General features: G+C 35.7%; 2 protein-coding genes across 3 annotated transcripts; one reads left to right on the top strand and one right to left on the bottom strand.

The window, feature by feature from the left end:
- Positions 1–17,591: 17,591 nt before the first annotated feature.
- mitfa (melanocyte inducing transcription factor a) lies at positions 17,592–21,680 on the top strand. The gene is given in 10 exon segments (XM_046851123.1): positions 17,592–17,772; positions 17,980–18,192; positions 18,628–18,723; positions 18,821–18,938; positions 19,261–19,341; positions 19,620–19,676; positions 19,775–19,850; positions 20,012–20,159; positions 20,479–20,753; positions 20,755–21,680. Coding segments are annotated over 10 exon segments (1,176 nt in total). The 5' UTR covers positions 17,592–17,739; the 3' UTR covers positions 20,834–21,680.
- Positions 21,681–30,105: 8,425 nt separating this feature from the next.
- Positions 30,106–44,754, bottom strand: mdfic2 (MyoD family inhibitor domain containing 2). Of its 2 annotated transcripts, none has more exons than XM_046866000.1 (4): positions 44,532–44,754; positions 43,840–43,924; positions 41,690–41,887; positions 30,106–31,324 (listed from the first exon to the last, which is right to left on the bottom strand). In XM_046866000.1, exons 2-4 carry the CDS (start codon positions 43,922–43,924, stop codon positions 31,287–31,289), a joined length of 321 nt encoding a protein of 106 aa, XP_046721956.1. In that variant the 5' UTR covers positions 44,532–44,754; the 3' UTR covers positions 30,106–31,286. The 2 variants fall into 2 exon arrangements, with proteins under 2 accessions (XP_046721956.1, XP_046721866.1); XM_046865910.1 differs by lacking the exon at positions 30,106–31,324 and adding an exon at positions 37,478–40,283.
- Between the last annotated feature and the right edge of the window lie 27,335 nt (positions 44,755–72,089).

Genomic DNA, 72,089 nt, shown 5'->3' with positions numbered 1-72,089 from the left:
GAATTGCTCCCCCCTTGTGGTGCTCAAAGGATGTACAGTGCCCTCCACAATTATTGGCACCCTGTTTAAGATGTGGTCGTGGACTTCAAAAATTCTCCTTTTTTTTAAAACAACATAGAACCCAAATGCAAAAAAGAGAAAATCCAACCTTTATTTAAGTACATTACTTTGGTGGTAAAAATCACACATTTAGAAAAAAAAAAAAAACTTGAAATCATGTGTCCCACAATTATTGGCACCCCTGATGTTAATACTTTGTACAACCTCCTTTTGCCAACAAGACAGCACTTAATCTCCTCCTATAACATTTCACAAGATTGGAGAACACAGAGAGAGGGATTTTTGACCATTCTTCTTTGCACAATCTTTCTAGATCATCCAGTGTCCTGGGTCCTCTCTTATGCACTCTTCTCTTTAGCTCGCCCCACAGGTTTTCGATTGGGTTGAGGTCTGGGGACTGAGATGGCCATGGGAGGACCTTGAGTTTGTGACTGCTGAACCACTTTTGTGTAGATTTTGCCACATGTTTTGGATCATTATCCTGCTGAAAGACCCAATGACGACCCATCTTCAGCTTTCTGGCAGAGGCCATCAGGTTTTTATTTAAAATATCCTGGTACTTCAAAGCGCTCATAATGCCATGCACCCTAACAAGGTTCCCAGGGCCTTTGGAAGAGAAACAGGCCCACAGCATCACAGATCCTCCACCATACTTCACGGTGGGCATGAGGTGCTTTTCGGCATACTCATCTTTTGTTTTACGCCAGACCCACTTAGAGTGTTTGTTGCCAAAAAGCTCAATCTTAGTCTCATCTGACCAAAGCACACGATCCCAGTTGAAGTCCCAGTACCGCTTAGCAAACTCCAGACGTTTACGTTTGTGAGTGTTAGTGAGAAAAGGCTTTTTCCTTGCATGCCTCCCAAACAGCTTGTTGGCATGTAGAGAGCGTCTGATGGTTGTTTTGGAGACTCTGTGACCCCAAGATGCCACTCTTTGATGCAATTCTGTGACGGTGAGCTTGGGAAATTTTTTTACTTCTCTTACCATCCTCCTCACTGTGCGTTGTGGCAAGATAAACTTGGGACCTCTTCCAGCCTTGTTTGTCACTGTTCCAGTTGTTTTAAACTTCTTAATGATTCCTCTGACTGTAGATACCGGCAAGTTAAGGCGAGTGGCTATTTTCTTGTAGCCATTGCCTGACTTATGAAGGTCGACACACATCTGCCTTACTTGAATGGTGTGTTCTCTTGTCTTTGCCATGTTGACAAATGGGTAAGAGAATTAGGCCTCTGTGTCACGTCATATTTATACCCCAGGAAACAGGAAATCATGAATTACTAATTAAAAGTCCCTAGATACCCTGACCAACCTTAGCAACTACAGAAAATATATAAAAAAAAAACAATTACATTTTTCAGAGGAATTGTTAGGGGTGCCAATAATTGTGGCACACATGATTTCAAGTTTTTTTTTTTTTCTAAATGTATGATTTTTTTTACCACCAAAGTTATGTACTTAAATGAAAGGTTGGATTTTTCTCTTTTTTTGCATTTGGGTTCTATGTTGTTTTAAAAAAAAGGAGAATTTTTAGAAGTCCACGACCACATCTTAAACAGGGGTGCCAATAATTGTGGAGGGCATGGTAGGTCGACCCATTTTTCTTTGCAGAGAACAGCTCTCTTGCCTTTTGACTCATGAAGAACACTGCTCTCCCCTCTAGCCTTGTGGAGTGTGTTACTCCCCCCTCAGGCTCACCTTTGAACTTTGTTGAGGTTTATAACGATTGTCACTCTTATTGATCTGCACAGAGCAGGGGATGGCACCTCAATATGCCCAGGAATGGGAATATGAATATATACAGTGAAGGCATCAAAACTGAAGGCATCAAAACTATGAATTAACACATGTGGAATTATATACATAACAAAAAAGTGAACTGAAAATATGTCATATTGTAGGTTCTTCAAAGTAGGCATCAAGAGAATGCCAAGAGTGTGCAAAGCAGTAATCTAAGCAAAAGGTGGCTACTTTGAAGAACCTACAATATGACATATTTTCAGTTGTTTCACACTTTTTTGTTATGTATATAATTCCACATGTGTTCATTCATAGTTTTGATGCCTTCAGTGTGACTCTACAATTTTCATAGTCATGAAAATAAAGAAAACTCTTTGAATGAGAAGGTGTGTCCACAACTTTTGGTCTGTACTGTATATGATTTTTCTTTGCATCCTCTTGGTTTCAAACTTCTAAAGCCAGTTTCCATAAAAAGCTAACAAAGCATGCATGGTATCAGGATAGCTATATAAAAAAAATTTCAATCATTAAATGAAACATTGGAAAGAATATCATCAACAAATAGAGAACATGGAGCACCACATTGCCTTCACCAAGAACAGTACTTCCCGACAAACATTTATAAAAAGATAAGACAAAAGCTTACCAGTTGGGCTGCCAAAAGACTTACAGAGACATTAGGGGAGCTGCAGAAAGCTTTAATAAACACTAATTACACTCTGCATATGATAACAATCTCTTATATTCTTCACATGTCTAGGCTGTGGGGTAGGGTGACTAGACGGAAGCCCTTTCTCAAAGAAACATCCAAGCTCATCTAAATCACCCCAAGCCATGTGGCAAAATGTGTTGTTTAATGAGTCAAATTTCAATAGGTGTAATAATTCAATAATTCCAAAATGTATCTTTGGTACAATAAAGCACATCACAAAAAAAACCCCACCATGTCCAAGGGTACATTAGGGTAGCATTATTTTTTAGATCAGCATAATAATAATATAATATATAATAAGAGTCCAGACTTTAATTTCAAACTAAAAATGTGTGTCCTGAAGCAGGCTGTGCACAGCACAGACAGAACAAGAATGTTTTTGAATATATTGCCAAGTACCGATGTCCCATACTTATACACTTTTTCAACAAGATTAATTGTGGTGTTGTGAAATTAAAAGTATTAATGGTGTGCAACTCGATTTGCTGTAACATGTTGTAACATGAAATATTTTGGCTTGATTTTTTATAAATCATAAGTACCTGCCATTATAAAAGGGTGTGGAGACTTTTTATATTCATAGCATTATATAGCTATACAGCTGCATTAATTCATGCTGAGAAGGACAAACAGAGGGAGGTGCTAAAACCAGCAGGAAACTTTTATGAAAGAGGCATATTTTTGGATTCAGTTAGAGCCTGGAGACAAATTTGTCATGTCCCATTCTTCCTTTTTTTTACCAGCTATGGGCACAAAATGGCTACACACATAGACCTGCTATGGAATTGGAAAGACTAGAATGACTGGAAATTTCCATGCATGAGCCATGTTTCTGTGTTTGTGCTGTACATCCTGATTTAGAAAACAAATTATTTATTTATTTTTGCTAAGGTTGAGCAATTTCCATATTTTTCATTACATAACACTTAGTACTTATAAAAAAAAACTGATGGGGCCATACTCACTTTTTTATAACTATGTCTTTGCTATTGGTTTCACTGTTGATGCATAATCTTCTAAGTATATATATCTTCTAATATCAGCTCATTATGTGTATAAGGGATACCGTCACAGAATCATCCTTTTCCATTTAAACCTCTTCACCACCATGAGAAAGACCAAAGAGCTTTCAAAGGAGGTCAGGGACAAGATTGTAGACCTGCACAAGAATAAAATGGGCTACAAGACCATCAGCAAGACGCTTGGTGAGAAACAGAGACAACTGCTTTCGAAAATGGAAAAAAATACAAGATAAGTCAATTGCCCTCGCTCTGGAACTCCATGCAATATCTCACTTGTTAATGATCTCAAGGTCTCCCAAGGTCTCCCTGCTCAAGAATGCACATGTTTGTCTGAAGATTGCCAATAAACACCTGAATGATACAGAGAAGGCTTGGGAGAATGTGATGTGGTCAGATGAGATCCAAAATGAGCTCTTTGGCATCACACTACTCGTTGTGTTTTGAGGCAGAGAAATGCTGAATATGACCCAAGATCATCATCCCACTGTCAAACATGGAAGAGGAAACATTTTGCTTAGGGGCTGTTTCTCTGCTAAGCGTACAGGAAGACTTTACCAGGGCCATGCACTGCAGAATCTTTGATGAGAACCTTCTGGCTTTAGCCAGAAAACTTAAGATAGGTCGTTGATGGGTCTTCCAGCATGACAATGACCAAAAACATACGGCAAAGGTAACAATCTGATGGTCTTTCCATTCCAGCCTTGTGCAGATCTACAGTCTTGTCCCTGACGACCTTTGACATCTCTTTGGCCTTGCCCATGGTGGTGGAGAGGCTTCAATGGAAGAGGTTGGTTCTGTGACAGGTGTCTTTAATACACATAATGAGTTGATGTTAGGAGTTCTTTCTAAAGAGACAGGACTAATTTGGGTCTGTGTGAGTCAGAATTCTTCAAATACAAATGAATTTATAACTTTTTTAGTTTGTTTTTTAAATTGATTTATATATATATATATATATATATATATATATATATATATATATATATATATATATATATATATATATAATTTATTTTTCTTGTTCTGCTTCTTTTTTTTCTGTCTCGCTGTTAAAATAAACCTACCATAAAAATTCTAGACCGTTCCTTTGTAAGGGGGCAAACTCATTCAAAATCAGGGAATCAACTAATTATTTTCCCATTGTATATATATATATATATATATATATATATATATATATATATATATATATATATATATATATATATATATATATATATATTCTAGTCTTAGACGTGCCTGCCAAAATGATAAGACCTACTTATTTATTAATCTGTGGTCTCTAATATCTTTGGAGTACTAATTTGGGGATTTGGGGTTTTATGGAGTACAATAGACTCTGTTATGGAAAATATTCTGGCATATATTAATCCATGAAGGGGTTTGTTACAAGTGGTCATTGTTTTAAGATGTCCAAGTGGTGATTAGGCTGCTGCTAGTGAGTCTGTATGGTCATTGTCCCAGTTTCTGACACTTAAAACCAATTCTAGTTCATTTTGTGTCTTCCACTAAAAAAGCAGTCACCTAATATTGTTTCTCTACTTCCTTCTTAGTGTTAGATGTGTAATACCGTCCTTCCCTTTTTAGCTTCTTTAATGATATTTCCCTATTTTCTCACTTAGTTAGTTTGGCTGCTGGCTCAGACTACTGGAATTAACAATCTTGTTGGAGGAGAAACTGAGGATTCATTTCTTTTGCTGTTTCTATACCCTGTAATATAATTTGAGATTTCTTAATGAATTTGGGATTGAAACACCTCTGAAGTTAAGGTCAGTGTCAAACATCTTTGCTGGCATATTCATCATTGCTGTTCCATTAACAGTAAATGCATAAGCAGTTAAAGTTGAAGAAAAAAATAGAGTGCAATCATCAGTTAGGCTGAGATGCACCACACTTTCTGTCAACATTATATTATTGAAGGTGAGAATTTCTCAAAATGTATAATATACATTTGGAGGTACAGGCAATACTGCATGTTGGGGTTAAGAGTAAGGACTGGATGGTTGAAATACAAGTAAATCCAGCAGGTAAATCTGTAATAGAGGAATATCTCAGCCAAGATATTTGTGTTTAAATGCATGTTGTATGATCTTTGTTGATTAACAATTAATATACTAAAATGATGAATTCAAACAGAGGAAGTATTTGTAGGATTGCACAAAACCCCCATGTGAATTCTGTAGCCCGTGTCAGTCCTGGGGTAAAGAATATTGCTCTTTGCGACCAAACTGTGTTAAATCCATAAGGGGGATTATCTCTACTCAGAGAATTCCTCCTTTAATTCGCGCTGTGTTTCCAGACTTTTGGCGTTCAGCACGTTTAATCCTATTTTCTCCACTACACTGACGTATTTTTCATGGCTTTGATTTTCTGGTTGGCCAGAGTGGACTGCATAAACTAAATGTGAGAGAAACAACATGGACTTATTGCCCACAAAATGATTAATTCTTCAAGAAATCATCCATTTAAAAAATTCTGGTAAGATGCTTTTATTTATATGTAAATCTTTGTGCTTCTAAGTTAGTAGAAAAAATGTAACCTGTTTGCAGTGACAAATGAAACAGTTCATGAAACACTTGATTGTCTAGCTTGGTGCAAGTGTTTCTATTGACTTACATTAAGACAATCAGTGAGAGCAGACATTTATTTTTGCAGTATTGCAGGTGATGTGTTCATTTTTCTTGTTTGGGTTGTAACATTGATATATTGATATATTTCGCTTTTTATTAATTTGCTTCATTTAGTGCACATATGCTATTTAGTAAGCCATGTTATATATATATTTTTTGTGAAAACTGTAGTTTTAATTTTGTCTTTTCAAATGATAGATTTTGTTTTTCATGGTTTAGTGTTTGAGTGAAAAGGTTTTTCATAGTAAATGTGCAAATGTAAACACATACATACATAAGGTTTTTGTTTGTTTTGATTCTCTATCTTAACTATTAGATTTGCATGCTTGTTAAGGGTTATGTGGCAGTTTCAGCTTTGATTAGACAGATTAGCTTGTCCCTACAAAAAAAAGCAAACTTAGCTATGAGGTACCAGGCATAAAGTGGTTAAGCATTTAGGTGAAAACATTAAGCCCCAATGGTCCAGACCAATTCCTGGGTGAGCCTTTAATTAGTACAATCACCTCTGACCTGACTAGCAAGAAGCAGCTCAAGATGACAAAGGCAAACATGGTTTTACTACACACACGTACATACACACCCAGCTAATTCAAGCAAGAATGCACATAATTCCACATACTATTCTCATACTAGAGCATATTTAGGAGGAAAAAAAAGTCTCTCCTTTGAAATTGTGTCAGCCAGATCTGTAGGATTTAATGTCACGATTAACAATGTAAGAACAATTTCTGTATAGTAGGGCAAGTTGTTTTTTTTAATCAAGCCCAATTCAGATGTTTCTGTAATGAGAAATTTGAGTTTTTATTCTTTTTTGTTTTGTTTTTAAAAAGATCAAGAATGAAAACAAGTAGCAAAATTCTTACAAAAATAATTATACTTGCTTTCAAAAAGTATAACTCAAATCTGAATTATACACAATTACTTGCCATTAACCTTCGCTCACCATACTATAGCATAAACAACCTTTTACCCAGAAAACTTCCTAACTTGACTTGTCTGTATTGCTAAATAAAATAAATCAGTTGTCAAGATTCCCAAAATTTTTATTTTTTGTAATTAATAAATGAATATCAAAAACACACTACATTTTGGCCTGTAGGACTTTCTCACTTCTTACTACTGGCATATGTGTTGCATTAAAAATAAAAAGTGGAGACTGATGCTCAGTTGCATACTGAAAGGGGGGTTGCAAGTCATTGAATGGTTTTTCTTAGTAATTAGCCAATCTTTTGGTTAGAATGGCAATTGGCTTGCAGTTGATACCATAGGGTCAAAGCCCCAAAGTCGATATTAAATCCTTCAAGATCTTGGATGCGAATTGGAGCTTCCTATCTGCAATGGCATCAGGGTGGCAGATATTTGAAAGACAGGGTCATGTTTACCAGTGTGTAGCATCCCGTCTTCTGTCTGTATACATCTGGAAACTGAGGAGACCAGTGGCTGAAGTTTTGGGTGAGATTTGTTGTACCATATGTGTCTGATACAGGATTCTACCTGCTCAACACTTGTGGGTGTCCATTGTTGTGTTTCAGCTCAGCTCTTCTACTATGAAGTCATGTTATTGTAATAAATGCAGTATGTAGTTAGCATTGTCTTGCTTAAATATGCAAGGCCTTACCCAAAAAAGACTGAAAGGAAGCATTTGTTGTTCTAAAACCTGTCTAAAACGATGAAAACAAGCCTGATTATCCTTTTCCTCTTTAGTCCAAAGAACATGGTCTCAATGGATTCCAAAAAGAAATTAAAATGTCAATTCGTCTGACCACAGAACAGTTTTCCACTTTGCCTCAGAACATTTGAATGAGTTTAGGCCCAGAGAGGATGGCAGCATCTCTGGATCATGGTCCTTCTTCATTACAAGATAGAGATTTCTGAAGGTGTTAATAAGCCCATGCAGTGATTTCCATTAAAGAATCATGACTTTTTTTAAATGCAGTACAGCCTGAGTGCCCAAAGATCACAGGCATCCAATACTGATTTTTGCTCTTGTCACTTGTGCACAGAGATTTCTCCAGATTCTCTAAAACTTTTGATGATATTATGTACTGTAACTGATGAGATAATCAACTGCTTTGCAATTTGATTTTGAGGAACATTAATCTGAAATTGTTTCACAATTTGTAGAAACAGCCTTTCACAGATTGGTGAAGTTCTACCATGCTCGAAGAAACACTATTTATACCCAGTCATCTTACTGACCTGTTGTCAGTTAACTTAAATACATGCTACATTTTTCTAACACTGTTTATGTATTTTTTCAGACCTTTGTTTCCCCTTCCCAACTTTTCTGACGTGTTACAGCCATCAAATTCAAAATGACCCAAAATGGTACATTTATTCAGTTAAAACATTTGATATGTTTTCTATGTTCAACAAAAAAAATGGGTTTATGAGATTTGCAAATGATTGCTTTCTGTTTTTATTTACATTTTACACAGTATCCCAACTTTTTTTAAATTGGGGTTGTAGGTTTTAAAAGAGTTTGATTACCAGTATTAAAAAACCTTACGCTTCAGTGCTCTTAGACCACGGATGGTATACTAAGGTGAAAATAATATTGCTGATATATTTGATGTAACTTGATTTGGCTACAAGAGTATAAAGCCATAGCATACAGTTTAGGAGGTTCAAAATACAGTATATCTCTCCCATCTCAGAGCCATATAAAACTCCCTTCAAAAGCAAGTGATGGGCCAGAGAAATGTAATATAGGAGAAGTAGTATAGTCTACTTGAGGGTGTTAAATGACTGATAATATGTTTGTAAGTGCAGGAAAACATCAGTGGTAGTAAAACAAGTAAAGAACTACTCATACAATTTTGTGAGGCCCAAGAGTTTTTTTTTCATGGATTGATAGTTTAGCCATTCAGAATGCACATTGAATTTGTCTATGAAAACAATTTCCTTGCATAGTATGTAGACTTGCTCAATTAAATCTCCCTACCTTCCCCTCAAAGTGTTTATTTAGGATTATTTGTTACATACAATTATATGTCTATTTTAAGGAAATATGTTTATTTTAAGATTTCAAGATTTAACATTTACAAATATGTACCCCATGGCATCATTCAACACCTCAAAAATTGGGAGGCACTGACCAAATCATAGTTTAAGGCCCCTTATTTATATCGAACAAAAATATGAACTTTGCCTCTCTTAAAATAAACACTTGAGTTCCACATCTTGTTTGTTTCAAGGTTACATGATGTGACTAGAAATACATCATAGTTTTTGAACATCTCTGTTTTCTCAGTCCACATTATATAGTAAACAAAAAACACATGCATAATAAATCTAAACAAAATTGCCATAAAATTGCCTCACTGCTAACCAGCTGACTTTTAAATGTCATCAGATGGGAGCTCCACATGCAGATTAGACTCACGGTTGCCTGTTCAGCTTGTTGGTGGTCGAACTGCCCTTTAAATTGCATTGCTTTAGGCCCAAACAACTCATGCTTTGTGTAACAGCTTTGGGAGACACAGGCTCAGTACTTGATGCTCTATCAAATCTCAGAACCTAGAAATAGGCTCTCTGTTCTCAAAAAAAAAAAAAAGAAGTTGACTTTTGTGAGAACTGTGGGGAAATAATTAAGTTTGAAGGCAGATTTAATGGAATAGGAAAACGTTTTTTCCTGAATGGATTCAGTTAAATTAGCCATTACATGATGTATTTTACTTTTAGTTGAACTTAAGTTTCAACCAACTGAAGTGCCATCTAATCCAAATCATTTGTTTAATCTATAACCGTAAAATTATAGTGGATGTTTTTTTCTGTTAACTGAAGTTTTACTTGAGTTGAGTAATTTTTACACTGAACTTTAACCTAATTTTATTGCCAGACACATTTTTGTGTACTTCATCTAACATATATGATTAATTCATTGTCTGCTGAGAGAGAGTGACTAATTGCTTGGTCTTTCTCTCCTTGTTTTAGATAGAAATCATGTATTCTGTTTTTGGTGCTTGTGGTTTCTGTGACAAATCTGTCTCTGTCTCGACATCCCCATTTGGGTGCAACAAATATTTACTGGCCGGACATCAAATATGTTCTGGCTGTCATATCATCCTTTACTGGTAATAGCTCAGCTAGCCCAGCTGAACTCATGAACACTATGACTGTTATCATTTAAGCAACTGTAATTGGTTTATCCTAATGCCAGCCAGTTCATCTTAGACCTTCTGGCAAGTCAGCGCCACATTTTTCTTAATGCCTCATTGCCATAGGCTGAGAACACATTGCATTAATCTTTGTTTTGAAAAGAACCTCTGTTCATCCTTTTGCTTACACAGCTGGCTATGAAGACATTTTTTAGCAGCTATAGAGGGAAAATGGGAGCTATATTGCATAAACTACTTACCAACATAGTTTGTTCATTTGTTTAAATCTATCTCTCAAAAATGAAACACTGATATGTACTGATTTTCATAAAATATAGCTTAAACCCATCTGCTAAAAATTTCTTTTAAAGTCAATAACAATTCAAAGACATGAGATGCTTCTCTTTCTGGTGATTAGGTGAAACAGACTGACCATTACACTGACATCATCAGCAATGCTGCATTAACTGCAGGGTTGTGTTTCTCTCTTTTTTTCTTTTTCTTTTTGAGAACATAGCTTCTATTTAGAATGCAATCTTCTTATTCCAAAGACCTCAGGCCAAAGGAAGATGCCATAAACTTACAAAAAAGATAAAGGGGAACAAGGGGAGCATTCTTATTTTTTTTAGCCAAGGTTCATTTGGGCTGGAGGGAACTGTCTGTAACATGCACCACCTCTTAGTTTGCGTTCATAAAGTCCACCCCCACACTATTCTCACGTCATGCCATATTTCCAGCACAAACTGTTAAAGAACCAAAGAACATCAAACATTTCAGACAATAATTTCTGTATATTCCAAATCCTCACACTTCACCACAAAAGCCTTGTTTAATAAAAAAACACATACTGGGTTGAAAAGAGAAGGGGGATGATGAAAATGGCAAAATAGGAAACTTTTAATGTTTTTAAAATCATTGATAAACTTGCAGGCACTCAATGCTAATGATTCGAACATTTAACAAGTAGTTTTTTTTAACCAAGAAATGTGTTAATTTCACATAAAAATTTGTAATCATATTCATAATCACTATCATTATCTCTTTTCAGATTTATGAGTTAGTAACCTGGAATGGTTTTCACTTCACAGCTGTACCTTGTCAATAGGTAATTTGTGCAGTTATTGCCTTCTTAATGTGCTTTAGACCATCAGTTGTCTTGTATAGAGGAAGGGTGAGTAAAGAGTCAATAGGCCAATTAGTGATGCTACAACTACTGTACAAATTCATATTATGGTGAGAAACACTTCCAAATAATTTAAAACTCAATGTATTCCCAAGTGGAGTGTCCAAAATCATTAAATGCTATGACGAAACAGGCTCTTAAGACCATCACAGGTAAGCCAAGAGCTACCTCTGCTGCAGAGGATAAGTTTATTACAATTACCAGCATCAGAACTCAGATTTAGCAGACATATTTTAGTTTAGACTGTGTGAGTCAGGCCTTCTTGGTTGAATTGTGTCAAAGAAACCATTACTCTAGAAGAACAAAAAGCAGAGGAGACTGCTTGAACTAAGAAACACAAGGAATGGACATTAGACCAGTGAAAACTGTTCTTTGGTCTGAAGAGTTCAAGAGTCCAGAGATTTTTGGTTCTAACTGCCATGTATTGGTTAGATGGTGAGAGGGTGAACAGACAGATACTGAATTGTGGTTCCCTTTCAGGAACTCGAGCTGCGTCGGAACGCTTAGGGAACGTGACTGCGTTGTCCATGCACTGAATAATGAGACTAATCAGTCAAAATTGAAGTGTGTTTGAGGTGTGACATCACGACCAGGGATTATAAAGTGCACCTGGAGAGAAGCCAGCTTTAGATTCTGTTTGTCCATGAACTGCTCTGTGTGTGTTTGTACCCTTCAGGTAAGTGGTAAATGTCTAAAAAGCAAGCGATTGTTCCGAATGTGAACTGCGTACCCGGAAGCGAGAAGCTCCTGGAAGTTGTGACACATGCCGTTTAGGAGCTGGATATAGCTTGGCTGGCATATGAGCATAAAGTCTCTCCTTCGAGCAAGCTCAATGAATGTTTTTTGCCCCCAGCGTCACAGCCTCCGTGTCAGGGCTTGACATTTTTCCCTGACCTGCACACCGAGGTGTTCAGGTCCTGGGTGTGGCCTTTCTTGTCCCACCCCTTCAGCCCCAAGATCGCGGTTTATTCCAACATCTTAGGGCATGGGGATAATGGCTATGGTGTCATGCCACCGGTTGAAGAGATGCTAGGACGCTATCTCTCCCCGGGTGTGGCATCTTCCCTAAAACCCCGGACATTATGGGGCTGCTCGGCGGGCGCAGCCCCAACCCTGACTTTGTACCGCCAAGTAAAGAGACAGACTGTCGTGACGTGCTCTGGGTCAAAGCCCCGTGAGGTGACAGATCTGAGGACTGTCATATGTGTCCTGTGGAGAGATGACCGGGGGCATGTAGCACCACTTTTCTCAGTGCCCATTTCCCCCCAGCCCCTTCAGGGACCTGGATCGTTAACCCTGTCACAAAATGTGCTTCAGGACATGGCCAGCTACACCGAGCTCCCTCCTTTGGTTCTGCTCGGCATCGTTGCAGAGAAGGAGGTCTCATTTCCAGAGCCGCATTTGGGCACTGCCCCGGCTCTGGACACACCGGAGGTCAATCTTGAGGGACTAATACCCTTAAGGGAAAACATGGCAGCTTGAAGGGCTTTGCCAGACCTGTCTCTGTGGTCCTGCGTACTGTAGAGCGAGGCGACGTGATTCAGTTCGGGTCTCGCCCGCCCTAGTTCAACGGGCTCTCACTCACTCTGGTGAGAAGCAAGCAGGCTCTGGTCCTGGAACGAGAAGTAGATACTCTCCTGAGGAAAGAGGCCATCGAGGTGGTCCCTCCATCAGACAGAGAGTCCGGGTTCTACAGCCGGTACTTCATAATTCCCAAAAAGGACGGTGGGTTGCATCCTATCCTAGATCAACATCAGCTGAACCGCTCTTCGATGAGGCCCCGATTCAAGATGCTGACCCTCAAGCAGGTTGTGTCTCAGTTCAGATACGAGGACTGGTTTGTCACAGTAGATCTAAAGGATGCATCTTTACGCCTTCCCCACCGTTGCGATGCTTCCGGGAGTTCTGGAGAAAATTCGCCAGGACGGAGTCCGTCTTCTCCTGGTAGCCCCGTGGTGGCCGGGCCATCCGTGGTTCATGGACCTGGTGGCCCTCCTCGAGCAGTCTCCATGGGAAATTCTTCTGAGGAGGGATCTTATCTCCCGAGTTGTGGAAGCTGTGGCTGTGGCCCCTGAAGGGGCACAGCTCAAAGGCTTGGTCTCTCCACCGAGGTGGTAGAGTACATTCTCCAATCCAGAGCTTCCACCACGAGGAGGTCGTATGCCACGAGATGGCGTCTGTTCACTGCGTGGTGCTCTCGGCACCAATTGGACCCAGTCCACTGCCCAGTTGGTTCAGTGCTGGAGTTTCTGCAGAAGCAGATGGCAAAAGGGTTCGCTCCGTCCACCAGTAAAGTCTACACATCCGCCGTTTTGGTGTATCATGCCCCCGTGTCTGACCATTCACTGGGCAGAGACCCACTTCTGACAGGTTTTCTCTGCGGCACCGGTGCATCCGGTGCATCCCAGAGTGCCTGGTTGGGACCTGGCCATAGTGTTGGAGGCTCTATCCGAGCCCCCCTTCGAGCCTTTGGCTGAGACTGAGGCACTTGTCCATTAAGACCGCTTTCTTGCTGGCCATCTGCTTTCTGAGGAGAGTGGATGATTTGCAGGCCCTCTCTGTGGTCCCCTCTTTCCTGGAGTTTACTCCAGGTATGACCAGTGTCTTCCTGCACCCTAGAGCGGGTTACGTCCTCAAGGTGCCCTCAGTCATCCCATGACCTGTCAGGCTCCAAGATATCAACCCTCCTCCATTCCTGAACCCAGACCAGGAGCGATTTAACCAGCTGTGCCTGGTCCGAGCGCTGGACTGTTATGTCCACCGTTCGAGTCCCTTGAGAAAGTTGGAACAACTGTTCATCTGCTACAGCCCTCCGAGGAGAGGCTTTCCTGCTCATATGCAGATGCTCAGCAGGTGGATTATTGACGCTATTGTTTCTTCTTAAGGGTCCGCTAGTCTCCCCGCTCCATTCGAGGTCAGAGCTCACTCCACCCGGAGTGTGGCAGCCTCTAAGGCTTAGTCCTCTGCAGTGTCCCTCCAAGACCTCTGCGATGGTCCACCCCGCTCACTTTTACCAGGTTTTACAACCTTGACCCCTGTGCCAGTCCTGGCACCTCTGTCCTTCGACTCAATTGTGCTCATTCACACTAGTCAGGCACTATTATTATCCTATTTTCATACATGTTCTTTCATAGTTTGGATGTCTTCAATATTGATGTACAATGTTGAAAATAAAGAAAAAACACTGAAGGAGAAGCTGTGTGAAACCTTTTGACTGGTACTGTATATACTATAGTTGGATAAATAAATGTATGTTCACAAACCAACTTGTGAATATTTACTAACCATTTTTTGGAAAGTTTTTGTAATGTAATTTATCATATGAATTTTATGTTATGAAGTCATGTGTGTTCAATTTGATTGAACACTATTTAGCCTTCCTAGTTATGATAACTGTAATCACTACATATACAGTGAGGAAAATAAGTATTTGAACACCCTGCTATTTTGCAACTTCTCCCACTTAGAAATCATGGAGGGGTCTGAAATTGTCATCGTAGGTGCATGTCCACTGTGAGAGACATAATCTAAAAAAAAAAAATCCAGAAAACACAATGTATGATTTTTTAACTATTTATTTGTATGATACAGCTGCAAATAAGTATTTGAACACCTGAGAAAGTCAATGTTAATATTTGGTACAGTAGCCTTTGTTTGCAATGACAAAGGTCAAACGTTTCCTGTAGTTTTTCACCAGGTTTGCACACACTGCAGGATGGATTTTGGCCCACTCCTCCACACAGATCTTCTGTAGATCAGTCAGGTTTCTGGCCTGTCGCTGAGAAACACGGAGTTTGAGCTCCCTCCAAAGATTCTCTATTGGGTTTAGGTCTGGAGACTGGCTAGGCCACGCCAGAACCTTGATATGCTTCTTACAGAGCCACTCCTTGTAGCCCTTATTCCCCGTAGCCCTTTCCAGCCTTGTGGAGGTGTACAATTTTGTTTCTAGTGTCTTTGGACAGCTCTTTGCTCTTGGCCATGTTAGTAGTTGGATTCTTACTGATTGTATGGGGTGGACAGGTGTCTTTATGCAGCTAACGACCTCAAACAGGTGCATCTAATTTAGGATAATAAATGTAGTGGAGGTGGACATGTTAAAGGCAGACTAACAGGTCTTTGAGGGTCAGAATTCTAGCTGATAGACAGGTGTTCAAATACTTATTTGCAGATGTATCGTACAAATAAATAGTTTAAAAATAATATATATTGTAATTTCTGGATTTTTCTTTTTAGATTATGTCTCTCACAGTGGACATGCACCTACGATGACAATTTCAGACCCCTCCATGATTTCTAAGTGGGAGAACTTGCAAAATAGCAGGGTGTTCAAATACTTATTTTTCTCACTGTATAAGGTTATTGCATTATAACTTTGTACCTGCATATAAAATTAAAAGTATTTACTTACACATATAATGCTAATATCAATTAGGCACAACATTTAATTAGTCACGTGTCTCTCCTTATTACTAAGTGAATGTAATGACTGAAGTTTGCATTTGTTTGAAAAACATCTACTGTAGCAACAGCTTGCTCAGAGAGGCAAGATGGAAACTAAAAATATTGCAGCAATGCTGTAGGATTGGAAGGTTTATAAATATTCTGTAAACAAATGTGTTTACAACACCCAGACAACTTGAACATGAATGCAAACAAAAGTTCCTAGTATCAAAATGTGGAAACTTAGGTTATCAAAATGAAATCAGGTCATCACCAGCTTACAAATCATGAAATCATGCACTCAAACTGAAAAGTAGGAAGTATTTAAGTAGCATTATAAAATGCTAAGACTGGTAAATTGGGACTTGTGTGCACACTCAGTTCCACACGTGTTGGATGTGAACATGCCTCTTGCCCAGGGCTCTAAGAGCAAGAGTGTCTGAATTGCTTCTCTGTTTAGACCAAGGAACAACAGGTTAGCTTTGTTAACACAACCAAGTGATATTTGTAAAATTTGCTCAGAGAGTAATTGATTTTCAGTATCCTTCCTTATTCTAACAATACAGCTGTAATCATACTTTTGATTATAAAAAATTCCTTTTCAAGTATAAACAGGGAAAAAACTTGCCTCTAAGCAATTCTTAGGCATGGGTGTGAATTTAGAGTTGATTCACATTCCTCAGCTAATTATAATTTTTTCAGTCAAGATTTCTGTTTAGACATGTTTCCACATGCAGACTTATAATAGAGCTTGCATTAATCCTCATATTATCATGCACATAAAGACAGATCAAAACTAAATCACAGCCATGTTACAACTGGGAAATATACTTAATATGAAGACATTTTATACCTTTTTACCAGTTAGAGGAGAAATAGAAGTGACATTTAAATGAATACTGATCGGCATAGTTTGGAGAAGAAAATAACAATTTGTTTAAATCTGTGTAAAACACACACTAACATGTAAAGCCATAAAATAAAATCTGTCTAAAGTTCATACAGAGCACCAAGACCAAACTATAAAAGGTTCCACTAATGCCTTTTTGACATTCAGGACTAAATGTGTAAAGTACTGAATATACATTTTAAAATGCTGGTGTACACCAATTTTATGTTGCTTTAATAAATATGAAACTAAAATCAATAACTTCAGTTACACAAAGGTTAACTAATTAAAAACATTTGATTTTAACGCTCAATTCCACCAATATAGCAAATAAAAAGCTTTTTACTTTAAGGCAGACATAGATCCATTTTAAATATATGCTTCTTAAAGAATGTAACTATCTTTCAATAATGCCTTTAGATGTGTGTTTGTGTGTGTGTGTGTTTGTGTGTGTGTGTGTGTGTGTGTGTGTGTGTGTGTGTGTGTGTGTGTGTGTGTGGATGGGGGGGTAGTTCAGGGGTGCATGAGATATGGTCATCTCATTGCAACATTTAGAATTTACTCTGCCTGCTTTTTTTCTGGAGCAAAACAGTAGCACTAATTGTTTCTTGGATGTTTAGAACAAATAATGTTTTATGCAGGCAGAGTGGAACTAAAGATGAAACAGTAGTTACCCCTAAGCCAGTTTCAGTGTAGAGATGAGCAAATTGGTTAAAAAAGAGTCTTTTGTGAAATGCGAACAGTGACGTAAAATGAGCTCTATAAAATCATGGTTTAGAGGGACAACTCGGTAACAAGGCAAACAAATTTTCTTTCCCCCTCTTGAATAGATTTTTCTCTGTTAGTGGCATTTAAAAAGAACCCTGATTTGCTCCTGACTTCTCTTGTTTGGTCACGATAACCTGGCTGAACTCACAAACTGACATTTTTTGAGGTCTCTGTGGTGATTTATTTTGCCTAGCAATATGCTGGACATGCTTGAGTACAGTCATTATCAGGTAAGATACAGTTTTAGTGTTCGTTCAGTTGTAAAGTAGTTCAATCCATTGCATTGGATTGAGAATGTTTGACCCAAAAGTTTTTTGGTTAGACAATGCATTTCATTCGGTTTATGTAATAACACACAGAATATAACTGTTTATGGGATATTATTTAGCATGTCTTTTCAACACGATTAAAGTTTAGATTTTTTTGTCATCCTGCAGGTACAAACTCATTTGGAGGGTCCCAATAAGTACCACCTTCAACAGAGTCCAAGGCAGCAGGTGAAGCATTATCTGCCCAGCACACTTGGGGCTAAGCTCAGCCCTCCGTTAAACGTCCAGCATCCGGAGCACGGCATGCCCCCCGGCCCCGGAGCCAGTGCCCCCAATAGCCCTATGGCATTGTTGACCCTCAGCAACAACTGCGAGAAAGAGGTAACTAAAATTTAAAGTTTTTACTAAATGTTACTGTAATTTTGTCATAATTACCACATATTAATCAGATTTATACTGTAGTTATGAATGTTAAGTTTACATAACATGATTAGAGCATGATTTACTGGTATTTATATATATAAAGCAAAAAATGCTTTAAAACTTTTTCCACTGAACAGCATTTGATTTGCTCTTATTATTGCTCAATCTTTAATGTTAATAATTATGAAGCTCAGCTGAGAAGAAAATGTTATGCTATATGAAAGGATATGGTATGAAATGTGCATTCTAAAAGGGTGTCACTTCTTGTAGATCATGTAGCTCATTAGGTTACATATATTGCGGAAATTTTCTCATTTTAAATTCACTCATGGTTTATAATTTACGCAGTATTATTTATATATTTTCTTTCATGTTTCTATGTTCTGCTAATAGATGGACGACGTGATTGAAGACATTATCAGTTTGGAGTCAAGCTATAATGATGACATTCTTGGATTAATGGATGCTGGACTTCAAATACCAAATGCGGTAAAACAGAAATAAAATAAAACCCTGATTTTTTATTTGTTTTAATCATTTATGCATTTGTGTATAATTATTTGAACATTTGATTCTTTTTTTTTAGATACCAGTTTCTGCAAATCTCCTTGACATCTATAGTAATCATGCGCTTCCTCCATCTGGAGTCAGCATTGGGAATTCCTGCTCATCTAATTTACCAAGTGTGAAAAGGGAATTCTCAGGTATATCTGCTCTCTATTATGTATGTAATATCTTTATGATAATTACACCTAGAGTGGCCATAAAAGCTTTTTAAGCATAGTTTGTGATAAATGCCCTACCTGTCAGAATAAAATCTTCAACGAAAAAATATAGTATTGAAAGTATCTAAAAAAAAAGTAAAAAAAATATATATATATATGTATATATATATATATATATATATATATATATATATATATATATATATATATATATATATATATATATAATCCACATTGTGTGCAATTTTTAGTGCACATTTGCCAAACTAAATAAAATCTATATTGTACCAAATGACCCCAGCTCCTGACATGATGCACGTGGACCAACCTGGACCATGTGGCAAGTTTGACTCTTATCAGAGGCCTGAAGGCCTTCCAGTAGGTATGTGTCCCTCTATATCACAAACAATGTCTTAGATTAGGTTCGGGTTTATACAAGCAAAATAAAACATTTTAACCGGGACAGTGCATGTTAAAAATGCATTTTTATATCGTGCTTTTTGAAATGAAAAATTGCACACAATTTGGATGCCTGATGATGAAAACCTGATATGCATAAGCATATGCATGTGTGTATATTTTTTTTGTGTGTGTGTGTTTTGCTTAATTTATGTTAAATGGACTTAAATATTTGAAATATTTTTTTCTTTTTTTTTTTAGAAGCAGAAGTAAGAGCTTTGGCAAAAGAGAGGCAAAAGAAGGACAACCACAACCTCAGTAAGAATAATTCTTACATCATTGAAACACAATTTACTTAATGATCAACTTTCTTCCAGTCTAACAAACAGGTTTCTTTGTTTTCACTCTTTTCTTAGTTGAAAGAAGACGGCGCTTTAACATAAATGACAGAATTAAAGAACTTGGGATGTTAATTCCCAAATCTAATGATCCGTAAGTCAACTGCCAACATAAAAAATTTAAAGTCTACCTAAAAAAAGGGGCAAAATGTTTTCTCTTTGTGAATGGAAATAAAAGATTTTAGCTAAAATTTCACTTATATTTGATGATGGTAAGAGTTATGTTCTTATTAATAGGTTTACTTTTTTTTCTAGAGACATGAGGTGGAATAAAGGAACTATTCTTAAGGCATCAGTCGACTATATCAGAAAGCTACAACGAGAGCAGCAGAGAGCAAAAGAGCTTGAGAACAGACAGAAAAGACTGGAGCACACCAACAGACACCTCCTGCTTCGTATTCAGGTACGAATATGAAGAGTTTACAAAAATAAACTTTTATATTAATATAGCATCCATATTAAAGCTGTAAGGTAACAAGTCTGTAGCAGTTTGTAGCGCTCAATTTAGTAGAAATTATAATTTATTAAAAGATATATTATGTAATAGAAACATTGTTTTGTTGGTAAAAACAATTAAAGTTTAATATTTTGCCTTCTTTTACCCAATAATATAAAATATGTACTTCACCATTGCATGTCCAATTGGATGGGTGCATTGCATTGGGTGTAAAATGTGGATGCAGGTTTAGAGTAATGAATATGTGCATGTGTTTATGGGTCAGGAGCTGGAGATGCAGGCTCGTGCTCATGGCCTGGCTGTAGGTGGCTCTTCGGCACTCTGCTCCTCTGAACTGGTAACTTGCTCCATCAAGGAAGAACCCATCAGCTACACAAGCTGTTCATCCGAGCTGTACACACGTCCACACCTCCCCAGCCCAGATCATTCTCGGCCTACCACCCTGGACCTCAACAATGGCACAATTAGCTACAGTGACAGCACCACAGAGGAGGCAGAGGAAGAGCTCTATGCAAACCACCAAGAACCCACAACCAAGTTAGATGTTCCTGAAAAACATTCTGTCATCAGTGGGCATCAGTAACCTAATGATCTTCTTTGGTTCCCTCACACTTCAGTGACAGCAGCAGGCGAAGCAACAAGAGCACAGAGGAGCAGGACAAGAATTGTTAGCACTGATAATGAACTATGAATAGCTCATTATGACTGTTATTTTTAATGTTGTTGGGTTGATTGTGTTGATTGGTATTGTCTGTGTATAATTTCTAAATTCTGATATGGCCAGGATTCTTGAGTATGCTAGTAGTGTATTTAAAAGATGTTTCTGTCACTCCTAAACATATGCAAAATTGAAATTTTTGCTTCTTTTGAAATGCTATTTTTTATATTTGAATTATTATAAAGAACTCTGTTACATCTAGTGTTTTTTTCTAACAAATCTGATTCTATTATATCCATGATTTTTTATATATGTATATTATTTATGGAAAAAAATATGGACACTGCAAAAAAGGAAAACAATTGCAGGGGAAACATCAGTTACGCCATGACTTCTTATCTGAGGTTGTACTTGCATTATTCGGTATATTCTAAGCACATCTGTAAACTGTCATTTAGTGAAAAGTAATATTATCTAGCTGTAGGTCATGCTTTTACTGTTATTATAACTCACAAAGTTTAAAGTTCTCACAAAATGTCTTTCATGTGCACCCTAATAACAATAATAATAACAACAATAAAAAAAATTATAATAATTATTAAAAAAAATAAATAATAGCTTTTACTAAAATCTAGTTTTAAAAGCACCTTAAATACTGTAGTTATGGCAAATTAAGATTCATTGTAACAAATTACAAACAAAAAAATCCCTAAAGGATATAGATAATAGATTACTTATTTTTAGGGTTTTCTAGGGTTTAGGGGTTTCTATTAGTAATAATCCAGTGTATATACTGTATATTTATCAATTTCCCTCTTAGTCATAAGAAAAGCACATAAATAAGTGTAAAGAAACATGTGATTATAAACTGAATATTGACAGGACAGAAATAATGCTTATTCAAATTTGGTTATTCAAATTTACTATATTGTATTCTTTGTGTTTTATTTTAAAAATATTTTTATTTAGATTGTGGAACTTTTATTTGCTCCCATTATATACATGTTTACATCATAAATATACATGTTTGTATTTGCTTATTAATCTTATTAATGTTTTGAAGGTGTACTTGTTATATGACTTTATATACTCTTAATACAGATATTGTGTTTCCTCTCAATTTCTTAAGGGGAAATGGTTCCCACACAAGCACAATTAACCCTTAATAGTTCTATTTGAAAATTTTTAAAAGAGTGTGATTATAGATATGAATCATTAGTTCATGACTAAAAGATGTTTTTATATATATATATATATATATATATATATATATATATATATATATATATATATATATATATATATATATATATATATAATATAGAAAGGATAAAGACTACATGAAAACTGAAATACAATACATTGTCTGGCTTATTAACTTAATTTCAATTTCTAACACATTAAAGCAAATTCATTTTACCGGCACTAATGTTATCAACACGTGAATAATGCAGCGTTTCTGTTTGACTGTTTTTGTTAAAAACATAAATAGGAATATTGTCAGGTATATAAGATGACCCTGATTACAAGACAACTCCACCTTTTTGGTGTGTGCCTCTTGAAAAAATTTTTGAAGACCAACTTTTGTCTTTTATAAAGAGAATGTATTCATTTGAAAATACTTTTCATATGACATACCATGATTTTAAAATTTGCATTATAAGCTTGCCTCAGAGGCTGGTTTACTTGGCTAACTTCTGAACCGCTATGATCTGGACAGTCACTCACCATCATGCAGTCCTGGTACTGTAAACGACTGTAGTTTATCAGGTTGCTTCCGTCCAGTGGAACTCATTTACCTGTATTTGGCGCCATCTATTTTTGCAGGTGTATGGTGTATGGAATATAAGACGGCATCATTTGAGATGCATTTCCATTAAAATAATTCATTGTCTTATATTCGGGACAATACGGTAAATAAATAAAAAAAGAGGCAGAATTAAAACCTTCAAGGCAACACATTTATTCACATTGTCCTTTCTTTACTCAGAAATATATATATTTTTTTAATCCACTGAAATTTGAAAGTTTTACTGATGCACCAAGCATCAAATCATGCACCAAAAGGCACACATCCAGCAAATAAAACCGTCCGTGTGGAAACAAAGCAAAAGTTCCATTTGGTGTCCTGGTGATTTACATAATTGAAAACACCATAGATACTTTAAAACCTTTATAAGTATACTTTGTCTTCATGCTCTATGCTGAGTATGGTTTTACTATTAAAAAACATACATTTGAATAAAGCTTCAGTATTTGTTGAAGCCCATGTTGATTATAGTATTAAAAATTTAAAAAGTTTTAATTTAAGGTACATTTAGAACAGATGTGCGATTAAGTGTGAGTAACCGAGTTTTGATATAAAATGTTTTTAAATGTGATTAAATATTTGAATCAATTGATAATAATTATAATTATAGGGTGTAACTATACATGTATTTATATGCCAGGTGTATAAAAAAAGAAACTAGAGTGTGGCTACTCACTCCGTATAGTAAATAAGATTCACACATGCAGACAGAGACACAGGCGCAGACGCACAAACACACACACACACACACACACACACACACACACACACACACACACACACACACACACACACACACACACACATTCATGCACACATGCATTACACAGATGGGGTCTTACTAATGTAAACTGATTCATTAAAAATTTCCATTTCTTTAATTTTATTTGATAAATTTAATTTGTGCCAATTTAATTGATTACTTAATTTAATCAACATTAAAAAAATAAATATATTGCATTAATTTGATGTATTTTCTTTTTTTATAAAACACTATAAAATATTATTTTATATATTATTTAACCAAGCAGGCATTCTATTTAAAATTGTTTTAAAAATGTTAACTGTTCAAATGTTGATCACGTATATATTCATGTGTGTGTTGAATATATGACATACATCAACAAAGATGTATGATGAAACTATTGTGAATATTCAGGGTGTAGTAATGCTGTCATGGAATGCCAATTCAATAAAAAAACATCTATGATAGTGATACAAATAAGTCTGGATGTCTGGATGTAGTCTAGCAGACATCCCGTATTCTATACCGTATATAAAACCCCCACCTTTGATGAAATGTTCAAACTGTTACTTAAAGGCTACAGTTTATTTTTTTTACAAGCGAAATGTTTTTGCTGTATGGAAGACTGGTTATTTAATTCACCTTAAAATACTGATTTAAGTCCAGGAATGCTACTCTTACCCAGTCCTCGATAATCTGTATTGGTAACTAAATTAGACTCTTCAAAAGTAGTGTTTTAACCTAAGTAGGTCACCACATTCAAACACTAGAGTCGACACATACTTATATGTAAGACTGTCCTCTTGTTTTCACTTAACACACATGATTAGTCTAACAACAGTAGCATTATGTCGAGCAGCATTTTTTCTTGTCAAAGGACAGACAACTCTTTTTTAACCGAATCTGACATAAAGCCCCCAATCCATAATGTGTACGGTTGGCATTTGGGCCACCTATAGACTAAAATTGTTATTTCCCAAGTATGAATCTGCAGCATACCAATGTGAACATCCATATGTTTATGATGTCATACAGAGATTAGGGTTTTTTTTTTCAATTAGAGTCATCAGAAGAGACAAATATTAGAGTTAAATGAAAATTGTGACATGAAAAAATAATTAAAAACAACATACAGATAACAAAATGCTTCAGAATACATCTGGACCCATTACATTTATTGAAATAGTGTCTTCATGTTTGACAAGTTTTTATGTTTTCGTTTCAATCATGAGGTATGAGGTGGTTGGAATCAGGTTTCCTCAGGAAACATGCTGTTACTTGTACAGATAAATGTTCTTTGCAACTGCATTTTTAAGAATTTCACAGACTACAAGTATGAAAAACGTGTCATCTGCATTTTAGTACCAACATTTCACCCTGTGGTATGCATTCTGATATATGACTTTTAATTGTTCATCAAGCTGTAAAGTGGTGTTTAAGTACTGGTTTTGAGTATAAATTCCAACACTATTGGTTTCTTTGCATTAGTGGTCTTTGAACTTAAACAGCACTGCTGTATTACAATAAAATAAAAATATAAATAATCAAATATATATAAAAAAAGATCCTTCAAAGTCTTAAAAAAGCAAAATAAATAAATAAATAAATAAATAAAATACAAATACATAAAAATAAAAACAGGAAAAAAAAGGTAAAATATAAAATACCAAGATTGGCCGCTAGCTGGCACCAGAGAGACTTAAGGCATGCATGAAATAAGTGCAAAAACGTGCATTTTCTAATTGTTGTTCAGGTTAAAATCTTATTATCTGTTCAGTTTGATAACGTTAGCTTAGTTATCTGGCATAACAGTAAATGCAATGTTTAATCGTTTAAAAAATAAATCTATTTACATTTACTTCTTTTATACTGTATTAGTGTTTTATTCAATTTTATTTCCTTTATTATTAAATTTTTCACCCCTTTTTTTGGTGTAAGAATGTACAACATGGATAATTTAGAGATGCATGAAAAATAAATAAATAAATAAATAATAAAACAAACAAATAAATAATATATATAAAATAGAGTATGCTCATCAATCTGTTTTCATATGGAATCTTTTTGAAATGTAGTAAATTAATTAAAAATGTATTAATTGAAAGAATAGTTTAGTCGCTAGCAGTCTGCAAACCTTTTTGGTTTTCTTAGTTTATTACCTCCATAAAAGTGTTAATAAACTTTGGTATTAGGGTGTTTTTAAGCATAGCGATTTCAAAGCTCTGTCAAAATGTCATAAATGTAAAAGAAAATGTGTTGTTCTTCCAAGACATTCCAAAAGATGGCGCTCTTATAACACTTTACAAGTTTGGGTTCTCTTAAATTTGGTCTTAGAAAGTGCCAGAAGAAAAAAGAAATTGCTAGTGATTATTGCACTGAAGACGTGCTTGTTATTTATGTAACAATATGTTTGCGTTAGCATTATACATAATATTTATACATTGTTGACAATTAAATCTGTTTTTATATCAATGAACATTTCATAGACAACAGTGTGTTGGAATGACATTGTGCTTCACATTCTGTACAATAACTTGATTTTCTTTAGTGATGGCACTATTTTTGAGGACTGAGACCAAACTAATAAATATTTCCTCACTTTAAACCAATTTTGCATTTAAATGAGTCTTTACAATCCATATATTTTCCATTATATTATTCATTGCACACTGACATTAATTATAAATTGGTGGTAGTATGTCTTCCATATTGAAAAAATACATATGCTACATATGGAATAACTGCACATTTTCCATGTGTGTAATAGATTAATTAATTTCCTTGTTGGAATCTTTAGATAAGAAAAACAATACATTTGATTACTAGTACAATATAATAGTATTTCACAAAGTTTTGTTACACATTTCAATTACGTCCATACATCAGCAACAATGTACAATGTTTAGCTCTGATTATTAAAGGTGTATGTAATGTGACACACTACCAGAAGCACATTTGTGTGTCTTTTTGTACATTCATTTAAATCCATAAGCACCCCGATGTGTAATGTTGTAACACGGATACACACAGATAACCAACATTGGATCCATGGGCGAAAATGCAGTGAATATTTACTGCTGGAGAAAGTGAAGCAGAGGAAATAGCCTTGTGGCTAAATTCTGTGCACCATTTGCACAACTGGGGTTGACAATAGTCTTCACCTGCCAGTGAACTTCCAATAACTTCCAACGATTTCAGTAAGGAAACGAATATATGGTGCACAAATGACAAAAAAATAAAACAAATAAAAATAAAGACTCATATACAGAACAGTATGTTGTTGGACACACCCGTCCTGCAAACAATTCATTTGACTTGAATACCTACCTATAAAAAATCTTCCAGCTGTGTCTCGTTTAAATTACCACTATCTTTAATCCATGAATCTTTAATGATTTGCAAACCTCATCCGTGTTATTGGCAGCATTCAGGAGCATTTTGGTTCACAACTAGAAATGGACAGGCCATGTTAAAGTGTTATAAGGCTGTAAACTGCAGTCTGTTTGAAAGCTTGTAGTGAAACATGCTTAGCAAACATGGATCATTTTGGCTTACACACTTTTAAAATGTATGTTTTTAAGAATTTCAAAATATGAATATGTATAATTTGTTCAACTGTGTAGCAGTTCTGTGCTGTGCAACAACTGCACTCAATCAACAGCGAAGTCAAGTAGCCAATAAACTTGTGTACCATATGTACACAAGTCCCAACTGTGGGACAATCTGTAGAACAAGAGCATGTTGCTACACAGTGAGCCACTGTTGTAAAAAAAAAGAGAGTGCATGTATGAGAGAGAGAGAGCGAGGGGGGTTTTTGAAGGGAAAAAAGAGGGGACAAAAGTGATCAATTACTCACATTACATGCAGTCCTTTAGGAATTTGCTTTATTGGCCTGGACATCTGTTATAATATTGTCATAATGTGTAATCAGATGGGGCCTGTTATAGCTAAGGCAGGGAAGAAAATGCAGCTATGAAAGTTCAATTAAAATGCACAGGGACAGCAGTTCTGTCCATCTGGCAAAGCGGACACTTCTTTTTTTTTGCTGTTTTCTTTCCTCCTCTTTTTGTTTTCTCTCTTCCTGTTATGTCCCTTGAGAATAAAACAATGTGGCCTGGTTGCAGGTTTATACTCCTCTTTTACTGAAAGTGAAACAGGTGACACCTGTGTAGTTGGGCTCGTGGGCCAAATACATCATCTGGCCTACCAGCGCAACCAAAGATTACAACATGCATAAAAAGACACTTTACAATCAGGTGTTTGTTGTCACTTGCAAGTTCAGAGTGGCCATTGTTTAGTAGGAATATGCGGCCGTAGACTCTTTATAATTTACACAGCTGTGCATGACAGATCAGAGAGGGAGCCTTGCTATGGAGCTTGTTTTCTTATACTCACAAAGAGTGAGTAAATTGCTGGCTGGATGTTAAAAAGGGCTTAAGACATGTCTCACTCGCTCACACACACAGACACATTAATTTCCTCTGTTCACACACAGCTAGGCCTCCTGCTCGCTAAGAACAACATCAGGGTAGATTTATTTCAGGCATTAAACAATACCATTATGAAGACTAGCTGCTTCTATCAGTGAGGATTAGCGCATGCTGGCTTATTCTGAGCGATGATAAGAGGGGTTTAGAAATTTGACACCGAAAGTTTGATGTCCTCTCCCCGGCCCGTGTGATAACGTCCGTTGGCCAGACTGCACACGTTTCTCGCCTTAAAGCATACGGGGTCCAGAGAGCATTATTCCGTCTCCACAGGACTAGTGCACAGCTGCACCATATTTATCATTCCATTCCCAATCCCGCCAAATTGGCAGTGAGATCACTGGGTGATGAGGTTAACTACTAAAGTTGCATGTAACTTGGAGCCTCCCACTCTATGATTAATCGGGCGATGGAGAATGAGGGCCCTCTTGACGGCATCACATGCGGCGTAGAGCATCTGCGACGGTCAAGGCAAAACAAATGGTGTGTTGCCTTTGTTCCCGAAGATGGTGCATAACCGAACATCCAGAGTAATTAATTTTACATCGCCTCATCTGCAGGGTCCCGAAAGCTAATGAAAGTGTTTTCGAGTCGCACAGGAGTTCAGGGCCCACGTACTGAGTTATGAGGGGAATGAAGTAATTGGCCGCCTGAAATGAATCACACATCCAAGGCTTGAGTCGATTTTTAATGTGTTTCGTACATAAAACACGAAGAGGGAAAACTTTGTGGAGAATACAGGACATAACATGATGTCCGGTATGAGGTATTAAAAAAACAAAACAAATGCTTGTCTTAGTAAACGGACAACCAATTTTCTATCTATCTATCTCATACTCAGGAACAGCTGGTGTGCAGAACACATCTGCAGCTCACACAAAGGATTGACCAAATCAGTTTTTTACTCTGTGAAGTGGAGAAAACTATCCAAACAATATTGTGTTGACATATATTCATCATTCTTTAGCACACTGTAATTGTATCATACAATAAACAGTTGCAGCAGTCAGTGCCAACGTTTCTTGTACATAATACACAAGGTTTTACAATTATGATATACTGTATGGGGCCAATCCTTGACTGTTTTCCTGAGGCCAATAACTATGCATTATTTTTCACTGAGGGATGCAATTGAGAATGAAGCACTAATTTATGTGTGAAACTGTAATCCTGCTTAATTGGATGGCGTCTAGAGGGATGAATCAAGCAAACAGTTTCTTTAATTGTTATATTCAATTAGGGATCCAAATTAGTCTCCTTGGCAGAAGTGTCAGCACAACAATGGCAGTGTTGTTTATATCTATTTGTTGCCGTTGCTGTTCTGAGGAAAGGGAAGAAAAGAGCGAAAAGGAATACATGCCACTGCATCCCAAAGCCTTTGTAATTCCCATAGTAAATCCATTACACACTCTCAATCTCTCTCTCTCTCTCTCTCTCTCTCTCTCTCTCTTTTCCTGTCTGTCTTTCCCTCTCTTTTAATTGCAACTCATTTTTATTTATCACAAGCCTGTTTGCTAATTTTATTTAGCAAGAAAGCAATCGTTCCCTTTCCCCTGTGTGAGCTCTCTCAATGGGCCTCTGATTCCTGTGAAGTGACAGTGGGTAAATATGCATAAAAACACGACGGGGAGGGGGAGACACACAATTAGCACGAACGAGGTTGACTGCCTCCTGATTTCATTGGCAACTTTGGCCGCTGCAGTGATAAGCCGCATTATCTAGAAAATTGGCCGAGGGAAAACAGCAAGCCCTCTGATTGCCAGCAATGGTTTGCAGATAAAGTGGTTCTGAAGAGAAATATAATTGAAGTTGAAATATGTTAAGCAAAGGTGTCACATACAGTGGAAAAATAGTCATTCAGCATCAGGGGGAGAGCCATGTATTTAGTTCAGGTCTAATGGCAACTTTTAATTGTATTTGTACCAAAGAAAAAAAGAGTTTATGTGTCCTTAGTTTAAATAACTAGTCTTATTGGCTACCACAAGCTCTTCCTCTGACTGGACAAACCAAAGAAATTGCTAGAACAATATTTAGGGATTTTCTTATTTATATAAAATAGGGAAATCTAATATATTTAGTAGAGTACTGTAGGAAAAAAAACCATTATTTTTTATTTTCCCAAATCTTTGGACTGTACATAAACCCAATTCTGGATTTAATTTCCCAATTAATGCAAATTCTTTCACTGAACATCATTATATCACATGCATGTGCATATATAGAAGATTTGTGTCATTGAGATTAAATGCAGAAAACACAGAAAATAGGCATCACAGTTGTGGTTTTTCTAGCACTGATGGTGAATGGCATCTGGTTGATTTAATGTGCCAGTAAAAAAAAATTGTTCTAGGTGCTAAGAATGTGCAGAAAATGTTTTTTCAAATATAAATAGGGCACCTGAAGTCAAGCCACTGAGTGGGCACTGATGCTTCATCTGTAGAGTCTTAACCACAGTGCCAAGTGATTAAATGACCAACGTCCCACTTCAGACATGCCTGATGCCCTATTCCTGAAGCACTCGAAGGGTAATTGGTCTTTCTTTTGCGTCCATGTGACTGATGCCAGTGACTCTGAGACAGTACTGTCACTCGATGCCTCTGATGTCAGATGCATGTGCTTGTTTTTCTTCACTCCCTTCTCTCTCTCTCACACTTTCAAGGGAGCAGTTGACACGACTCTTATACGTTCGGAGAGTCTGAAGCGTCTGGTGCAGTGCTGGCTGTCAGGCATTGCAGCCGGACGGCTGGCTTAAGTGACAGACCTGCAAGCGATGGTGGTCTACTTGGCATCTGAAGCCTTCCGAAGACATGACAGGGCATAACTTAGTCATAGAGGATGGGCAAAGTATGAAGAGAAACCCTGCCGTTTGCTGCATAAGATCAGAAAAAAGAAAAGCAAAGCCTTTGTATTCTCCACAGATTGTAACACATTCTCTTTGTATCTATTTCCAGATGATAAAGCTGAGGGGATATATAAAGTGCTGTTCTTTTTGAATCTGGACTTACTGAAACTGGATCATAGGTTGCAGTAAAAACCAAAAAAACAACAAAAAAAAAGGTTTTAAATTAACAGCTCTGCAATGCAACAGACAAATTATTCAACATGTGCATTTATCATTCACTGTGAAGTTTGGAAATTCCTTTTTGAAATTCCAAAATAATTGAACCAAAAATTAAGCACTCTTACAATTATGTTTAAAATTGGTCTATATACACCACAACAGATTAAAAAAAAGACTGTCCACGCTCATATACCTCTTAAAGCCACCACTACCAAACCACATATAACAAAAGACATCTTCAAAATCTCGCTCTCGTGTCCTCTCTGTGTCCTTCATACACATCATCTTATTGTTTTCCTTTGCTGCTGTCCTCTATGGCATGCCGAAATCCTCTCCTAGTCCCTTCTGCTCTGTTTATATAAAGAAAGAAAAAACATTAATTGGAAGAAGAAAAAATGCTGTCAGAGAGCTTGACCCTGGTCACTGCCATTATTCTGAAGGTGGGGACAATTAGTGTCATTAGTAATGCAATAGGCTGGTGGGCATGTGTGATATTTCAGGTCACATATTTACATAATGAGAATTGGAAATTAGGAGGCTGGTGATGAAAAGGTCTATTATTTTGTTATATTCGGAATTTATGACGAAACACCCAGACAGCTGTCTGTCAAATCGGTGGGACCATGAACCATTTTTTGGTGATCATTTTCTATTAAATGTTCAGTGATTTAAAAATTAAGATGATGATGATGATGATGATTATTATTATTATTATTATTATTATTATTATCAGTAAACAATAAAAGTGATAAATTAGAAATGCTATTGGAAGTTTTGAAAAGCTTGCAGCCTGGAAGCTGGTGGACAAAGATCCACCAAGGGGCAGTATGCAGTTAGTTTTCTTTTTTTTTTTTTTTTGTTCAGGTCTGAACCTATAAATACAGTAGGTAGTGTACTTATATAAAGCATGTTATGATTTTTACTTTTTTTGTATAAGTAATGTGTTCTTTGTCTATATGGGGGAATTAATATTTGAAGAACTACACCTAAAATTTGTTATATATTACACAGTTCCTTTTTTCTGCATTAATTTACTGTAAGTGTTGCTTCACTGAGATGACGGCCCACAGCTGAAATAGAAAGACAGTGAACAAATATCAGTGTGAAGTTTATGATTGTGCAGACCAAGTGTTGTTTAAGAGAAACTTGTTAGACATACAGTATCAACTGCTTTTTCTGCTGTGTTTTTTAAAGCTGATTTCAAATCATCTCCATCTCGAACGTGTCAAAACCCTAACATGCCAAACTAGGACTTGAGGAGAAAACTCTTTAAAGTTCAAGCTTGCTGAGGTATAAGTGGTCATAAATGCATTATTAATGACTCCTTGTGCTGCAATTACTGACAGAAGCAACTGCCTTACTCACTGTCATGTTGTGCTAAACGGGTCTTGTGTGTGTGTGTGTGTGTGTGTGTGTGTGTGTGTGTGTGTGTGTGTGTGTGTGTGTCTCTCTCTCTTTCTCTCTCTCTCTCATATACTTCACATCAGCTTTGATTAATATGGAGGCTTGTCCTATTAGACATCTTCAGTGCAACAGCTCGGTTAGTGAGAACAGTTTGAAAAAAGGTATCCTAGACACCAAAATGTAGTGTAGATATTTCTAAGATTTATGTATACACACATCAAATAGCTTTGTACCAATTGTTTAAAATATTAATACTTTTGCCAGAAACAAGAAAAAAGCTAAACTAACAAGACAAATCTCTGTCTTTCTCTATCTCTATCTCTATCTCTATCTCTCACACACACACACACACACACACACACACACACACACACACACACACACACACACATAGGCATCCAAACATCCAGGAACAAGCAATTGACATTTGAGGGACCTTGACATAAACTTGGGTCTAATAATATGCATGTTTAAATGAGCAATTCTTGATAAACCCAGGTTGGTGCACCCATGGGAAGATTCAGTGGCCGTCTCTGTTCCAATTCAATTATTGAATCTTCATCAAGTCCATCCATTTATTTCAACCCCATTTCCAGATCACAGAAATAACCACTTGTACTCTATTTTTATCCCAAATGAACTGGGTACTAGAACGTATCTATATTTGTGGTAGAATGTGTGAGTTTCTGAAGCACGTGCTTTGTTTATTTCCTGTTTGTAATCTCATGGCTTATTGATGCAAGAAATCTCATGCGGTTTACACAGATTGGCTCACCTGCTGACAGGCAGCACTTCACACCCAGACACTGGGTGCAGAAATGCCATGGTGTTTACCATAAATAATAAAAAGGATGACATTTTGTCAACTTGTGTGCGATTTCAGCATAATATTCAAACAGAGGCGGTAAGGTGCTTAGGTGTGCATTATTGATTCGCACCCCTGTTTTTTACAATGTTTGATGCCTGTATTTTCTGTGATTATGCACCTGTTTGGCATTACACTTCATGAATATATAACTTTATTAGTGATACACCATACCTAATGCTTTTTTTTCTGCTGACCAGCTGCTCATGCCACAATAAACTTGCTTTGTTCAATGTTTAAAAAGCCAAATTTGTTTTTAAATCTCTTAGAAGTTGCATTACATATTTTTCTTTCATTATTAATCAATCTATAAATGTGCTGTGTTTGTCATTCTTTCTGTTGAAAAACAAATCTTATCTTTTTCTTTTTTACTGCTGTGGATTTTTATTACAAAAATATGTCCTGAATGTTTTGGACGCTATGTAAATTCAATTCATCACACATGCATTAATTTGCTGTAGAAATAGTTCAGATATTGCATAACTCATTTTGATTAATGAGGTAGTGTGATTGCCTAACAGTCTGTTGGTATACTTGTTTTTTTAACTCCGACACATTTGCTCCTTGGGGGAATATTCTGTTGGGAACGGGGATGGTTTTGTGCCATTTTGATAAATTAAAAAGTTGTCTTGCGTGGCACAAAAGTGTTTTGTTTCTTCAAAACAGAGAGCTTAGGGTCTAGGGAATATACAAAGTCACCACACTACAAGGCAGATTTATATAATAGGTAAAGCAGACAATGTGCTTAGTGCTTATATCTAATGTATAGTGATAAAGCCCCAATGTGGCATCACTTATCAGCAGAAGTAGGCTAACTGATTATGCAGAACCTCTAGGATTAGTCCTCCTTTCCTTGTTACAACCACAGGCCAGAAATGCTACACTGAACAAAATCATACTTGTGATAACACCATGGTCATATGTACATATATATATTTGTAGATACAGTCACTTCCTCGTAAAGGAGCTTGCACTCTTCGCGAGACAATCCTTATATCACAAGAGTATAGAACATTATCTATCTATCTATCTATCTATCTATCTATCTATCTATCTATCTATCTATCTATCTATCTATCTATCTATCTATCTATCTATCTATCCATCCATCCATCCATCCATCCATCCATCCATCCATCCATCCATCCATCCATCCATCCATCCATCCTTCTAAAGTTATTGCCTTTGTAAAATGTTAATTTCTGAATCAAAATGCTAATATTAAAAGGATATTAGTAGAATTAATGAGAAGCTTAGTCTAAAACTTCAAAACACTTTAAAACATTCTAGATACAGTTTTTTTTGTCATGCTTGTTGAGACGATACCATGTGTGTGTGTGTGTGTGTGTGTGTGTGTGTGTGTGTGTGTGTGTGTGTCGCTTTATGAAAACTGGTAATATTTTAAAGGTAACTCATTTAGCCTTGTTTTCTTGGACACTGGGTCGCAATAATATGTATTATTTCAGATGGTTAATATATATATTCATTATTATTCTAAATAATTGTATAATTACATGTAATTTCTATAATTACATTTTTGCTACTGTTCACTTTATCTCGTTACAACAGGTTTACTGGTGGATATATTTTGTGTTTTGTGTATCGTCTTGTGTTGTCTTTGCACTGTTTGCACCAGGTTGCACACATGCACTTTATGTGGCGAGGACACTTACTAGTCCTTGGCCCTGTGTTTTTCTGTTTCTGTGATTCTTGTTTTATGTTGTTTTATGTAGCATCAGGGTTCTGGATGAACGTCGTTTCATTTCACTGTGTACTGCGTCAGCTATATATGGTTGAAATGACAATAAAAGCTTCTTGACTTGACTTAATAACATCAATCAATAGATAATACAAGTGCAGAAAATCAGTAGATATATGCAACCTTTTGAATGCTATAATGTAACACGTAAACAAGATTATTTGAGGTTTAATACATTTTTTAAAAGCTTCTTACAACTCTGCATGGATGACAGCCCCTTGTCTTTTAATACAAGCCTGTCTGAAGGAAACCTCATTAACATTTTGCAGTTATCCCACAAGCTACACATTTGTCCAGAGAGACCATTTCAAATGCAGATTCATCTAGAAATGAAACATTACTATTTGGGCTATAACACGGAAGTTGAATGGTGCTAAGCGCAATATTCAGATTAATATTCACTTATGTCAGGAAGAAATTATATATTAATACCAGCATGTGTGCCAATTTTGCAACAATAAAGAAGAAGCATGCTGTAGCTATGACTAACTTTCTTTCGGCTTCTCCCGTTAGGGGTTGCCACAGCGGATCCTCCGCACGTTTGATTTGGCACGTTTTTACGCTGGATGCCCTTCCTAACGCAACCCTCCCCAATTTATCCGGGCTTGGGACCGGCACTGAGAGTGGCTGGGGATGGTTCCCTGACTGGGAATCGAACCCGGGTCGCAGCGGTGGGAGCGCTGCATCTTAACCACTAGACCACCAGGGGACCCGTAGCTATGACTAACTAAAAATGTTAAAAACTTGGTTATTTCAATTTGACAGAAAAAGGAAATGATAAAGATGATGTTTGGTTCTTACAACTGCCTGAAAATCTTTAGTGCATGATTTTGTTAATAGCTGTGCTTTTACTCTAAGTTAGTTTACATGCAATTAATAACAATGAAATACCATGTTCTGTGCCACCATAAACATATTAGCACTCTGAGGTTTCCATTGTGAGTACAATACTGATCTATATAGATGTGGGCGGTTCTGAGAAACAGTGTGACAGATCCTCAATAAAAATCATGGCAGATGGGCTGTATTTAGATGGCATGGCCTTGATTTCTCCAACATTAATATATCACATATAAAAGACTTATCGCTTCAAAAGCAGGAGTTAAACAAAGAAATAGAGTTGTGTTTAGGATTGCTAAAACCTTAATAAACTTTATATAAAATCACAGTGCAAATAGAAGTGAGTCTCCTATTGTTCACTGGTTCACTGATTATATTTGACTAGTTTTTACTGTTTTACTGGTTATCACTATAATATTAGACATATTTTCAAAAAAGCTGCAACTGCTTTGAAGACCAACAGCATAGTTTGAGCTAAATAGATTTAGATTTACCGGGGTGGAGAGGTGGCTTCGAGGAGTTATAGCAGCCTCATCAGCAGAGGCCATGGAGTGTGGGATCGATACTCTACTAATGCAACGCTTTCATTATTCCTTCTGACCCAGGGACAAACACTAAAAGCAGCCAGGCTAATCCGATGGCTCCGGGACCCTTAAGGGGATGCCTCAGTCACTTTTCCCCAATAGATGCCTCAAACTCTCAAGACCTTTACCACCAAGCATTAAGAGGGGCACATTAACACCTAGCCTTTTGTATAGCGTGTCCGGCATTTTTATGTGCCTAACAAGAACACAATAAATTGCTCCTCATTACGCAGTAATTAACTCCACCCAAAGCCCCCCGTACCCCTCTAGTCAAGGCCCATCCATTCTCCTTCTCCTGCTGCGTGCCTCTTTAATTTCCTCACCTCTGCAGGGGGTAGGGGCACAGAGATACGGTACCATGCTCCATCATTTCCTGCCATATGTGCCTTCTGCAGATCAAGTCCACAGATTTTCTAATAGGACAACACCTGGAAAAGGGCGGGAGTCTTGTGACCTAAGACGATTTAATTGAACTTTTAACCCTGATTTGATCAGTTTATAAGGTTGTCTAGAAACTAGTGATGAGATAAATCCTTGATAATCCCTATAGACCTTGAAGTCCCTTGAGTTTTTTCCGTAACTTGCAGTGTTAATTGTTAAAATTAGATTATTAATTTGACAAAGAAGAGAAACACCTGTCAAGAGACAGAGATGGCTTTTGGTGATTGAAAGGTATATCTAATGCAAGCCCACAAGGCAGTTACCTAGCAGGGAAGATATATTAAGTTTGGATAGCTCAAAGGCACATATCCTAACTTACTAACAGGAGGGGGTTAACACATTTATTAGAAATGTAGCTAACACACATACATACACACACACACTCTCTCAGAGGGACCACATAGTACAAATGATAATCTTGGGAAATGCTGTAAATGAATAATGTTCTTGATTTAATGCAGCTTAGTTTAATCCCTGGTTTAATGCTGTATGATCAAATATTTGGTTTATTGGAAATTCTCTACAGTGCTATAAGATCAATTCATTATTATTATCTGAGCTACTGTGCATGGTAACAATATGCAACAGCACACACAAATACCAGTCAAGGTTAATCCTGTCAGTTTCTTTATTAATTCTTCATATACATTCTGTGCTTTAATTAGATATAGCATCTGATAAAACACAAATCATCACAAGTGTTCTTGATAATACCGGCTTTAAAATTTTTTTTTTTTTTTAATTGGTCAGACCTGACCCTTCATAAACAGAACATTAAAACATTTATCTCATCCAATCACTCTATTGTGCACTTTAAAATATTATAAAAACACAACACCAGTTCAACTACTACTTATGCCTCGACTATAAGTGCATCAACAGCATCAACAGACAAAATTACTGTGTAAGTGTAGTACATCTTAACCACGAAAAGCTTATAAGAACCAAATGTCAAGCACACATTAAGCATTGGGAGTGTATTTCCATAAAGAACATGGGTTTAAAAAAATTTGGTGAGACACAAATGCTTAAAAAAATACTATAAATGGACATTGTTAATATTTCATTGAGTTTTACTGCACAGGAGAGCAGTGCAGGTTTTGAAAAAAAATGAAAAAAACAACAAAAGAAAAAAACAGTGTGCACTTCACAGGACAGCCTTCTCTTATCTCTCTTTAATTATATGAACACAGAGCTGGGTAACAATAAACAACAAAAAAAAAAAACCAATTACAGGTAAAATAAAAAAGAAACAAACATGTAAACATGATAGCATGACGAACAGAGACTGCTTGTTCCTGACAAAATAAAACAAATGATTGTCTATCTGTATTTTGTACTATTTTACAATAATGGCCCCATTCTATGGCTCATTCTTCTTTGCAAACTGTAATACACTACAACAAATCCCAAAGAAGCACTTACAGATTGCAAGTTGCTCTATACATCAGAAAAAAAAAAAAAAGACAAAATTGGAGCAGATGATAGGAAAAGTCACACCATGTGTAAAACCATTAGAAAATCTAAACAGCCCATGTGACTCCCAAAGCTATCAGGAAATTTGACAAGGATCCAAAAAGTTTAAGACATACAGATGTTTTTGGTTTAACCAAGCATCTGTTTGCACAAGCATGACTGGTGTGGAAAAAACCACAGTGGGACACAATAAGTTATTTTATGGCACCATAATAAGCTGGGTTTTTATAATTACTTACGCAAAAAGCAAATTGGACATGGCCTGAGACCTTGTTTTGAAACAGACTAAGCATGTAATGTTGAACGTGCATCAGTAAGGCTATGCAGCATTCGCATTCAATTATTTAAAAAGAGAGCATTGAAATAAATGCAGTACCAATTATATCTCTTTGCAGTTAAAATTGAGCTTAGAAACAATTTCATGCAATGCATTGGTTTACACACCAGGCAATGAGCTGGATTCTGTCAGAGAAATATTCGTTTTTCTTTGATAAATGCTTTTACACATTGGAAATGAGGTTCAAATGAGTAAAAATTGGCTAGTTGTCTTTTTTTCTGAAGGGACATGCTGATTTGCAGTTTTGGAGTAGTCAAACTGCACTAAGGTTTCAGAACAAATTGTAGAGTTATTAGTAAATATCAATATGTAAACACAGACTAACTCAACATTTGATTCTACAGTGATATTCAGAACAAACTGTACATGAAAGCTCCTGAGAGCTGTGTTAGAGTAATTCAAAAATTGCTGACCTTCTTGTTGTAAAGAATTTTTTGACATGGTTGGTTAAAATCACACAACTGATGAAGATGGTACGCATTGAACTCATCTTGAATTACTGGTAAGACACACATTTTAACTGTATATACACTATACACAAATATAGCAATGAAGTTTGTGTGCACCTGACCATTACACCTTATATGGGTCTTCCCCAAACAACTGCCAATAATTTGGAAGCAATTGTCTACAATGTCTTTTTTTATGCTGTAGAATGTCTTTATATTTCCCTCCTCTTGAACTAAGGTTACAAAAATATTCCAGCATGGCATGTAAAAAAATTTAAGAACTTGAGTGCACCACTAAGAATTGGAACACCACCAGAAACAAAACCATGGAACAAAACCATCAAAAGCTGCTAGGGCAGCAAAGAAAGGACCAATGTTAAAAAGGGATGTTTATTAAGCACATATGGGCATGACGGTCAGGTGTCCACATGCTTGTCAAATGCCCAAATGTGGCAGAAATTATCAACTTAGCTATCAATGTGCACTAAAGTGAGTGGTCTTCCTGAACAGAGAACAAAGATTGATGGACTCTAGAAAGACATGTGTCCTACAGAAATAACATCTCATGCTGCATGCTCAAGAATAACATGATTTTAACCTCCCCATGACAGTCACCATGCATGTGAGCTTGTGTTAGCATATTGCATCATTTCTCCATTTTTTTCTACTTTGTGTTTCTTCAAAGGTTCTTTGTGTAGTTCACCATGCCAAACCATATCATTACATTTAGGCAATTTTACAGACATACTACATTCTAAGTTGATGTTTATGTACTATATCATTTGACACTCACATTGCTCGATATATATGCAGTAATACTTGACAATTCTGCATTACCCATCGGCTTCGGCCCTGTAGTCCATTTCTACAGCCCAGTTTATCGGGTTGGCTAGTATGCTAACGGTAACAAATCTCGGAAATCTCCATGGCTAACTCAAGACAATCGGCGGTATCCTGGCAGGCATCAAACAAGCCACAGTCAATGTCGCAGTACCAGTTCCAGTCGCTGCTTTGGGCTGGCTCTAATGGAGCAAACAAATAGCTGCAGGCTGGGCAGATTTGATTAGCAGCACGTTTACACGTGTCAGGCAGCGTGAGGCATAGCTCATAGAACTGGCAGAAGAGGCAGCTGAGTATGATCCCCGCACAGGCATCTGATCAGCAGAGAAGAAGTAATCAAGGGAGTATCAGGCAATAAGAAAGGAAGTCATTCCTTATTCATAGCTATCACAGAGTGGAAAACATAAGCTGTCTCAAGGCATCTTAATGGAGTGTACTAACTGTTGTCTTGCAGTTTATCAGTTTAGTCAGCAAGATTATTTCAGAGCCAGCTCAGATACACTAATTGCATACATTGTGATCTTAAACAGGTGGTCTAAACACTGATGCAGCTGTAGGAACAAAGATACAAAATGCAAAAATGTTTGGCCACAAGAAAATCTAGCCTGTGTTTGTCTTAGAATTAGTTAGTAGATAATGTGTTTTCAATTATTCAGTTCTGATATAGCTCTAGATCTGTCTGTCTGTCTGTCTGTCTGTCTGTCTGTCTACCTACCTACCTACCTACCTACCTACCTACCTACCTACCTACCTACCTACCTACCTACCTACCTACCTACCTATCTATCTATCTATCTATCTATCTATCTATCTATCTATCTATCTATCTATCTATCTATCTATCTATCTATCTAGTGCAACTATGATGAGCCATAGCATGAATCCCTTTCAATTGTACAGCTAAAGAAAGTCTTTAATGACTTGTGACAAAACTGCTAAGTACATTATCACACATGTAATAAAAACTAAAAGCTTCAAAGAAGCATATTGGCTTCTAAAGAGACACCCAATGTCCCTTAATGGTATCTCTCAGCACCTCTTGTTTATAACATTTAAAAGCACCCTTTCCCTCATGGCATTTCCTAACACATGCATAATTTAATGAATCACATTTCCCTCCCTAAGAGAAAGGGAACTCAGGGAGTTATTTGAAGACCTAATCAATTACCATCCATCTCTATTGATGATCTTTTCTTTCCTCGAAAGGTCATCTCTACTGTCTTTATCACACCACAAGGTCAGATAAACAGAATATATCAAAATATAATCATTTGAGGTGCAATGACATGTGGATTAATGTGACTTTGGATTAATGTAAAACATTAAGTATTAAGCAACAGTTTTAATTACATCCACGCAATTAAAACAAACACTTATGAAACCATTATCCCCACTAAGAATGATAATACAATCTGCAGAAACTTCATACTTCGTGACTTGATTGCGAAATTGCAGTTGTGCTGACTAAATGAATCACAAACATAGCTTGTGACACAAAGATGTTGTATATAGACTTTATGAGCTAAAGCATTAATTACTCCAGTAAAGTAAAAGAAACAAAAGCTCAATTACTGTAGAGCTTTATATCTTACTGCTAATTGTAAAACAAGTACAGCCTCTATACAAATGCTTAATAATATGATATCATTGAATATATTTGCATAAAAGGTAAAGGCAAATATATATAGCAAAGGCATTTGTTGTGATTGCTGTGATTCACCTTCAGCATCCTGAGTGTCAGGTAAGGAGTTTGTAGAAGAGGTGATAGTGCTACACCTATTCACAGAGGAGAGAGCATACGAGGATCCAGCAGAGGCTGCAGCTGCTTTGGCATCTTCAGAATCCATCTCTGGTATGGGACTAAGTCTCTGCAAGGTCCTGCCTGGAGCTGTGCTAGTCACTGTCTTGCCTGTTAAATCTAAAGAAACAATGTGTTTTAAATAAGATTGCTATTAAAAATTATAATGTACAGGCTTTATTGTTCCAAGATCTAAAACAACTCATTTATTTTTTCCTTATAAAGCACATGGACACATAATATTAATATCACAGGATGTGTATGTTCTAAGGATTTAGATTTTTCACTGCCATTTCTGTGTATGTCTAGTTTCTATATCTCTTGCTTTTTGGATAACCCCTTCCCAGTTTGGATATAATATTCTGTGTATCAATCTATGAGTGTAATTTCGCCAGTGAATTACCATTTGGGTATAGGGGATTTTGTTTTAGGATGTTAACTCATATATTGATCCTCACTTTTTCCATGTGTCTCATGTACACAACATGTTAAAGAAGTTTCATAAACCAATCATGCCCAAATAGTGATAAAAGTACACCTCTCCTATACTTCAATAAAAAATGATAAAATATATATAAGGAACGTATGTTAACATATAGAAGCACTAGTGACAATGCTTTAGTAAGTAATGTGGCATACAGTGTAGTAGAACTGACATATAAATCAATATGAATTCAAATTACTGTCTGATAAATAATGGTGTCTTGGCTTACAGTTTGATTTACTGACCCAAACTATAGAGCCAATTGTGAGGAGAAGGTAAACTAATAATGTGTAGTGGACTCAAAGTAGGATGTATATATCAAACAATGAATCTATAGTGCATCACATTCAGAATTCAGAAAAGTTTTCAGCCTTAGACAACTATTTGCCCCCAGCATTTGTCCTCAAGCTTAGATGCTTATAAGCTTGACCAAATTCATAGCTGAAATATGCTCATACTCAACAGCGGGCCTCCGAGCCCAAAACCCCTTCAATAATGAATCTGCTTTTCACAGACAGAATGGAATGCAAACTATTAATGAATTATGGCCCTGACTGAGCATGCCTGTTTATTTTTCTCCCACCTATCCCGAATGAATAATTTAACTGGGTTTTTCTCTCTTTTATTTAACATTTAATGGGTTATCATTGATTAATATTGCAGACATATTTTTCCAAAAAGATATCTGCATTTGTTAGTTCATCAGAAAACTGTTGTGCATTGCATGGCTTTATTCCCACCTAAAGGAGATTATTCCAAATTCAGGAATTTAGGTAAAATGCATAATGTCTGATGTGGGTATCATCAGTTTCCCTCAGTATAAACAATTTATAATCAGGTTTCTGGACCTTAGATCATTGTTTTACCAAGGGATAAGATGTGTTACTAAAATTATTCATATAACAACTAAATTATAAGAGCTAAATATCACATTTAGGAGACTAGAATTATATCTAAATACATTGTTCACATGTTGCATTATAAGTTGGCTCCCACAGAAATAAGGCAGATCTTGAAATTAGTAAGAGTTACTAGATTTTACACAAGAGCAATTTTGAGGAAAATCTACAACCCTTTATTCCCCCTACATTTCCCTCTGTTTCTTTCCCTCATCATAAAATTCATTCATAGTTGTTGTCTTGTGGGAATTCTTACAAAGTGCTACTGTGAGACGTCACAACCTTTCATGAGATCTTTTTCTAACACACTTATCCATAACGAGCGTTTTGCGAAATTGGAACGTGATCTATAAACACACTATTGAATGACTATCTGTATATACATATCTATATTTAATAGTCAGTTTGTTTTTGGTTTGGTTTCAGTTTGGTTTTAGCTTGTTCGATCAATCAATCAATCAATCAATCATTCAATTAGTCTGTCTGTCGGTTTGTCTGTCTGCTATCTGCTATTCCAAAGAGGGCTTGCAAAGCTTGCATTAAAAACGCAATTGTGTAGTAAACGTCTACAGTATTCACTTGTGTAGACAAATTGTCCTTTAAGCAGCACTTAAACAAAACAAAAAAAACTCACAATAATTATATTATAGTACTTAATAAAAACTATACAAAAAAGCTTTAGAGCTTACCATCTAGAACCAAGCTGTCTTTCTCCTTAGCTCTATCCATGTCACATTCTATCACCTCATCACTTCTGACAGTTGTTCCAGCCATCTGTACCACCGTGGCAATAAAAAAATAAATGATACAGGACAGAAATAGCTGGCGACTAATGATGGCAATAGTTTGAAACATGACGTGATAATGGCAGCTGTCTGACTTGACAAAGTCTTGCAATTATAAACAATGCACATAAATGACAGTCAAATCAGTAGACATCTACTGATAACACAAAAAGAAAATCTGTGCATGCATGCTTTCAAAAGACATTGTAAGTGTATATACACTGTGCAAAGTAACAGCAGTAACAAATACAAGGGAAGATTCCTGTAGCACATTTATTATATATATATATATATATATATATATATATATATATATATATATATATATATATATATATATATATATACACCGTTTTTTTTAATATTAAATCAGAAGCTTTAGAGAATCACAGGAGTTTATACACAGACCATAACACTTGCTCATGCTGTAAAATTATATAACACTTCATACATCAACACGTCATGCTGTATCTCTATCAGAAATATTAGACACATATTTATTAATGTACAATTTCAGAGTAAATCAGTTTCATTTAAAAGAAAACCGTCAGAAATAGCATTAATCGTTGATTGTATGGAAATGGTTCAGAACTTACAGTGCAGCTGTACAGATGTATAAATCAGACCCGAGATAACCGGCTTCACACACTTCATGGCACCCAGCCTTATTGTAACCGCAATATTACAGCATTATCTAATCAAAAAAACACATTACAACGTTTGTAAAGCTGCAGGGCGGACACAATAAAGAAAAACAAACAAACAAACCAAGATTCAACTGGTTCATTAAAGGAATCGGGTTTCTCTGCTCAGATTACTGACGAGAGATTTACGAACGAATCATTCTGTATGAACGACTCCTTTATAAGAATCAAACGAATCGATTCGCAAGGACGAACGGATCAAAAACTATATCAATGAATAAATATATTTATTTATATATATATATATATATATATATATATATATATATATATATATATATATATATATATATATATATATATATATATATATATATATATATATATATATATATATATATATATATATATATATATATATATATATATATATATATATATATATATATATATATTTTATATATATATATATATATATATATATATATATATATATATATATATATATATATATATATATATATATATATATGGGGATATGAATACTTTCTGAATGTACTGTATATACACACACAAAACACAATCTTATAAAACAATAACAAGTGAAAGTACAAAATTGTCTTCTTATTTTTTTGGTTTATTTGTTTTTTTTTCTTTTGAGGGCATCATCTAATTCATTAACTATACAATTGCGTACTAAAAAATATATTCTTTAAATGTTAGAATTCACCAAATTTTAATATAAATTTTTGTAAAGTATTTGCACAGAAAACTAGTAGTATTATGAAAAATAGTTTATGGATTTTATGTCAGTCATGTCACTCTAACAATAATCAATAGTTTGTGAAATTTTCCTTAATCCTTGCATACTTGTATATTATTTAGGGGTTAAAATTATCATGTAGAGATGTACATTATCAAGAAATGTGGTTCTGAACATTTGATTTTGCGGAATAAATTTAGTTTAAAATATGCGTTTCTAGAAGTTAGGCTTAAAAGGCTTGTAAGGTCAATCATAATGATAAATAACTAAGAGACATGTGTAGTAGGTATTTTTTTCAGGTGTAATTCTTAAAAAAAAATCTGTTAATCATGCTTCTCATGAGTTTAGGTCATTTAGACAAGAATTGTTTCAGATGCAATTTATTAAAAAAGTATTGACTTTGACTTTTTCCTACAGTGTTTCATCCCAGGGTCTAGATAGATAAACAAACTATAATCTTATTTTATTATTATTTATCTACAATGAAGCAGACTGTGTAACAGACAGTACTAAGGGGAATTACATAAAACATTCACATCTTTCAAAAGAACCACTTTTATGACTCCTTCATTACTCTGATATACACTGAGCAATTAAAATCTGCTTAATTTTAAATATTAACATTGTGGCAGATGATAATTTACAAAATCTAAGAGTTACAATATGTTTTATAGTGATAACAGGACAATTTTAATGAAGAGGAAATCACTGCATAGACAATGCATATCCTTAATGGAAAACCTTTTAAATTATTCCCAGAAATCCTCTAGGCTTACTCTAAAGGTCTATAGGTCTTAGATTTTCCTCAGCTACTTAATGGCAAATATAAAAGTATGCATTTTATGGACTGGATACTTACAGTATGGGGCTAAATGAGAAGAATCTCAGAGAATTATAAAGCTAGCATACAGTATGAAACATCTTGTTTGATGTTCCTTATCAAAGAAATAGGTAGAAGCAATTTAATATTCAACACAGACTGTATTACTGCTGGAACACTTGGGCCATGAATCCCAAGTAGGAAAAGTAGCTAAGGAATGACAGAAAGGTTTAATTCAATTAAACACACATTATGTGTAATTATATAACATGTTAATGTAAAAATGTTGCAAGACAAAACAATACATAGAGGAAGTAAGTACCACATTAACAGAAACAGTTACAGGTTTTAATAGTTGTGCAGGTCTTGTATAAATCTTAGTGTAATTAAGAGTGTAATGTTCTGCCAACAATGTTATTTTGTGTTTATTATATTAACACAGTTTTTATTAGATTTCGGATTTCAGAGATTGTAAAATGTTCTTATTATTCTGTACAAAATGCATTGCATCAACTATTAGTAATGTTAATAGTGAGAGGGAGTATTTTTATTCAAATTTATTTTGCAGTTGATTTAAATGTTACATTATGCACACAGTCAGTGTTAAATTGGAGTCATATTTACCTGTTTACTAATCAAATGTACTCACATGAACAGTAACTGCATGCAAGGAATATAAAAACCTTACCAACAGTGATAGATTTATGCTAAACTGTATTCAAATTGGTCTCAGTTTACAAGCCTGCCAATGTCCTCTAATTAGCCTGCACATTAGTGTTACATTTTAAAGGATCCCCCACTGTGTTTGCATATGCTTAGAGAACAAGAGGCTGCTTAATTGAAAAATTAAGATGTGTGTGTGTTTTGTTGTGTGTTTTTGTGTGTGTGTGTGTGTGTGTGTGTGTGTGTGTGTGTGTGTGTGTGTGTGTGTGTGTGTGTGTGTGTGTGTGAAAAGGAGGGAGTAGGCCAAAGATACCTTGTTCAGTGGGAAGTGCTGGGTAAATATGAGCGTTAGAGGCATCATAAGAGCATTATGGGGTTTTATTCAATAGAAGATCTATTGGATTATGGCTGTTAGGTCAAACCAGGTTTGCTTTAAATTACATTAGTGGGAAGGTTTTGAGAGCATTTGAGAGCAAGTGTGAGGCCTTGGCTATAAAGAAACACAAAGCTCCATGCAGTCAGTATAAGCAAAGCTTACTTCAAATATTGCTTCTTTACATATTTGTCTATAAATGATAGTTTGTATAGAATTAATTACTCACATTATCCTCTTAAATTTGTTAAAGCTTGTTTTTGCTGATGATAAACAAATGTTTTAGTCATGGAAAACAAAATAATGTTTCTGCTACTGTGAGTAATCTATTATCTATAATATTCTCTGTAATTAGTTTTAACACCACTTTAAAATGAGTATTACTAAAATGTACTATTGTTATACTATATATTATTATTAAGTATATTTACTCTATCTGTGTTTTTAACCCAGCCATTAGGGTTGCACAAGCCAGTGCACCGATTTCAAGCCTGGATAAATAGGGAGGGTTGCATTAGGAGGGGCATCCAGCATAAAACATGTGCCAAATCAAATATGCGGATCACAAACCAGAATTTTATTCCAATACAGCCAGTTCATCAAAACTAAATATACACATACATGCATACACTGTCCAGGCATAACTTTATGGTCACTGATCAGACATACCATTATGAACACCTGCCTAATTTTCTGTTGGTCCCCCTTTTCCTGCCAAAACACAGTTCACACGGGCCAGGCTTCCGTCCCCATGTGCATCGCCAGTTCACCAATACTCCTTCCTTGAAAAACTTTTGATAGATACTGACTACTGCAGACTAGGGACACTCCACAAGAGCTGCAGTTTTGGAGATGCTCTGACCCAGTTGTCTAGCCATTACATTTTGGCCCTTGTCAAACTCACTCAAATCCTTTTGCTTGCCAATGTATTCACTTCACAGGTCATAATTTTGCCTTGTCGGTGTATATTAAATACATGGTTGTTTCTATGTTGTTGTCTTTACACTTTCTATATAAATATATACAAATATTTCAACTTGTTGTCAATATATATTAATTAATTATTTATGACTAAATGAAAAAAAGAATTATAACCCTATACATACATACATAAATACATACAGGGCATATAAAAGTCGCATAAAAGGCGCATAATTAATGCTTTAGTGAATGTAGCACAGTCTTACAACAGTCGTTCACCTAAAGACATGGAATGAGATGAAATGTGCTTCCCTAGTGCTTCCTTGATATCACATTTCAAATCTAGATGAATATTAATTATACTGCAATTGGATTCTTCTGCCTCTAAATGATTTATGGTTTAACCCATTTCTTTAGCCTGGAGTAATGAAATAATATGTTATGTGTAATGACAAAATGGACTAATTCATTTCTATAAAACAGGAATTATAACTGCAGCTGTGAAGTTACAGAAGTGCTCTTGTCTTAGACAATATGTATAACACCATCAAAATTATTTTGTTATATAAAGTCATGTGAAAATCAAAGTACACCCTTTTGAATTCTATGGTTTTAAAAATCAGGACAAGAAATCAACAGGTCCTTAGCAGGTCTTAAAATTAGGTAAATACAACCTGAGATAAACAACATATTTACATGACACTGTGTCGTTATGTATATTTTTACAAACCCGATTCCAAAAAAGTTGGGACACTGTACAAATTGTGAATAAAAACAGAATGCAATGATGTGGAAGTTTCAAATTTCAATATTTCATTCAAAATACAGCATAGATGACATATCAAATGTTTAAACTGAGAAAATCTATAATTTTAAGGGAAAAATAAGTTGATTTTATATTTCATGGCATCAACACATCTCAAAAAAGGCCATGTTTACCACTGTGTGGCATCCTCTCTTCTTTTTATAACAGTCTGCAAATGTCTGGGGACTGAGGAGACCAGTTGCTCAAGTTTAGGAATAGGAATGTTGTCCCATTCTTGTCTAATACAGGCTTCTAGTTGTTCAACTGTCTTAGGTCTTCTTTGTCGCATCTTCCTCTTTATGATGCGCCTGCGTTTCTGGATCATGTTTAGATATGGCTTCTTTTTTGACCTATAGAGTTTTAGCCGGCAACGGCAAATGGCACCGTGGATTGTGTTCACCGACAATGTTTTCTAGAAGTATTCCTAAACCCATGTTGTGATTTCCATTACAGTAGCATTCCTGTATGTGATGCAGTGCCGTCTAAGAACCCAAAGATCATGGGCATCGACACCACGGCCTTGACCCATACGCAAAGAAATTGTTCCAGATTCTTTGAATCTTTGGATGATATTATGCAGTGTAGATGATGATAACTTCAAAGTCTTTGCAAATTTTCTCTAAAAAACTCCTTTCTGATATTGCTTCACTATTTTTCATCGTAACATTGGGGAAATTGGTGATCCTCTGCCCACCTTGACCTCTGAGAGACACTGCCACTCTGAGAGGTTAAGTTGCGAATTGGTTCTCTAGCTGTTCCTTATATGTACATTTAACTTTTCTGGCCTCTTATTGCTACCTGTCCCAACTTTTCTTGGAACGTGTAGCTCTCATGAAATCCAAAATGAGCCAATATTTGGCATGACATTTCAAAATGTCTCATTTTTAACATGTTATCTATATTCTATTGTGAATAAAATATAAGTTTATAATATTTGTAAATTATTGTATTACTTTTTTATTCACAATTTGTACAGTGTCCCAACTTTTTTGGAATCGGTTTTGTACAAGCCAAAATAGAGAAACAGTGTGTGGAATTTTAGCTTACTTACGTTGCTTCAGGTCATTGAGTTTCATGGGCATTTTTTATGCACAGCTCTCTTAAGGTCCTGCCACTGCATTTCAGCCAGGTAGAGGTCTGGACTAGCGGTGAGCTGGTTGACCATTGTGTCTTTCCACAACTACATGATTTTGTGCTAATAATTCCTTATAAAAATGTAGGAACCATGCTACATGGTCAGGCATTCTGCCAGATTTGGGGATGCAAGTGCAGGGTTTTATTATAGAAAACATGAACATGACTTGACAGTGACCACCAAGGAAGGTGTCATGCAGCTATAATTAGCTTCAGCAGTCATACAGCCAGTTCTGCTTGTCAGTTTATCAGAGTCATTGTGGAGAAATTGTGACTTATTCATTTTTACAATCTTGCTTCAGTTCATAAACATTTGTACGTATTGTTTATGCACAACTCTCTTAAGGCCCTCCCACAGCATTTCAGTTGGTTTGAGTTCTGCCACTGCAACACATTTGATTCTGTAATTTTTTAGCCATTATGGTGTAAATGTATGGGTGTGCTTGAGAATTTTCCTGTTGCATGACCAAAGTCTGGCCAAGCTTTAGCTGTCAAACAGGTTGACACACATATGACTTTAAAATACTCTGGTATATAGTTCATGGCCAACTCAATGACTGCCTAGGTTGCGCAGACTGCTGCAAAGTTGCCCAGGTCCTGTGACTGTAAAATAAAGCCAAATCAGTGCCCCTCCAACACCGTGCTTGACAGCTGGTATGAGGTGTTTGTGCTGATATGCTGTGTTTGGTCTTTACCAAACACAGCAGTGTGCATTATGGCCAAACGCCTCCACGTTGGTCTGTCCAGAGGACATTGTTCCAAAAGTTGTTTTTTTTTTATGCTACTTTGCTAACCTAAGCCATGATGTCCCGCTTGTAGCCATGATGTCTCCCTTCCAGATGCACTTCACGATGCACTTTACAACTTCTTTGCCCAGTTTGAGGTGCAGAACAATGTGGTGGCTCCTACATCTTCATCAAGTATGCAGATAACACCACCGTGGTTGGCCAGATCAGCAACAACGACAAAACAGCCTACAGTGAAGAGATCCAAAGCCTGACAGCATGGTGTGCCACCAACAACCTGACCCTCCACGCCTGGAAGACTAAAGAGCTCATCTTGGACTTTCGAAAATCCAACAGCAGGAGACATTTTCCAGTCAACATCAATGGAACTGATGTAGAGCGAGTCTCCAGCTTTAAGTTCCTGGGAGTTCACATCTCTGAGGATCTGTCCTGACACCAAAACACTTCAGCTCTGGTTAGGAAAGCACAACAACGGCAGTACTTCTTGAGGAGTCTCAAGAAAGCTAATCTGTCCCCAAGGAATTTAACGAGTTTTTACCGCTGCATCATTAAAAGCATCCTGACCAACTCCATCACTGTATGGTACAGAGGCTCCACTGTGTGTAAACGTAAAGCCCTGCAAAGGGTTGTCAGAACCGCCTGACGCATCACTGGCACCCAACTACCTGCCATTGAACACCTTCACCACAGCAGATGTTTGCGCAGCGCTCACAACATTATCAGGGACTTTTCCAATCCCAGTCACAAACTGTTTAACCTCCTTCCATCAAGAAGGAGATACAGGAACATATGCACCAGAATCAGCAGGTTCAGGGACTTTTTTTTTTCCATCCACCATTACATTACTGAACTCTACACTACACCGTTAGGCCACTGTATAGACACTGTATATAACTTCTGTAGAATTATACATACAATGTACATATTACATAGTATATCTTTTATACCTCTTATTCTCCACGCATATTGTATTTCTGCCCAATATTTCACATTTATGTATATGTCTATATCATGTGTGCGTATATACCGTGAGGAAAATAAGTATTTGAACATCCTGCTATTTTGCAAGTTCTCCCACTTAGAAATCATGGAGGGGTCTGAAATTGTCATCGTAGGTGCATGTCCACTGTGAGAGACATAATCTAAAAAAAAAAATCCAGAAATCACAATATATGATTTTTAAACTATTTATTTGTATGATACAGCTGAGTACAAATAACTATTTGAACACCTGTCTATCAGCCAGAATTCTGACCCTCAAAGACCTGTTAGTCTGCCTTTGAAATGTCCACCTCCACTACATTTATTATCCTAAAATAGATGCACCTGTTTAAGGTCGTTAGCTGCATAAAGACACCTGTCCACCCCAAACAATCAGTAAGAATCCAACTACTAACATGGCTAATACCAAAGAGCTGTCCAAAGACACTAGAGACAATATTGTACACCTTCACAAGGCTGGAAAGGGCTACGGGGAAATTGCCAAGCAGCTTGGTGAAAAAAGGTCCACTGTTGGAGCAATCATTAAAAAATGGAAGACTGGGACTGGGGCTCCATGCAAGATCTCACCTCGTGGGGTCTCAATGATCCTAAGAAAGGTGAGAAATCAGGCAAGAACTACACGGGAGGAGCTGGTCAATGACCTGAAAAGAGCTGGGACCACCGTTTTCAAGGTTACTGTTGGTAATACACTAAGACGTCATGGTTTGAAATCATGCATGGCACGGAAGGTTCCCCTGCCTAAACCAGCACATGTCCAGGCACGTCTTAAGTTTGCCAATGACCATTTGGATGATCCAGAGGAGTCATGGGAGAAAGTCATGTGGTCAGATGAGACCAAAATAGAACCTTTTGGGTCATAATTCCACTAAACGTGTTTGGAGGAAGAAGAATGATGAGTACCATCCCAAGAACACCATCCCTACTGTGAAGCATGGGGGTGGTAGCATCATGCTTTGGGGGTTTTTCTGCACATGGGACAGGGCGACTGCACTTTATTAAGGAGAGGATGACCGGGGCCATGTATTGGGAGATTTTGGGGAACAATTAGAGCATTGATGGGTTGAGGTTGGGTCTTCCAACATGACAATGACCCGAAGCACACAGCCAGGATAACCAAGGAGTGGCTTTGTAAGAAGCATATCAAGGTTCTGGCATGGCCTAGCCAGTCTCCAGACCTAAACCCAATAGAGAATCTTTGGAGGGAGCTCAAACTCCGTGTTTCTCAGCGACAGGCCAGAAACCTGATTGATCTAAAGATGATCTGTGTGGAGGAGTGGGCCATAATCCCTCCTGCAGTGTGTGCAAACCTGGTGAAAAACTACAGGAAACGTTTGACCTCTGTAATTGCAAACAAAGGCTACTGTACCAAATATTAACATTGACTTTCTCAGGTGTTCAAATACTTATTTGCAGCTGTATCATACAAATAAATAGTTAAAAAATCATACATTGTGATTTCTGGATTTTTTTTTTAGATTATGACTCTCATAGTGGACATGCACCGACGATGACAATTTCAGACCCCTCCATGATTTCTAAGTGGGAGAACTTGCAAAATAGCAGGGTGTTCAAATACTTATTTTCCTCACTGTATATATACTGTATATATATATATATATATATATATATATATATATATATATATATATATATATATATAGTAGACTTGTTTATTCTTTTTTGTGTACCTGTACAATGCAATGACAATAAAGTTCTATCTATCTATCTATCTATCTATCTATCTATCTATCTATCTATCTATCTATCTATCTGTCTGTCTGTCTGTCTGTCTGTCTGTCTGTCTGTCTGTCTGTCTGTCTATCTATCTATCTATCTATCTATCTATCTATCTATCTATCTATCTATCTATCTATCTATCTATCTAATTAAATAGTGTGTTTGGATCCAAATTAGATTTCTTAATGAGTGGCTTAATAACTGCTAACTTGAGGGTTTTAGGGATTTGCCCTTAAGATAGTGAGGAGTTCATAATATTCATTATAATAATATTTAGAGGTCTCTAGGGTTAGGGTTAGGGTTAGAAAGATGTGCGTTTTATAACTTCCTGGTCGTGGCATCACCCCGCCAGTGATGCTACGCATTCTATCGGACTGATTACACACATGGACACGTGCGCGTGGACAAGGCAGAAGCGTTCCCAAAGCGTTGTTGACTTAGCGTCTTGTTCCCTCAGGGAACCAGGGTTACATACATAACCTAGAGACGTTCTCTTCTGTACACATACAGTTGCATAACATACAGTAAGTTCACTGGCAGTCAGAGGTGGCAAAAGTACACATATCCTGCACTTAAGTAAAAGTACAGATAATCATGTTTTAAATGGTTCTAGTAAAAGTTGAAGTACTGACTACACATTTTTACTCATTCCATTTTTACTTTTTACAGTTAGAGTAAAGAAGTTAGGGCTCTGACATGTACTTAAGTAAATAGTTGTCATTACCACTTCCTGCTTTAGTGTCATGCTGGTAACTGGACCTCACATCATATTAATATTAGGGAGGTCATTCGATTAAAATATTTAATCGTGATTAAACGCATGATTGCCGTGAGTTAACTGGACATTAATCACAACTTAATCACACATTTTTATCTGTTCTAATTGTAGCTTAAATTAAAATCAAAAAACATTTTTTATACTTTTATCAACATGGGCATGGACAAATATTGATGCTTTATGCAATGTATGTTTATTATTAGTAAAACCAAACTTAACATAGAGCATAAGGACAAAATATTCTTGTAAATGTTTTCAAGTAATTATGATACTGGGACCTTTGCTATGTTTCCAGTTAATGAGTTGATACTGGAGAAACTGTACCTCTTTTAACTTTCATACGGATTACGGACATTTCTTTCGCCGTTATGAGGAAAAAATGGCATAAAATGAGCAGAAGCTTTTGTTGACCCCAGAGGGTTAATTGTGCGCATTGTGGCAGATTTTGGTGCTGATTTGAAATAAACAAATGTTTACTGATTACAAAAATAATTTGGTAGAGTTTATGTATTTATTTTGTTATATTTAAAAAAGAAAAAAAAAAAAAAAAACGGACGCAGTGGGAAGCTGTCAATAGTGTCAAATACTGATTCAACTAAAAGATATATGACATGCTGTATAAACATCTGGGGCAATTGTTTGGGAAAAACATTTTCTTTTAACATTTTCCTGGCCTATATGCCAATTAATATTTTATGACCTATTTACTGGAATTGCTGCCTTATTTTCATACAAGTTTTATAGTTTTGTTCCATTTTACTAGAAATTTGAGATTCGACTGAAATCTTCTAGACTATATAAAGAATCTGTCAGCTTGGTGTAAGTAAACTTTTAACCCATTGGATTTTTGACATATTGTATTTAAACAAAAGATTGAAAAGTTGCTTATTACAGTAATTGCTCAAAAAAAAACATGAAATGACAAACATTTTAGCTTATTTATTTTTATTTTTTTATTTGTACTTTGTATATATTTTTAGCAAATGCAGATGCCAAGAAAAAAAAAATCACATTTCGGAAGTGAAAGTAGATATTAAACATTTCTAATTAAGACTACAGGTAAATTACCTCAAAATGTATAAAAATCAAGCAAATATGAAAAAGTGGGACTCTGATTTAGCAGGAGCTTAATAGTATATGAATACTGTCTCTAGGGTATTCTTTATATAGCAAAGGAAGAGAAGGTTTCCTGAAGGCAATCTCCTCGCCTGGGACTTTGCCGAGATAATCCAGGGGGGGGGTTCTCAAAAAACCCTGGAAGTTATTCAAGCCCTCAAAATGACTAAATAGATTTTTTTTTCTATTAACTCTGATTTTCTTTTGCTCATTTCTCACCTTATATTGCTTTCAGGCAGTCCATTTGACTATATTTCTTTATTTAATTAGCTGTCAATGTTAGGATGATTAGCCTTGATGAATATTTTTGAAGTCTTGATCTTCCTTACAATGGCAACGCTATTTTGGCAGTAAAAAAATAGAAGTACCAGGATGTCAGGACCTCATGATGATATTTTTTTAAATATTTGATGTCTTTGACAGACTTTTTTTTATTGCTATGTTCTTTAAGAATTGCCAATAAACTTAAGTGCTACCTTCATTATTGATTCTTCTTTTATTTTTTATTTATCTTAAAGTGTCAAAAAACCAAGCAAATAAAGCTTTCAGTATTAACACGTGAGGCTGTAACAGAATAAGTCACATATCTTAAATGGAACATTTGTTCCTTAGACACAAGAAAAAAGGGTGCTTAAAGTGACTAATTGCAATTGACCTTAAATGAGAAAAAGGCTTTTACCGTTTGTGCAATTATGATATGACATCAGATATTCTCAGTAAAGAATGGGATTGTTGTTATTGTCTAAGACAGATTATGATTGGGTTTAAGCTAGAGCACTTTAGAAGCCATGCTTTAAGTAGTCCTCTGTGAAAGAAACGCTCCTTGGTGGAGTCAGATGGATAATAAGTGGATAATATAATAATCATATATACCTAATGAGTCAAGGGTAACACAATGTTACTCACATACTTGCCTGTGTTGTTAATTTCTGTTGTGAGTCTGAGTTTTTCTAAGCATCAGTGCAGGAGGCTCATATATAAGGCCTTAATGGCCTTAACATTATAATTGTAATAATATCATATGGTAATATGTACTTTTGCTATAAAAAAAAAATAATAATAATAATAAAAATAATAAAAATGCACAAAAATAGCAAGAATCAAGAGTTGCTTTTTTCAAAAAGAAGAGTCGGTGTTGTTCCATACAATTTTTATGGTTTCAAACAGTTAATGAGGAGATAAAACATTTTGTGAGCCTAGGCAAGTGTTCATTTTGCATCATATATTATAATCTTTGGAGTCCACTCGCTGCAGCAAAGAATGGTACACATGAACAACCTAAAGATCCATGAAGTTTTTCATACTTTTGAACAAGGATTTGTTGGTTTAGTTTTGCCTTTTTGCCACTTTATATACATCTATCTCAATGCCATCGATAATAAGGCCTGATATCTTTCACCGCAAGCTTAATTAGTATTACTTTCTTTTTCTTCAGAATGAGTACTCCACATTCAGTTTCACAGCAATATTATCTTAGAATTATATTAATATTACCAGCAGTAGGTAGAGTGTAATGTTTGGATTTTATTATTTGTATTTTTTTAACTCCTGACTACCAACACACTTGACATTGTCAGCAGTGAAAAGTAGAATTGTTCAGCTGCTCATGCTCTTAATCTATACTATAATAATCCTTTTTAGGTCTAAATGATGAATGAATCTATTTCTGTATTGGATGCAGTTATTTCCACTAAATACTCGCTTCCTGGGATCTGATTATCAAGCAATTTTCTTCTAACTTTAAATCGCCTGCTGAACAATTACTCTAAGAATGTTTTAAGGCCCTGTGGACACGGAAGGTCTTAAACTGATTATGCAGGGTGATAATTGCTATGTAGATTTAAAAAAAGACTGAAAATGAGTTTGACCAAATTCAAAAGTTCTTAACTACTGGCGTGTGCCAATAGATATATTTTGCTGACTATGCAATCAAAAAGAGACCAAAGCATTCCATATATGTGCTCAGGAAAGTAAAAACCATCCCTGCCTTCATTATTTGAACTAATGACATTTCTAGATCTTTCAAGAATAATGAATAAGATAAAAAAAATTAACTAATACATCTTCTGTTGCAATTTGTCCTTATTCAGCAAATGTGTTCCACAGATAAGTGTAATAGGGAAATGTAGTTAAACTTGTATTTCTTGCGTTTTTTGTGAATTTTGACTGTTTTATGGCCCAACTTCTAAATTTAGGATATACTTTGTCTTCTTGGGCATAAATTGTTTTTCTATCACTTATGCACAATATGGACACTGCTCAGAGGGTTTTGCACCTAGGCAAATGAATGACAAATGAATGAATTTGAGCTACTGAAAAGGGCAGATTCCATTCTGGATTTTCACTGAATGACTAAATGTACTTTTCATGAAAAATATAACATTACCTCAGAAGCTAAGCATTTCCCATTGTATAATTTCCTCATAAACAGAAAGAGGTTAAGTGTGGAAGGAAAGGTATTGCACAATGCATAAGCCCCACTAATAGTTACATCACTTCCCAGAACAAAAGAAGATAGAGGGCCAGTACAGTAGAAGAGGATGGAAGGGTCACAGAGTTAGCATCGTCATCATCTTAAACCTTTCTCCTCCTCGGGTCATGGACAATGCCATCATACAAGCTTGTACTGGAGTGAAAAGAGGCTCAAGAGAAATGGGCTGCTCTTCTACAAACCTTGTCAGGGCCCAGACTTCCAAGATAAGAAAAAAAAATTGTTATAAAATTGATTGTGGTCATAATCTCATAAAATATGTGTCAAAAAATTATCTGCCTTTCGATTAACACATAACATGGGTGTCAAATCCGTAATAAAACCCTGATCAATAAAACAATAACCATGTTGTTAAAAGCAAGCACTGAAAGGTGTTTCAGGGGTGAGCAACCCTTTTAATATAATCGGATTTCATCTTTCACTATGTCACATAAATCACCACAATGTTTGTGTATACAATTATAATAAGATAATAAATTCTAGCAATAGATGGCTTATAGACGCTCTCTTCGACCCCATCTGTCAAGCATTGTCGCAGACCCAGAAAATGCACGTCTAACAATCTGTTGATTACACTCTGTCACGAGGCGAAATAGAGGCTAAGCTGGCAGAATAACTCTTCCACAACACATTATTTTAACCCATTGCAATGTTTAAATCGATAAAGCTCCAGCAGTAATGACCACAATTAATGGGACTGTTTAAATCTTTATTTGAAAAAGCGATCATATCTATTTGTGGCTTAATGAAGGGTTTGTTACTTCATCGCCCAGCCCTGCACTCCACATTTTCTGTTATTAATTGGTTTTTTGTCTTTGAAAACGACCCAGGTCACTGATTCTGAAGTCTAATCCATGCTAGGCACTGCAGAAATCTGCAATTTGCCAACATCTGAAAAGATTGTTGCTTTTTGGTCATTATCGGAAGATTTTTTAGTTTTTTAATACTGAAATATATATACAAATATTTAGGTTTAATACTGCAAAAAGGAGAATTTAGGTAAAGTGGCACTAGCTTAGCTGCTTAGCTTGTGTTACTGTATGTATGTCAGTGTCAATTTCTGGCATTCTTTGTAGTCAAAAACTATTCAATAACTCAATAGCACACTTATACAATTATTGAACCATTCAAACCACATTATGGGATCCACATATAATCATTCAATATTTGTCAAAACATTTGTACATGCAATATATTTACTATATATTTTTAGAAAGTCTATCTAAAACTGAGACAGGGTGTCAGAATCATTTTTGGTTTCTTGAGCCTCGTGTATGAACCCGTTCATACCTTTTTCCTTTACAGCACCACCCCAACTCGACAGCAGAAAAAGCCACTGACACGTCTGTTCTTTGACCTTTATGACCATTCTATATTCTGTGACATTCATTACAGAGGAACATCTACATTCTGACATTACAAAAAAAACAACAAATGCACAGAAAAAAACAACAAAAGAAAAGAATGAAAGAGGCACAATTTTTTGTTTATTTAGATAAGAATGAATCGAATAAGAGGTAACAACTAAAATTGAACAGCAGCTGCATTGTTTCATCATTAACTTTCAATATTTGGGCCAAAGACAGATAGAGAGATTTCTCTGAACAAAATGGCTTCTTTTTGGACCACCGAACACTGCATTGTTTAATAACCACAACTTCTTTTTTACCCTGAAAATACAATGACTTTGGAACGTTTTTCATTTGAATTATACTGCCAGGATTACTAGTCTGTCAGACTGCAAGACAGCTGACTAATATTTTTTTTTTCTGTTCCCTTACCAGGAGCAGGGGTAAAAAAAGAATGTGCAGGAAGCCAAGTGCCAAACATTTGCATGCAATCCCAACTGTGACCACAAGGACATTATTGACTCCGAGAGTTAAGAATAATAGCTAATAATTATCACAGAAATTTTTTACAACAAAGTCTAGTTGCACTGTATGCTTCCTGTATGTTAAATTCAATGTTTGGGGTCTACTATATTTATACAATATTTGCAATATTTATCAAACTTTTACAAAACAGTTCATCAATAGGCATATACTTATATTTTAAATCCTGTATTATAGCATATTAGCCATGAGCTTAGCTCTTCTTAAAATTTAATTTTCTTCTTACAGATTGTATTTTATTTATGATATTTGGTTATGCTCTGAAATAATTCTTACTTAATTTGACCTAATGAAGATGTCCAACCACATATTAACAGTACAAGAGAAAATGATTGACTGTAATAATTTAAAACCAGGAGGAGTGATTGACAAAGACACAGTAAAGCAGTCAAATAAACACTGCACCATCTAATACTAAGACTCAAACTGAGCACCTGCTAAATGAATAAATGTTACTGTGTTAATTTGTGTTCCAGGCCCTCATCATCCAGAGTATGTACTAATACAACAGTGTTTTTTAATGAGAATTGGAATAGAAATTATATTACTTGTTTTTTTTATTAGTGCATCTTCTTACGTTTGATTATGAGGATCAAAGTAATCTTTGTCTCGCAGCACAGTGTAAATGCCCCTGTCGTTTCTTTCGTTCTTGATGCTATTTACCTCTATGTGTTGGTTACCATGATGATGGAATTATAATGAATCAACAGGCTGGGTTCCCTTTTGAGATTGGTTTCGCTCAAGACTTTTTTCCTTATACTATCCTAAGGAACTTTTCCTGGCCACGGTCACCACTGGCTTTAAAATAACCAAAAAAAAAATCTAATTTAATGTTTTTTTATTTTTTTTATTTTACATATTAAGGCTACATTAAAGTTTCTAGTTTGCTCTCTACTCTATGATATTTATATATTTGTGTGTGCAATTTTGTTAACATTTTAGGCATATATTTTTACTGTGTACTTTACAATAACTATATAAAAATAATGATATAAATCACTTCCTACATGCATGTACTGTAAATATTGACTTTATATTTTATAAAAATTCATATTCATATACTTTATATATTCATATTACCTATATTTATGATAAATCCCAGAACATCTGTGGTAATCAAATAAATTATTCAATATATAACTTGAATTTAAAACAGTTTGTAGTTTTATCATTTGTGCAGGGCAATTTGCACATTATGAATATAACATATATGTATTAGTGATACATTTATTTGTTTGTTTGTTTGTTTGTTTATCTGTACAGTATCTATCTATAGCAATTATTTTGTGTGCTTATTATAAAGTAAATAAAAAAAAAGACATGGCAATACTTTTGGTACACATTGATAACATTTTCATATCACCTCAGTTTCCATCCATGTACGGAACTGAAACTCCTCTGTCTGTTTAAATGAAATAAAAATGTCCCTTTGTTTCAGGACATATTCATTTGACTGGATTAATTGTATCACATTTTAAGTGGAATATTTGGTAACAATTATGGTAATTGCACCTGGAGGTGGAAATTTTATATGGATGGTTAATTAACTGAACTGATGCCCCACCAAAGAAAACCACATCTGCATTTAATTTGTGAAAGTGCAGGTTTTAATTTTACGCTATCAATTAACCAAGAGATTTGTCAGTCTCCACAAATCAAATCATAATATGATTTTGCATGAACTAATAGTAATTTCTGTTTAAGTAAAATATTTTGTAACATAATTGTAATTGTCATGTATCCTCATTCCAAACAGCATCCTTAACCAGTATTAACATGACGCATTTATTCACTTGAAGCTCATATATGCTCTGTGCACACACGGTCATATTGGCATTCTTTTGCTGGAGCTTTTTGATATGCTCATGGAGTGCATTACAATCCTGCAGTTTCTGCACACTGAGCGAGTCACACATTCATTGGTCAATAATTCAATGAGTAAGGTCCACTGTCCAATTAAACACATTATCACTAGAGGACTTCCCTCCTGTTAAACCCAAATAAAGCAAAAATGAAAACCGTTTTCATTATGTGCACTGAATGAGCTTACAGATTAGATTTTGTCAATTCTGACATTAGACGACTTCAGACACCCAAAAAAAGCCACCTAAAACACCTGCAATTATAATAACATTTAACAAAATGCATACTACAGCATTTTTTACAGATAAGTCTCTTTGGTGAGCAGTGAGGTATGTGATGATGGCGTGATGAAGTGTTGCGGTAAAGGTTTTCGAATATATCTTGCAGTTTATGTATATGTACTAGAGAAAATCCAAGTCAAGTAGAGATTCTCTGCACAGTTATGCGTGTAAGTGCTGTAAGTGAGTGCATACTTCAGTGTTCTCTGTAAAATGAGATCTTAATTAGGGCTACTAATCTGGATGAGTAGCTGCAATGGCAGTGATTCTAGGGGCTGTAACAAGATTATCTCTTCGAGGGTCTTTTTCAGTTAAGAGAAAACATTAACGTGCTGTGTTACTGTAAAATGACTTTTGGAAACATTTCAGGACAAGCTAAAAATGAATAACTGCATATATTAATAATAATAATAATAATTATACAGCCATACATAAATAGCAACAGTATTACTATTTCTTGTTCCAAGTGGTGTGGTATTTGATGTGCAGGTCAGGGGTGAAGTGGGCAGTGTTTACTATAATATTCAGAATATATTAATGAGTGCTAATTCAAATATAATAATTAGAATATAGTCCCATATTAACATACTCCCGTGTGTTTCACTTTAACCCTTGACCAACCTTTATTTTAATATTGTTTTTCAAATTCATCTTCTTCTTCTTCTTTTTCTTCTTCTTCTTCTTTTTCTTCTTCTTCTTCTTTTTCTTCCTATTATTATTAGTAGTAATAGTAGTATTATAAATATACATTGTGAACATACACTTTGATGTGTTTACTTTTTTCAATATGGCATGCAACTGAGATGAGATGGACAAACATGGACAAGCACATGCACCTTCTTTCTTATCGCACTTGCTTTACACTCCTGTGTATCTCATTTAAGATACCAACTCATAGATTTGTGCACTGCATAAAAACAGAGACAAAGATTATGCCTGTCTGATAAGCCATGAAAAGCTCTGCTTTCACCGAACTCACCCGTACAGAATGCCCTTAATATTCTTAATGCAATTTGTGTATCAAATGAATATTTATAACCTTGCTGAGACAGAAACTGTATTAAATATTACAGAAATAATGAATGTTTCTGGTATTTGTATTATGCAGTGTATGGGATGTGTATGATTACATTGTTTCAAGCATCTTGAAATATAAATTATTTCTATGTAATGAATGAATCTAAAAATGAGTTTTATATATATATATATATATATATATATATATATATATATATATATATATATATATATATATATATATATATATATATATATTATACATATCTTTAACAAAATATTTTTTCTACAATACAATGAAGAAACTTATTTGATGTTAATTTGATGTTAATACCGTGATTTTATATTTTCATCTTGTCTAATCCTTCAAGATCTGTGAGTTTAATGTATAATTATGAGGTTGTGCTAAAAAATAGCAGTGCTGGTCTTTTCCATAATTCCATTAATCAAATCTAAACAAGATCATTCGTAATATAAACCTTTGATGACACATCTCCCTGTTCTTTATTATCAGCCTTTATATGGAAGCCATAGAGGCAAGCAAATATCATAAAGTCCTCAACCCATTAAAACTTTTAAATAAAATAATCCATTTCTGTCACAAAGCTGAGTGGGCCAAGGATTTTCTTTAACCTCCTTTCTGCAACCAAGACCTGGGGGTGAATTCATAAAAACGCAGGCTGTCAGACAATTTGTCTTTTGACAGGAGGGACTGCTGGAGCCACTGGAGGCTGGTCATCTGTGAGTGGCAGTGCCCAGGCCTGGGGCGGTACCTGTGGGGCAGGCAGTGAGTGTAGACGGGGTTATTTGGCTGGCTCTTGCCTAGGTTTGGGCTGCTGTGGTGGACAGCGCTCCAGAGAGCAAGAGATCGGGCTGCCATCTGGCCCTGAAGAGGGAATAGGTTTGGTGTGTCAGATCAGAGCAGCTAGGGCCGCTGGTGAACAGATGTTCCAGGTTGAGTGCGTTCTGCACACTGGGTCTGGAGGGACCACGTGTCCATCAGCAGCTAGAGAGCAGCACAGGACTGACCTTGAATGAGGATAATGTGCCAATGACTGTTTGCTAATGTTAAAAAATAACACATCTTTGCACAGACTCTCAGAGGGTTTCTAAAAATGACTGGTGCTGTGTTTGAGATGTGTGTTGGTGTCACATTGTCATTTTAAAATTAGAGTTACTTTGCTATTAATATTCAATTTTACATATTTTGAAAACTGTTGTTGGAGACCTCATGAAGATTATGGACCTTTAAGAATGCCGACCCTGCAAACATCCCGAACCATCTAGAGACGTACCAGGACCAAATGGATCCCACTTCATGTTGAGTTTGGACCTCCTTAAGTGTTTAAAGGCTCTGTCATTAAGAAACTGGTGTTGGATTTATGATGATCTCAAATGTTGAGCTATTTTATGAGTTGCTCAGTAGCTCCTAGTTTTATAATCATAAATGACTGTATAAGACTTTAGAAAAGACATCACTCATAATCACACACTCCAGTGCTCATGTTAGTTCTCACTCTCCAGTGTTCTGTATTGTTTAAAGACTATAATCACACTCTTGATGTCACCCAAATGAGGATGGGTTCCCCTTTTGAGTCTGGTTCCTCTCAAAGTTTTTTCCTCATCACATCTAAGGGAGTTTTTCCTTGCCACAGTCGCCACGGCTGCTCATCAGGGATAAATACACATCATTCACCTTAACTGTTAAAATTCTGTAAAGCTACTTTGAGACAATGTCGGTTGTGAAAAGCGCTATAGAAATAAACTTGACTTGACTTGACTTGACTCTATATTGATTGAATGCCAACAACTGTTTACTTGGCATATTTTGATCAAGCAATAAAAGCCTTTATTTTTTCTGCCAACAGCTTAAAACATGTTTTTTTATTGACTTGGTGCATTTTATTGATATGTGGCTGGTAAACAGAGGATGGGTACCAATCCTTTCTTCCATATCACCCAAGAATGCTCTAATCAATAAATGTTTAATCAGCCAATTATATGTCATTAATTTCACACCCTGCAGGTATAATAACCTCCAAGAAGACTACATGCTATGGGAAATTTATCTATTGGAAAATGCCAAGGCAGACAATTAAGTTCTCAAGTGGGATGTAAAAATCGACAACACATTCAAGAAAGGACATAAGACAGAGCCCATGAAATCCAAGGACTAATCATCTGGCAAGCTATAGTTATCCTTCAGGACTGATCCTGCATAGGATATAAGTCATTTTTCTGCAGAGTAAAAGTATTAAGAGCTGCCTTTAATTAGCTGAGATCATCACTCAAATAGACAAAACACTGACGCTACATGATGCTTTTATCTTTTTATCTATATTTATGAGAGAAAAAAAAAACTCCATAATCTTTGCTGGTGCTGGGTGCTATATTGGTCATATCTCTTTCATCACAATTCTACCCCACCTCTGTCCTATTGAGAAACAAAAAATTGAACTAAATATAATAAAATAAAACAAATCTCTTCCTTTATATTTATGTTATATATTCAACCAATTAGCTCCCTTTTCCTGCTGACCATAAATCAATTTAGCTGAATATGATGATCATGATCATGATTATTGTTCTTGATGTCTTGTTTATTTTCTATGCTTTATTTATGAGACTAAATTGATCTTCACTTAATTGTAAGATCAGGAACATTTCTGGTGTATTCCATAGTATTGTGTTTGAAAGTATTTCTTTTACTAAAATACTTTTAAGAGTTTACTTGAAAGAATGTTTTGTTTTGGACATGAAGTGTGCATGGATATTGGTCTACAAGCCTAGATCATAATTTGGTATTACAGAAAGTAGATACAATTAGAGGTTAATAGTTTACTACAGGGTTAATAGTTTAATACGTAATTAGAGGTTAGTTTGTGAGATTAGACATAATAAAGACTCAACTGAACTTGACATAAAGCACAAGACTCCAAAACATGTATTGTAGATAGATGTATGGCTTTATTTCATGCATTATATACTTTTTAAACCAACTCTTTTCTCTGTGTTAAAAATGAGGTACAGTAAGATTGCAGTGCATTTGCAAATATGGAATTCACTAATAAAATATATACGTCTACCAAGAAAAAAGTAAATGAAAGCGAAAAAACAGGAGTTTATAAATGCACCCGGTATACACGCTCATGATGCGTTACAGGAGAAGTTTGAGGTTATGTATCCGAAGTTGTAATTGGTGATCACTAACTGCCTTTTAAGATATGTCAAACTAAGGTTTTTTTTAATGAGATAATATTCTGAAGTACCCTGTATACTCTACATGTTCATTCTTTCGCACTGTAAATGTAATATACTGCTGCCCCCTGTGGTTTTAAGCAGGAGCAAAAACTATTTCTAAACATTTAATACACTTTTATTTCTCTTTTCTGTCTCTTCGGCTGGATGTAAAATAGTCTTGCATTAGCAGCTATATATAAATATATCCAGTTTTTGCACCACAAGTAACCTGAGATTTAAAGAATTAACACTACACTTCTCTGTCTTACTGATTACGTGACATCCCATAGTGCACAATAAAAAAAAGTTGGGCTTCATGTTCAATATGAAAACAATTAAAATTACCTTAGATTTTATTTACTTTGTTAGGATGTGTTAATGATGATTAAAAAGTATAGTAATAGTTATAGCATTAATTTACAGTGATATTTTACAGTGGTTCAGATTCTTATTATACTCGTACCTGTATATTCTTCAGGGTCCACTAATTTGATTGGTTGTGTGGAGTTCCAAGACGACTAATATTCTTATAACTACACTGGGATGTTTAATTGTGTGTGTGTGTGTGTGTGTGTGTGTGTGTGTGTGTGTGTGTGTGTGTGTGTGTGTGTGTGTGTGTCACAATGCTTATCTGTGTTCACCACATTAAAAATAAATTCACTTTCTAGATTGAAACAGTTAATACAGTAGTTTTAGTGACATAATAAGATGAAACTTTCAAGAAAATGTACTTTTAGACAAGAATATTTCTTTAACAGGAACGTACAAATCAGCGTGAGCAAGTCAGCTAGGTATTAATTGAGTATGGCTTCTTCAGTATCCAGTACTGCAAGCAAAGCAAAAAGAAAGTCTGAAGAGTCTGAAATGTCACTTACTCAGTATAAAGTTATAGAACTGTTATATACTGTAAAACAATAGCACAAACGCAAGTGTGTGGTTAAACTGGGAAATGTTGCGATTAGCTACAACTATAATGCAAAATCACATATACAGCTGCTTCTAATACAAGAGTCAGTCCTATAGGAATGCAAGTAGAGCTTTTTTAGAGAGATCTTTTTACTGTTTATTTAAATAAAAAATAGAATTAGAAAAATCATGTTCCACATTCCTAACTGTATACCGTGCATTATTTAATACATAAGTATATAAACCATAATAAAACCTAATTTAGCGAAGTCCAGAAATTGTTTAACACACAGACATTAGAATTGAAGTAATATAATATAATTAACCTAATATATACTATTAAATATGACAAAATATAATAGCAATATGATTTAAATATGATAAAATTCCTTTTCTAAGACAAATTTACAAAATCAGACATTAAGGTCTACGTACAGATTCAGTAAAACTTGTGGCAGTGCAGGGAAATTTTCATTGCTTTTCTCTGCTTGCTCTTTATTCATTTGTCATACTTTGTGTCAGCTTCACTCGAGCTTCAGCTTTGAAAAATGACACTGAATCCCTTACATATTTTAAGCTATTAAATAAGTGGACCCTCCAGAGTTCTGACTGTAGTAGCCCTTGCAAGCAGTAGGTTATTGCCGCCTTCTATTATAATGGACCACACCCTGTATCCCATGTTAAAATGGATTAGATGAATCCACTGTGGCATTTGAGTCTGATATAAGATTGAATTCAGACATTTGAGACAGAGTATCTAATTTTAGTAATCAGTATCTGAATAGCTTACACCATCTATTATATAAATATATATAAAACCAAAAAAAACCCAAAAACCTGAACATCTGCTTGAGCATACATTATTATTTTTTTTTAAATAACTGAACAGAGATTACCAGGCAAAATACAGTTAAGCAGATGTCGTTTTTAAAATGGCAGATGGAACAATGAGTGGAGGATTGGAGATTTTAAATAGCGCCACTAAAAGGTCAGATCAATTAAGGAGCCCATCGTTTGCTCCCATAAGACAATTAATGCCTGTGAAAAAAGTTTCTGGAGGGCACAAAAAAAAATTTAGCACACCACTCAAAAAACTGCAATTCACCCACACACACACACACACACACACACACACCCCAAGGAATGGTGTAAGAAAAAAAAAAATCAATTGTTGCACGTTTTTATGGTAACATTATTAATGTAAAAGGGAATGAAACATAAGAAACTATATTTCTTCAGGAATCTTCAAAACACACATCCTTCAAATCTTTCAATCAATGATGTGCCTTTAAAAGTTAAAAGGCTGTACTTTAGCCTAAATTGAGCATAAATGACTGCAGCAGACATTTCAGCTTTCTACATTGCTATGAATTCTTAATCAAATCTGATCTGTACAGGAAGAGAATTTTGGATAATTTGTACCTGACAGCTTCAGACATAATTCTTTGAAACAGAGCACGACATCATTCTTTCAAACAGATTAAATCAGTGTACCATGTCACAAATCATCATTTCCATCCTAGCCTAGATTTCAAACCCAGAAGGTCCCTCAGGGCTTCTCTTATTGTAGTATTTTTTTAAGGAAACAAAAGAATTCCTTTACTCCAGTGCTTCTAAAACTTTCGCAGTCTGGTACAACTCATGCTTTAAGTTTTCGTTGCTCGAACACAGCTGATTCATAGTGGCTAATTAGCTAATGAGGTTAATTAGGTGTGTTAGATCACACAAAACAGAGATCTAGAAAGAGAATATGGTCTCCGGGACAGAAACTGAGAATCATGTTCTTCTGCTGTGTATCTGTCAGCAGTGAAACCACAAGAGGGCAACATTTGCACTGCTTGTGCCTCTGCGCTGTCCCTGGGCCCTCTCATTTCCATTTGTGTTGTACATTTGCATGCGAGGATTAAAAAACAGTTTAGTTTGTTCATGTACATTTAAAACATGCAAACGATGTGTTCCCGAAACATAGATAAAGCTGCTTCCCTCTGTGTGTGTGTGTCTTACACTGAATCTGCCTCTGTGTGCATAATCTGTGTAACAATCTTGCATACTGCATGTGTTTCCCAGAAACAAATACCTTTATCGTTTAACAGACATAACTTTGTACATTTATAAAGAGTATCATACATCATTCAATTAAGTTTGTTTGGCCATTTTGCTATGTTTTTAGGATTATTTTTATTGCAATTCTTGCTAAACACTTTCATTATTTAGAGAGTCGAACATCTGCAGTTTTGTTCAGTGGACTTTTGCAATAAACATCTACAGTAAACACATTTTCAATCTGCAAACAGATTCATGGGAAAAAAAACATAAACTCAAGAAAGACAATTCATTGCAGTCTCTAGACTGAGCTGCATTTTCTTGTCAAGAAGTATACATTTTTCTTGAGATTTGACATTGAATTGAACCAAAGCCAACAAACTGTTAGTAATCGACATGCTCATATTTCATATGTATGTACAATATTTATTGTAACAAGTAACACACTAATTTGTGTTAGATATTGCGTAGTAAAAAGGGTCATTATAAACCAACAGTGAAAACTTACATGCATGCAAATTATTTAAATGCTGCATCAAACTTTTATCTGTAGCACAGAGTGTGAAGGAAATGAATAATCAATGTCTATGTATGTTTTGCTGCGTATCTGTTATGAGGCCTCAAACTCGCTGATCACGAACATGCATGAGAAATGCTGCAGCGATTCACTCATTTGAATGAGCATAATGTTTTACACCATTCCAACTTTTAATAAAATCCTTTCCTACAGTCATCACATCTGTATTCAGGCTTAGACACATGAGTGGGTGAGAGAAACTGCCTTCTGCATGTGCTAACCCTTTTAAAGCTTATCTGTTTCTGCTGCTGATACATGAAAACTGCTTTTTCCATATGTACAATAGATATTAAAAGTCTACACACCACTGTTAATGTGATAGAGCAACTGACAAGATTCAAGTGAAACATAAATAGAAACGTTTTAGGGTAAAAGTTTAACAAACAAAAAAGTACAATACACTAATTGTGTAAGTGTACACACCACTTAACTAACACTTAAAAGAAAAAAAGAACTACACCAGACATTAAATAGTGTCAGTATCTTTTCACAGGTGTTTCATAGGATTCACATATGGGTCTTTCCAAAATATTGTTCTTCTGAAGTTAGTGTTGTCTTTTTAGTTAGATTAATTTTCAATCATATAACATGGGCCTGCAGGATTTGTGTCAAAATAGATTACTATTTGAGGCTATTTGTGATGCCGTCTCTCTAAACTAGAAGTAGTCCCAAAATAGGATGCTGCTACCTCCATGCTTGATCACAGTTATGCTCTTTGTTGTTAAGATACTTAATCTTGTTGAAAATACTCACCACATGGTTTGGAGTGGACTTGGGTGCCTATAAGAGATTGTAGTCACATTTAGGGAGTTAACAGGATTTGTCAGATATTCGTGCACTAAATTTAATGTTGCTGTAAGTCCTTTTGCCAGCCTCACTGATATATTTTTCGTTGGATGTCCTGTTCTTGAAGATGCCACCGTGGTGCCCTATTTTCTCCGATCAATTGTTGATGACAGCCTTCATGGTCTTCTTTGGTCCGTCCACTGTCGTGAAAATCGTATTGTTAGCGTCATCAGCAATCAGATGAAACCAATAGTGCCAAGAAAAGTCTGGATTAACAGCTGATCTTTATTTGAGGTGCATCAGAATCACGTAAATGATAAAAATGTACGAAAATCACTTTTGAGCATGAATTTGAATATGATTGTTTGATTCCAAGCACATTTTCACATTTTCCATTATACATTTTTTCTCTCTTTTTTTTGATTATTTGATTAATTCGATTTTATTTACTTGAAAAACGATTTGACGATTGTTTTCTTAATTTCTTTTTTTTTACATCACAAAAATAAGCAATTTTAACTTTTTATATCCACTGTAGCTCATGTAGCACCAGGTAGCACATGATCTAGTGTTGGAATTAATTAGATCATTTGTATGGAGGCCAGACTCAGAGTGGTTCAGAGTCCTGCTGTTTTCATTGTCCTTGAGGAAGCCTCTTCCAGATGTTCAAAAGGATTGGAGCATGACCCATGACCTTGGCCTAATTATCACTTGAATGACAACATGCTGTAGATCAATAGTTCTCAGGTACAGTTGGAAGGTAAGTGAACAAAGATTCACCTTGTGTGGCAGTGGGAGAGACACATGCTAATGTAATTAACAGAAAATATTCATATGACAGAAAATACATGCTCACTCACACTAACAGATGTGCATATATATAATAGTTACTTTATATAGACATTTATAGTGTTTAAAGAACCACTTCTCAAGTGGGATGGCACAGAAAATTAGTCAAAAAGCACCCAGTGTATAATCAAAAGGAAAAAAAATTGCTATTAACATATATATTATTACACAGTTTATAACATTAATGTCTGTTTACTGTCATGAACAATTCTATGTGATTTTTGCAAGTCTCATTCTGTTTTTTTAACTTGACAAGGATAATTTCATACAATGTATATTATTCATAGTTTTCTAGTTTTTTTCTGACCCATCTTCAGTTTGTGTTACCCTTTGCTGTCCATCATGCTCTCGCACATGAACAAAAAAAAAAGAAATAAAATTTTCTCTATAGAGAATAGAGAATAGCAGTTTGGCTCAAGTGTCGTTGTCTGCGCAAATCCCAAATCATAAACTCATGGCTGCTGATTTCACAAAGTAAGATAAAGAGATGAGGGAGCAAGAGGAAGAGAGAGAGAGAGAGAAATCGAGAGCAGGATATAAAATTCAAGCAATTGTTATAATGAAACGCAGGCTCCTGTTGGCCATTACCTCTGCGATGAAATGATCTATATTACAGAATAGCCCTTAAACGAGCGGAGAGGAGTGTTTATGTGTGGATGGGTGTTGGGGCAGAGTGAGAGAGATTGAGTAATACAATGTATTCCTTAAGC

Source organism: Silurus meridionalis, chromosome 1, assembly GCF_014805685.1.
Source record: "Silurus meridionalis isolate SWU-2019-XX chromosome 1, ASM1480568v1, whole genome shotgun sequence".
NCBI lineage: Eukaryota > Metazoa > Chordata > Actinopteri > Siluriformes > Siluridae > Silurus > Silurus meridionalis.
Note: the sequence above shows the minus strand (reverse complement) of the source record. Positions and strands in the feature narration are given on the sequence as shown.

Coding starts and splice junctions, on each gene's coding strand:
- mdfic2 (XM_046865910.1), bottom strand. CDS start 43,924: ATGGCTGGAACAACTGTCAGAAGTGATGAGGTGATAGAATGTGACATG. Junction 41,888..43,839: donor AGACAGCTTGGTTCTAGATG/GTAAGCTCTAAA, acceptor TTGTTTCTTTAG/ATTTAACAGGCAAGACAGTG. Junction 40,284..41,689: donor TGACACTCAGGATGCTGAAG/GTGAATCACAGC, acceptor TCTGCTGATCAG/ATGCCTGTGCGGGGATCATA.